The sequence below is a fragment of the Pieris rapae genome, chromosome 14, assembly GCF_905147795.1.
Source record: "Pieris rapae chromosome 14, ilPieRapa1.1, whole genome shotgun sequence".
Lineage (NCBI taxonomy): Eukaryota > Metazoa > Arthropoda > Insecta > Lepidoptera > Pieridae > Pieris > Pieris rapae.
In genome coordinates, this window is record NC_059522.1 from 9,334,277 (window position 1) to 9,395,515 (window position 61,239).

General features: G+C 33.4%; 5 protein-coding genes across 5 annotated transcripts; 4 read left to right on the forward strand and 1 right to left on the reverse strand.

Moving 5' to 3' along the window:
• Window positions 1-16,238: 16,238 nt before the first annotated feature.
• On the forward strand, window positions 16,239-35,434 carry LOC110999549 (probable cytochrome P450 49a1). The gene is made up of 10 exons (XM_022268648.2): window positions 16,239-16,372; window positions 20,641-20,816; window positions 24,345-24,478; window positions 29,714-29,805; window positions 30,462-30,572; window positions 31,047-31,196; window positions 32,396-32,605; window positions 33,180-33,327; window positions 34,184-34,423; window positions 34,836-35,434. The coding sequence occupies exons 1-10, from the start codon at window positions 16,338-16,340 to the stop codon at window positions 35,151-35,153; spliced, it is 1,614 nt and encodes a 537-aa protein (XP_022124340.2). The 5' UTR covers window positions 16,239-16,337; the 3' UTR covers window positions 35,154-35,434.
• A 6,457-nt stretch (window positions 35,435-41,891) lies between these two features.
• LOC110999544 (acanthoscurrin-2-like) lies at window positions 41,892-43,021 on the forward strand. The gene is made up of 4 exons (XM_045631122.1): window positions 41,892-41,926; window positions 42,268-42,493; window positions 42,545-42,708; window positions 42,828-43,021. The coding sequence occupies exons 1-4, from the start codon at window positions 41,915-41,917 to the stop codon at window positions 42,981-42,983; spliced, it is 558 nt and encodes a 185-aa protein (XP_045487078.1). The 5' UTR covers window positions 41,892-41,914; the 3' UTR covers window positions 42,984-43,021.
• Window positions 43,022-45,575: 2,554 nt separating this feature from the next.
• On the forward strand, window positions 45,576-46,282 carry LOC123689734 (acanthoscurrin-1-like). Its single transcript, XM_045631123.1, has 2 exons — window positions 45,576-45,600; window positions 45,992-46,282. Exons 1-2 carry the CDS (start codon window positions 45,589-45,591, stop codon window positions 46,271-46,273), a joined length of 294 nt encoding a protein of 97 aa, XP_045487079.1. The 5' UTR covers window positions 45,576-45,588; the 3' UTR covers window positions 46,274-46,282.
• Window positions 46,283-49,627: 3,345 nt separating this feature from the next.
• LOC110999545 (acanthoscurrin-2-like) lies at window positions 49,628-50,489 on the reverse strand. The gene is made up of 3 exons (XM_022268643.2): window positions 50,460-50,489; window positions 50,018-50,320; window positions 49,628-49,883 (listed from the first exon to the last, which is right to left on the reverse strand). Exons 1-3 carry the CDS (start codon window positions 50,469-50,471, stop codon window positions 49,728-49,730), a joined length of 471 nt encoding a protein of 156 aa, XP_022124335.2. The 5' UTR covers window positions 50,472-50,489; the 3' UTR covers window positions 49,628-49,727.
• A 1,277-nt stretch (window positions 50,490-51,766) lies between these two features.
• Window positions 51,767-52,621, forward strand: LOC110999546 (acanthoscurrin-2-like). Its single transcript, XM_045631111.1, has 3 exons — window positions 51,767-51,798; window positions 51,978-52,280; window positions 52,401-52,621. Exons 1-3 carry the CDS (start codon window positions 51,787-51,789, stop codon window positions 52,554-52,556), a joined length of 471 nt encoding a protein of 156 aa, XP_045487067.1. The 5' UTR covers window positions 51,767-51,786; the 3' UTR covers window positions 52,557-52,621.
• The last annotated feature ends 8,618 nt before the right edge of the window (window positions 52,622-61,239 follow it).

Consider the following 61,239-nt stretch of genomic DNA (forward strand, 5'->3'; position numbering starts at 1 on the left):
TTGGCTGAAGCCCGAAAGCAACAGCATGGCACTCCCACTAGGAAGGGGGTTGACTGATTGCACTGGTGAAATAACCTCTTTCACAGGTTATTTCACCAGTGGGCGATGGGGTCGTCAGGTCCCTACGCCAAAATTGAATTCTATATTGATTCAATAAACTTAAGGTAGTAAAGCGAACACCGAAAAAATGTATTTCAGCCTCAAAGTTGGCTTATTAGTGAATTGGCTTCGTACTCGGAAGTTTTTGAGGGTCCATGTATTTAGTAGATTTTTTTCTGCTGTAATACATTATCCTTACAAAATATGCCAATATGATGCCAGGACGAATGTCCCAAAAAATAATATATACATCTACGTGTATATAAAGTATAAATAATAATAATAATGTATTTTCTCTATTGTGATAATACTGTTATTAAACACCGGTAATATACTAACAAAAAAAATCTTCTGTAACTATTCAAGTGGATAAATAAAATTCTCGCTTTTTGCCACAGACTAACAAACTCTCAATATTACAATTTAATAAAACGTCAGTTTTGACACATGACAGATCAATCTGATGTATATATGAACTAATCAGAGACTTCATATAATTATTCCTTTATATGAAGTCTCTGATTAGTCCATCTGCTTGACCAACTTTATATACAATCACCATCTTTTTTTTGTCTAGGCTAGGGTTGCCAGTTTTCCAACAACGTTATATTTTACCGTGCGAGCGAGTATATAGTACCGTAACAGCCGAGATTCAAACGCACGACCTCAAGGTTAAGTCGATCGCTGCTCCATTTATTTGCAAAAAACTTATTATTCCTAATTATATAAAAATTACCTGGCATTAGCTGGTTTTGTTTAATAACGAGCACAGTGTAGGAAAATTTATAGGCTAATTGGCAATCAATTAGTCACTGGGGGACCTCCGATCGGTTTAACAAAGCTTTGTGAATCTGAACTTATAATAAATGGACAAGTTCATGACTTTGTCTACGTGATTTTTAAAGGAAAAGTGAAAAGCTTTTTTCGTACTTCTTTTACGTTGACATGGAAAAGGAGAAATATTAATCGCAATTTAATGTCATTCTTATGTTACAGTGAAACGAGCGACATATTACATTTGCTACTATATATTTAATACACTATGTTCCACATAGTGTATTAAAAACGCTCAGTTATGGAACAATGAGATAATGAATTGTTCCGTGTGCTATAAAAATAAAGTTAAAATATATACAAAATCGATTTTGAATTATATTAAAGTCGATTAAAAAGTACCAACACAAATACTACAAAGGTACATTTTAACCGACTTCAGAAAAGAATAAAAGTCAATTCGATGTGTAATTTATTTTAAATTTAAAACAAACCTAAAAATAATTCGTTAATGTTTGGACGTGTAATTATTAAACATAAGTACAATTAACTTACGTAAATTAAGAATTTTATATATCTAAACCAAACTTTACATAAGCTAACACTGACATTATTTCATATAATAAAGAAATTTTATTTTGATTTTCATAAACATTTTTCTGTAATACAATATCGTGGCATACATTTCATACACTTAAAAATCCTTCATAAATTAAAACAATGGCTGATATACGAACGCTGTCCGAAACAAACGCCAAAAACTATGAACATTTCAAATGCAAAACGGTGCGGGGAATTCATTAACAGGGATTTCATTGTTTCCACAATTTCTCGTTATTGAATTATGTTAATGACACGTTTAGGAGAAGATGATGTTTGATGCTTTTACGATAAAAAAATTTAAATAATTAATTCCTTTTTTATAGAAATCACTCACCTTTTCTGTACAGCGATAAAATATTTTTTTAGAAAGGGACCATAGAGTAATTTAAGGGGTCGGTTTTTATATACTTAATAAAATGTTTTTAAAATATGCTATGGTTTTATTAAATTATTATTATTATTTTAATATATTAAATTCTTAACTTCAAGTTATTTGTTGTATGTTTTTACCTATATAAGGATATAAATAAACAATAAATATATATTTATTCTCGCGGTTTTTATGCGATAGGAAGAGAAGAAGGCCGGCAACGCACTCGCGAGACTTCTGGCATTGAGAGTGTCCATGGGCGGCGGTATCACTTAACATCAGGTGAGCCTCTTGCCCGTTTGCCCCCTGTTCTATAAAAAAAATCTATGGCTATAATAATAATAATAAACAAAAGTTATTTGTAAAATTATTAACATTTCTTTTTATATCCCAGAATTTAGCAATACATTTTGCGTAGAAAGGGTGCCATCTGTTCAACCGCAAAGGTAATGACGAAAAGAAATTCTATTTAAAATTCGGAGCAAAACGAGATCACGAAGCCGCAAAAACTCTCGCAAAATATTCTTACATCTTTGTGAAGTTTTCACAAAAGCCGAAATTTTTTTTCGTGTTTTGGTAACTCACAGAGCTTTAATTGTGGAAAAGAATGTAACGGGGAAAGACCTTTGTGACCTTTGAGCGGAATTGCAAACTTCACAACGAAGAATAAATATTTTTTTGTTTAGAATAAAGAGAACAATAATTTAAAAAGAAACCACCTTTTGGGCCCCTCTTTGAAGGTAGACTACCTTCATTCTCCTCTAACTCGACCGGCATTAGATTGCGGACGTTTCGTCTTTTCTCGTGGTTTCATTTTTAAAATGCTTATAATATTCTTTATACGGTTTTAAAGTACCTACTCACCTGTCCCTTTCTATCATAGCAAAAGCAAAAAGTACGAAACGAAGTATATAAATTGCATTAAAAATTAGTTTAGTTTTCATGAAAAAGTTAAAGTCTCAACTCAAATAGCTGATGTTTTGTCACATTTATTGATAAGATCCACTGATAAATGGCACTAGAACAAGACATTACAGAATTTAGTTTTAAATAATGAGTTAATTATTTTGGTATGGATTGGTAGATATTTGGATGTGAATTTTATCTTATTTAATAGTCGCTTTGTGTGCGAGTTATAAACATTGTTATTACCATAATTTTTTCGTATAGGCATCGCATATGAATTCCCATTAGTCATTTCTACCGAATCCTAGGGATTTAAATAAAGCGTCAGAAACAAAGATCCATCTGACCACTTTGTCACTATCATTTGCCGTCTTTGTCAAGATAAGTTTTCCACCCTTTTCTAGTTACGCGCCCTTTTTCCGCACGAAAGCGATTTAACGAAAATTCTCACAGTTTTCATCAAAGATAAAGATTGATATTTTCAACCAAGAAATACTTTAAGCATTTATCGATGCCCGCTTGTATAGGATTTAACGTTATGACATATAAAATTATATAAAATATTTTATTTTGCATCACCAACAGATTACTTATACAGGTCATATATATTACCAAATAAAATTTTATCGCGGGCTTTGACCACAGTGACCGAATCAAAACATTCCGTAACGAAAATAAACCTAATGCACAATGACCTAATAGGCTAATACAGGTGCGACCAATACGCGTTAGAGTGGGACAGAACGCATACTGCGCATTCACACCTCTCAGAAGAGATAGGTGAAGTAGGCCTGCGGTACGCGTTAGCTCTAATTATAGAGCCGTGTTAGTCGGTGTCTGGTAGAGTGGTAGATTGAATTAATATCAAAGAAAATCCATCCAGCTTTTAAATTGTATCTCCTTTTTCCTTTTATTAATGCTGTCACATATAGCTTTTTCCTAACACGACGAATGTGTGACGATATAAGTATGGCAATACTTTACCAACGGACAGGGCCGCCCCGCCCCTGTGTGCATAGTGTGGGGTGCACACAGGCACAAAACAATAAAGGCGACGTCACCGAAATAATTTTTGGAACACAACAAAATATTCTTTGATGTGGAGTATCGTTAAGTAGGCTAATAAAATTTAAATAGAAATTTTTTTTTTCTAATTGTACACGTCTCACAAAAAAATATTTACATACTTTAATTTTGATTTGTTTAATTTCGTTAATTTAAACTGAAGCTAAAAAAAAGCTAGAAAAATATAATCTTAGTATGGAGAAAATTTAAATAGGTTAAAATTAAGAAATAATAACATAAGTGGGTACATGAATTTGTATGTACCGTACATACAAATTCTTAATTTATTCATGTAGGTAACATAATGTACACTTATGAACGTCAAAAAAGAAATATACATTGAATATATTCTCAAATCAAGGACGTAGAACGGAAGAGAAGAACTGGTATTAAACATGTTTTGAGTCATACAAATTGTAATTGGCGATGAAAAATAGCGGCAAAGAGTTTCTTGTCAGGTCTTCTTGCCCGCTTTACGCCAATGACTTGTGAACTGGTTCTAAATGTAATTTAGAATTAATTTTACATCTTTTCTGTTGACGTTTATACTTGGGTACTAACAAATAACGATATTTTTAGTTTCAAAGTCGATCGGGGTGAAGCATTAACTGTAAATTCAGTTAGAAATTAATTCACTCCTTTGACACGAAACCCACAAAAGCCGTTGGACAGCTAAACTAATTTTCTTATTTACTGAACTGTATTTAAATTTGAAGTAAGCTTATTTGACGGAAAAACGGGTATTTGCGAAAACTGTGCAATCCTTTTTCGTACCACTTATTCTGATTGGCCATTATTTTTAAGACAGCTTCTTCAGAGCATATTACTTTTTATAGTGTTTTAGCTGAATTTAATTCTAAAGTGACTTTGTAGTATTTATTTGACCGTATTAAATATATAAAGTATATATGTAAAATGAGACTGTTAATGGTTTGCTATACTTACACTTTTTAAACATAAACATAATATTATTACTCACGAAACACACACACACAGAAACACACAAAATAATAATAATATTTTTTTAAAGGAATAAGGTATGTCTTAAGTGTGTAATGTGTGTGGGTGTGTGTGTTATGGTTGTAACTGGCCCTGAATTATGCTGTGGTGCAGATTTATCATCGCCGGTCCACACAACAGTTATTTTTCGCTTCGGACGCAAAAAAATAATGTAATAATAATAACAGTATAAAAAAATAATTGCAAAAATTAACAGTGTAAGTTAAAAAGTCTTGGAAAATTTGTTTATAAATGTAATTAATAAAAAATATTATTACTGTTACGAAAACTGTTTACTTTAGATATTGAAATAAATATGTTCTAACACGGACAATGGAGTATAGGACCATAATAAATAAAAATGTTTTTTAGAAAGAATCGAAGCCAAGATTACCATATACCAGTAAACCACATAGGCTGTTTAAAACTTATCGCTTTTAAGGTTTACAGATGTTATATTTAATGTTTACGACTAATTAGTGTTTATATAATTATATTATCTTTTCATAATATTTAATCACGTTTGCATTAATAAATATTCATAATCATCTTTCGTATCAAATGAAAATATCAAGTTGTTGAAAGTTAAATTAAATATTCCGGAGTTTGAAACTTTTTGAGATTAGAAGACTTTACGGGTAAGCACATTTTTGACATACCTTGTTTTTATTGTACAATAATAACAATGATTTATAAATATTATGATGGTAAAATCCAATATTCTGCCACACATTATCATACATAAAGTTATAGCAAATTCTTATATTATTTAATTACAACATTATCATCTTATTAAAATATATTATATGATTATCAAATTAATATTTTATATTTACTTCTACGAATTTCGTCAACCTATTATTCCATATATAATGTATATACGAGTATATAGATTATACCGCCTAGTAAATAGTTTCATTAAGCGATTAAGCAATTAAAGGAAAAAACAATACACTAAAATGATTGAAATCGGTCCAGTCGTTTAAGAGGAGTTCAGATACACACTTACAATAGAATTATATATGTAAAGACTTCGACACCTTCGATTTTTGTATACATAATAATAGATGAAATATCATATGTCGATATAGCATAATGATTAACTATATTAATAAAATACATTCAATTTATGGTTACCAATTTTAAAGTACTTAAAGAAATAATAAATTTTATAAAATTTGAAGCTAGAGTGAAAAATGTTAGGCATTCGACAAGGAGCAGCGATTATAAAACTTTCAAAGTCAACTCTGATTTACGTTAGTTTATAACGATCGTAATAAATTGAAAGCATTCATGAAAATCGCTGAAATTTTTCCACATTTCAAAAACAGATACCAGCAGGTGGTTAGAATTAATGGTCACTTAAATCTTTTATAAAACTATTTAGGTTTTATTTCCTTACATATAAAATAATAAACGCCCGTTTGATTTCCCATAAACACTAAAGGAGATTATACAGCTTATATTGTTTGCGTGTTATACTATTATCCTAACTGTACTTCTTTTAGTACCGATCGGAACCTTTTCCAGGGTAAAAAGCTGATTTTTCTAGATGTCTCTATCTATAGTTTTCTTTCACTATTCGCTTCCTGCCAACTTCTATGAACTGTTTTTTGGCAAAATAGCAAAGCCACCATTGCACTAAAAGATAAAGAGATACACAGATAAATATTTTTGATTAGAAAAACTTAGTATAAAATTCTTAATATTTCTTTGTTGTATGTATGTACTCGCAAAACTCCAAATCTCAAAAAAATATTAAAGTATCCACTGTAGCGCCATCTGCCGGGCTGATTTGTGAAATTAAACAGGGCTCCACACGGTAAAGCCGTTTAAGAGGAGTTCGGTAACATGCATACGTACAGTTGAAATATATATCACTATAAATATATATACTTGTGTGTAAGCTATCCTATCTTTTAAGTTAGAACAAGCTGCACACGGTGTGCAAATTTGATTGAAATCGGTTAAGTAGTTTAGGAGTCCATAGCGGACAAACAACGACAAACAACGTGACGCTTAATTTATATATATATTAATATAATAATATGATTGGCTGGATCTTAACATAACGGAACGATCAGTTTACCGTTAGTTAGTTAGTTTATAAGATTTATGGCGCCTGTTAATAAATGCATAACAAAGTATAAACTATATAAAGTATTTGATGTATTCAACATACGATCTGATTTAATCAACCGACGAACGTCAAGTATGAAATAATTCATAATTTCATCAGTAAAACAAATTTAGTATACAATATTCGGCCACTTGTGTCAAATTAAATGTATGATATTTTACGGAATATTATAAACGTACAAGCCATATATCAAATAGTAGCAGAATTATTCGTTGTGTCTTTCTAACGTAGTATTATATATATTGGATGGTACAATTTCCCCCGGTGCTAAGTAACTCGTTTCCGTTCCCTTGCTGCCTTCACGATATCATCAATTGTACTAGATGAATTGGCTACGGTCAGGCTAAAGGAGCTTTATAGGTAGGCTATTTGGTGAAACTCCGTAATTACAATACGCAATGTAAATATTATTACTGATTTATAATCTAAGTAGATTGTAAATATTCTCGTGTTTTATAATAATACGATTGAAAGAGCAGTGTTGGCCTAGTGGCTTCAGCGTGCGACTCTGATACCTGAGGTCGTATGTTCGATTCCCAGCTGTGCACCAATGGGCTTTCTCTATGTGCGCATTTAACATTTGCTCGAACGGTGAAGGAAAAACATCGTGAGGAGACCGACATGTGTTAGACTCAAGTCTCAAGACTCAAGTCGACGACGTGTGTCAGGCACTGGATGATCACCTACTTGCCTATTAGATTAAAAAATGATCATGAAACAGATTCAGAAATGTGAGGCCAAGACCTAAAGAGGTTGTAGCGCCACTGATTGTATTATTTTTATTTTTTTAATAATACTAGCGACCCAAACCCAGTGGAGTACTTAAATAAATAAGTATTTGTGTTGCTAGTCTTTATCATAACCTAAGTAAAGACCAGTAATAATAGAATTATTTTTAGAATTATATTTAGAAGAATTTCTAAAAATAATAAAACATGAATACTATTGTGATTCATCTTATTACACAACTGTTCAGTGTGATGTGCCGGATATTATCATAAAAGCTTTATCGTGTAACGAAACTCATCCATATCAAATCTGCTAAGATTGCAATATACTTGAGTGTATAAATGTTTAGAATTTTTAATACTATATAATATATTGTCAACGTTTGTACCGATAATTTTTTTAAACCACTGCCATCCCTAGCTCCGAGCGTTTGCGACCCGAGATGCTGTAGGCGATAGACCACTCAGATCCGAAATATGTTTTTTTTAAAAATAATAACAGTAATATACATTTATACATATTTTCAATCATTCATATTTACTTCATCAACTGATGAATAAACTGTGTCCAGTTAATGTTTCCACCACACTAACTTCTACTATTTAAGATTATTTATACAATAAATAAAAATAAAAAAAATCGGCATAAAAATTTTTGGTTTTCGGCTTTGTATCCATTGTTGAAGCATTCAATGTGTTAAGCAAAAAACAACGACAGGTTTATAGAAGCCTTAAGAAAAAGTTGGCGTTATTGAAACAATAATTAAAATACTTGTACCTACATTTGTTGAAACAGGCGATATATTAGATTTACCCTCTTTTTCATATAAACTTAATTAGTTCACTCTTGAATTTCGTTCGTGACGCTATATTAACATCTTCGCCATGGGCTAGCTATTTTATATATTTATAAACATACAGATATGTTTATATGTTTTAGTCTCTGTGGAACAATTTTATTTTTAATTTTTTATGTTTTCCACGTTTAAATGTTATCACAGCAACAGATCAAGTATGCTCCAGGCCATTGGAGAGTTTGCAGACAACTTTTTCTAAGAAACCTTTAATGAGCAGAAGCAAGTGGAAAACTCGTAACATGTGTTTCCCACACGTATTATACGATTTATAGTTTAACAATGTTGCGATACTCCAGGGAAATTATCCTTACAATTATTTGCACAGACGTTTTATTTTATCACTGGGATGTTAAAAATTATCAGCTAACTTTTTTTTTTTTTTTTGTGTTTAAATACTTTAACAAAAAAATAATGATATATTTACATTTATATACACTTAATACTATTTATTTATATTAATATCAGCTAACTAACATTACCTTTACCTCTACTTTGTAACTTCCAATACAGAATACTATCAATCACCAACCACCCTTGGAAGCACACGGTACATTCGGGTTCTTCGTTAATAATGCCGCCTTCCTTTTTAGCGCACATAATTGATATTTTACCTGCATCTAAGTTTTGTCATAGGCAGAATACGAAATTCCACCCGTACCACCTAGATGTCGTTCGTTCCCCAACTGAGCATGTTTTCCCGCGCACCTTTTCTATATAGAACCAGCTAACAACTGAAGTTAATTCAAGAAGAGTACGAATACTTTCTTCTCTTCTGCGTGCGAACAAAGTACATATTAGAAGTGATACATCTTTGTAAATTAATTATTCGTAAGGTAAAAGCCCCAATAGATGATCATGTAGCATTATATAATCACTTCTTGTATTTGTATATCTATATTTACACTGTTTATGTGCTAATGATAATATAAATAACAAAAAAATCCGTTTACTATACAAGACGTTATGCGACAGAATTGCCATCTAAAAATCTATAATGTAATTACTAAACGTAAATGTAACTATATCAACGAATAGCGTGTCGCTTCATGCTACGTTCGCACTTCCTCAGTCTCTCTCATTCGGTCTCAATCACTCTCTCCCTTTTCTTCGACAAAAATGCTGCACATATTCGTAAAAAAATTACCCTCATGCAGATAAAGATTTCACTTCAAAAAATGATTTTGAATACCACGTTTCTAACTACCAGAATACATGACTATTCTTAAATCTAGTTTGCATCCATTGGACCTAAAGAGTAGAATAAAATATATCACTTGAAAATATTTCATTTTGTGTAATTTATAATAGTTATAAACTCTAATTAAATAAATTATGGTGTGATAACTAATTAAAGGCTTGGGCATAGATTATAAATTGCAATATTTTATAACATAATTACAAATTAAATTTTGCTTATCTCAAACCCTCAAGAGCTTACTCGCTGGAACAAATTAATTTACATTTTGCTTACACATTGGTTATCTTAAGAAAACAGCCTACAAACTTTTAACTTTAAGCTTGTACTAAACAACAGCTTTCTTATTCAATATTTGTGTGAAGTTAAAGGCCAATACTACTTCCATATGTTTCATTAATAAAGGCTCGATCAAGTGACCTTTTGAAATCGAAATAATTCATATTCATAGTCTTCGTATTGAAAAGTTACGTGATATTCAACTGGCGCAAACAAGACATTTTAGTTAGAAATGCTTTATAGTTTGTAATTTTGTATCCTCGTGATGTTGTTACAGGACTATATAGACACTTTTTAAAACCTTTGTAAAGAGAGTACAAGAAAATAAAATATACTTTTGACTTAACATCCTACAATCCCTGGATGGGGAATCCTCCAAAGTCTCCATCCCGTTTGGTTTTCAGCTTCGCATTTCGCCTGGCTCCAAGTCTTTCCAGATATCCTTGCCCCATCTGCAACTTTAACCGTCACGTTTCCGCTTTCCTTGCGAGTTCCAATCAACGCCTGCTTCACATTTCATTGACATTCATAAGCCCTAAGACACATTTAAACTGAATAAACGTATTTTGATATTTAATTGTGATTTCAACATAAAAACTTAAGAAGGCGCAGAGATCCATGCAACATCGTCAACAGTAGCACTCAATATAACACAACTAACGAAGGGACTCTTTTTTGAACAATTCGCCAAGCCAAGCACATACATAAATATTTAGAAATAAATAACTGCAAAAAATAACACAGCAAAGTTTCTAATACGACCTCGTCTATATGGAGATGCTGAAAATGTCCATCGATTTCGCCACAGTTTCATTGGAAATTCGACACAATCTGTTAAGAATAATAAAGCACACACGTGAGCCGTGTAAAAGGGATATTTGTTTCTAGTCCACTGTGCACAGTAGATTCTAGAATTTCTTAAAAATATCAGTGTCTTAAGAAGATTCATTACATGTATGACGTCACGTTGCAATTCTTGATTGATCTGATAAAAGCCATGAGGCTGATTGCAGATGGATTAAAATTTTTAAAAAAGGTGCAATTCGAGCAAAATTATTATTATATACAACACATATCAGTTTTATTAAACTAGTACGAAACCTTATGTTATTGCAACATTATTGATTAGATTAAAGTAAAAAATAATATATTCAAAAGTATTTAGCAATTTATTGACGTGTGTGTACACACGTACGCGCCAGACGTTGCATGCGCCGGCGCACGTTAGCTTCGTTGACCCCGAATTTAAACAAAGAATAAGATCGAGCAAATTTAATCATCAGATTTAATGGTTTTCAAAGTAGTTAAGGCTTTTATTATTTATTTTATTTCTTGATTTTATTTAAATTGTTAAAATGTCAACAAACAAAGTTAATAAATTTAACGCTGGCAGCATTTCCTAGCTGTATTACGAAGCATAGTAGAGGTCCAGCTCTGGGGTCACCGGTAGTATCTATCAGCCAACTTAAATCTTAATTGACGCATGCGCATTTGAACCCTACGGCCTAAGAGTCTCTCTTCTCCCTACTCTATAGGGAACAAAATCGACGTTGGAGGGAAAAAACAAAGTCTAGACTGAACTTCGATAGATCTTAACTGAGAATAAAATATAAAATCTGTATCAAACACCCTCTGTAATAGTATATTTTAATAAGTACTTAGCCTACCTTTTTATTAGGATATCAAGATGTCGAACATTTTGCTACCCCATAGATGTTGTTCACTTTTCTGGAATAATATTAAGAACTAAATTTTTCCATAATCTTTCACTCGCCCATAACCCCCCCCCTTCCCCAGAGTATGACGGTGCAGTTTAAAGAAAGATTACCCCAGGGGGGTACCACACGTGGAGAATCCCCCTCTGGGCGTCCATCATCGGAACAATCAGTATCCGGTGGTGGATGCACAGGCTGCCCTTCGTATTCTGGGGTGGGCAAAAACTGCGCTCTAAACAAAACATCCAGTTCTAGTTTCAGGTTTCGATCTCGGGGCAAACGGAAGAATTCGCCGAAGGCAACCCCTTCCACGCTCACAGTGGACTTCACCAATGTTAGGGGGCTCAACTCAAACCTAAGCGCGGTTCACTTTCACCTTGAATCTGCGAAGCCGGCCTTATTCTTCCTCACTGAGACTCAGATATCCTCCCCGGCTGATACTTCTTACCTCTCCTACCCGGGGTACAAATTGGAACATTCATTTGTGCCGCGGGCGGGAGTTTGCGTGTACGTCAGAGAGGATATCTGTTCTCGTCGCCTCGGGACGCTTGAAGGAAGGGACCTATCTAACCTCTGGCTCCGCATAGACTGCGATGACCATCCGCGATTCTATGCGTGCCTGTATAGGTCCCATAGCGGAAATGACGAAACTGACCGACTCATCGAGCACATCCAAATGGCTACAGATTCCCTGCTTGAAAGGGTTCCTACCGCCGAAATCGTGATACTTGGCGATTTTAATGCCCACCATGCCGATTGGCTCGGCTCTGAAACCACCGATCACGCGGGAAGATCCTTTCACGACTTTGCTTTAGCCTACGACCTGACACAAATGGTCCCTGCGATTACGCGAATACCAGATGTGGACGGTCATAAACCCTCTTTGTTGGACCTTCTGCTGACTTCGCATCCGGAGAACTATCAAGTCTCCGTTGACCCGCCATTGGGTTCATCGGATCATTGTGTGGTCCGGAGTACTGTGCCATCTACGCGCCCTTCGCGGTCGCGCTTTTTGGGTTTTCGCCGTATTTGGCACTACAGGTCAGCAGATTGGGACGGGATGCGGTCTTTTTTTGCGTCCTACCCTTGGGGGCCTATTTGCTTTTCGTCTGAAGCTCCAGATTCCGTCGCTGCCTCTGTCGCCGAAGTGGTTCTGCAGGGAATGGAACTCTTTATTCCTTTTTCTGCGGTGCCGATCGGTGGCAAGTCTCAGCCCTGGTTTAAGCGTTCTTGCAAGACAGCCTCGCGTCGAAAGTGAGAATGCTTTAAGGCATGGGCAGAAGCGGCGAAATCTCGTGATGCTAATACCAGCGAACTCAAAAAAGCATATAACTCAGCCTCCAGGTCCTTCAAACGGGAAACCACTAAAGCAAAGTCAGAGCACATTGCCAGATTTGGCGAGAGATTGGCCCAACTCCCTTCGGGGACTCGAGCCTTCTGGTCTCTAGCCAAAGCTGTCCAAGGGAATTTTTGTCAGCCCTCCATTCCACCATTGCACAGGGAGGATGACTCGCTGGCCCACACTGCGAAGGAGAAGGCCGACCTTTTAGGCTGTCTCTTCGCGTCCAACTCGACTTTGGATGACCGAGGGAGATCACCACCGAGCATTTCACGGTGTGATTCTTCGATGCCGGAAGTTACATTCCGGCAACGTGCTGTCCGTAAAGCATTATCTTCCTTGGACATACATAAGTCGAGCGGGCCGGATGGTATTCCTCCAATTGTGCTGCGTACTTGTGCTCCTGAGTTGGCTCCGGTCTTAACGCGCCTTTTCCGGTACCTGTACTCGCTTGGCACTGTCCCGGAGTGCTGGAAGATCGCATCGATACATCCGATCCCTAAAAAAGGCGATCGCTCCGATCCGTCCAACTATCGCCCAATAGCGATAACCTCCTTGTTCTCCAAAATAATGGAATCCATTATAAATTGCCAGCTCCTGGAGTATCTGGAGGGCCACCAGCTGATAAGTGACTCTCAGTACGGCTTTCGTCGTGGTCGTTCGGCTGGTGACCTTCTTGTATACCTTACGCATAGATGGGCGGAGGCAATTGAGTCCAAGGGGGAGGCTCTAGCGGTTAGTTTGGACATAGCGAAAGCCTTCGATCGGGTGTGGCACAGAGCACTGCTCTCGAAGCTTCCAGCCTATGGGCTTCCCGAGAAATTATGCGATTGGATCTCCAGCTTTCTGGCCGATCGGAGCATCAAGGTCGTCATCGACGGAGCATGTTCCGACCTTAAACCCGTGAACGCTGGGGTCCCACAAGGCTGTGTTTTATCCCCGACCCTGTTTCTTCTGCGTATCAACGATATGTTGCAACTTAGCAACATTCACTGCTATGCGGATGACAGCACTGGGGACACTCTTTACACTGGCCGGGCAAGTATTTCTCGGGCAGATGTCGATGAGTACCGGAACAAACTTGTGTCTGAAGTAGAAACCCTACTACGTGGAGTCTCTGACTGGGGCAGACTAAACCTAGTCCAATTTAACCCCAAAAAGACACAAGTTTGCGCGTTTTCCGCTAAAAAAACACCCTTTGTCGCTACTCCTCTTTTCGAAAACACTCTCCTTAAAGCCACAGCCAGCATTGGAATACTTGGCGTTGACATATCGAACGACGTTCAGTTTCGCGGTCACTTGGAGGGAAAGGCAAAATTAGCCTCCAAAAAGCTCGGTGTGCTCAGCAGGGCGAGACGGTACTTCACTCCGGGCCACCGCTTGCAACTATATAAAGCGCAAATTCGGCCCCACATGGAGTACTGTTCCCACCTTTGGGCGGGTGCTCCCCAGTACCAGCTTCTTCCACTTGACCGTATTCAACGAAGAGCGGTTCGAATCGTTGACGACCAAAATCTCTCCAAGCGGCTTGATCCTTTGGCGTTGCGTAGAGATGTGGGGTCTCTCTGCATCTTCTACCGCATTTACCATGGAGAGTGTTCAGAGGAGTTGTTCGGATTAATACCTGCAGCTGAGTTTCATCATCGGACGTCGAGGCAGAATACGAAATTCCACCCGTATCACCTCGACGTCCGCCGTTCCACAACTGCGCGTTTTTCCAGGCAGTTTTTGCCGCGCACCACCACTCTGTGGAACCAGCTGCCAACTGAAGTATTTCCGAACCAATTCGACTTAGGGTCCTTCAAGAAAAGAGCGTACCAATTCTTAAAAGGCCGGCAACGCACTCGCGAGCCCTCTGGCATTGAGGGTGTCCATGGGCGGCGGTATCACTTAACATCAGGTGAGCCTCCTGCCCGTTTGCCCCCTGTTCTAAAAAAAAAAAAAAAAAAAAAAAAAACTCGCACAAAAATCTCAGAGTTTAAGGACAGCCGTCTACGAGTTTTGCGCTCAGCAACATATTATTCAGTGATACATTTTTAATAGTAATACAATACGCTTAGCAAGCAAGCATTGCCCTTTTATTGTATTTATTAAATAATTTCTGGCAAAAATGGGAAGTAAATGTTCTTAAATATAGGGTATATATATCTTTTAACCTGATCTTGGTATTAGCCATGCGGTCTAGCAGCAATGACCTTGATAAAGCTATTGTTTATATGTATGAGCTGAAAAGTTCGTATTAAAATTTTTTTTATAGAATTTGATTTCATTATTCAATAAAACGCCTTAAAACGATTAAAGCGGTCACACATTTCCATATCATGTTTATAGTACGATTTGTCATAACAAAATTGGCTTAAATTTCGGCGATTACCTCTACATCAGTGCAAAATTTCTGTCCAGCGAGTATTCTCTTGAGGTCTGAGAACAGGAAAAAGCTGTTAGAGTGTGGGTGCAGACATTCCAGAAGCACTGCACATATTATATTCAAAAACCAGAAGTGTATAAACAAATTGCTTGCGACAATTGCGAAACCCGTTACATACTTTAAGGACCTTGGTCATTTATTGAATCAAAAAACGTAAACAACGCCACAGTCCAAAGTACGAATAGTGATGTGTGCACAATATTTATATCGATATTATAGGGATCACCGAATTTGAACTGATTGTAAGAATTAAAATTATACGTAGTCTAATTCCTTCATACATTAAGTATATTTAAAAAAAATTTAAAAAAGGTTTTTACTACGGTAGCTAAAGGTAGAATAAATAATAAAATAATCAATGCATTTAACTAAGTAATACCTAATTCGTCGTGTATTGTGTAAAAGTGAGGGTGTGTATGTAGGATGTGCTCATGATGCAGGTGATTTAGCACTATGGATATTCTTAGGACAAGAAGTATTAATAATATCATAGGTTGATTTTCAAAAATCATTTATTCATATAACACAATGTACACTTATGAACTTCAAAAAAGAAATACACCGGCCAGTTCTCAAATCAAGGTTGTAGAACGGAAGAGAAGAACTGGTAATAAACTATCCGGCACTATTTTTAGTAGCCAAGTTTTTGTCGATTAAAAATAGTGGCGGTGAGTTGTTTTCAAAAACATCGATATCCCTGACCAACACTATCAATTTAAGTCGAATCAGCGAACGCCACTCGCACGCATAACCGGCATAGCACGTGAACTCGTCGGGTCAGGCACTCGTTTCACCGTTACTATATTTTATATTATTGTGCAGTGTATTAATGATTGAAGGATGGCAAAGCCGACAATATTTATGCGACAATGCATGTGAGTATTCAAAAAGTAATTAATCGCCTGGATATGGGACCCTTTTTTAGACATAGTTCTGTACTATATTTTTCGTCGTACAATTTATTTATTTATCATGTTGCCATGGAGAGTGTTCAAAGCAGGACTCGGACTAATATATTACAATAAACGGTACGAAAAATTCAAAATGCTAGTATTTTTCTTCTTATTGTATCTAGTCGGTTATAAACTTAAGGTGAAGTGAGGTTTAAAACACGTTATCACCAGTTCTATTTTGTTATAAAAACAAAGTGTGTCTAAAAAATATACATAATGAGGAATTGTCGATAGTAGTGATAATAATACAAATTTGACGAATGTGGGTAGTACAGAATAACATTTTTATTTTATTTTATGGAGATGTATCGACACATCTATTAATATGTAGATTGCTTCGCTCAACGAATAAGTATCGCAATACAGCGAGCAAAAAAGCCTAACTTTAAATTATATATGTATTGGAAATAAATATCATTAACAATACATATTAATTGAATTATCATGTCAAAAACTTTAAACTCTTAAAAGTTATTGATGAACATATAATATGTGTATATTTAAATAGATTTTGACATTTTAATTTTGTAATGTGACGCTAAAACAGTTTATTAAAAAATTAATATTACTTGGAAATTTCAAGATGACGCAAGTTTTGACGAAATGCCAGCATTAAAGATGCACGGACAGGGACCAAACTTTTTAAATTAATTTTAAGTTTATATTTAGCAATTTTTATTAGAACCATTATAAACTAAGTGTTAAGTAACTGTAAATGTGTTGGTTTTAAAAATAATTATAAATACATATTGAATTAATTATGATGACAACAATTTCAACTTTAAAATGTGTGTATTTTTAATAACGGCAAGAAGTCTTATTTATGGAGATTATACATTTTATTTGTAATCAAAACAATCAAATATACAGTACCTATTTACAATTTTCTTAATCTACATAGACCTGCTACTGTGCTACAATACACAATACATCACAAGACATCTATTTATAACCAACTAAGTATATTACGCCAAGGTGATGTTTAATATAAAAAATCTAAGAACCATTAAATACTGATCATAATTCATAACGTCTCAATCAAATTTTAGAACAAAAATATAAATGACTACTTAATTTCAATTGTATATTTTCATAAAAACGTATTTCTTTATTATTAGTTATTTAGTAGTGCGTTTAAAACACTTGATTATAGAACTGCGCACAACCTTAAAAGAAGGTTTTTATGAATAAATATTGATTGTTTATTAGTGTACAAAACACTGTATACACATTTATTATATATGGGGTCAATGTACGGTTCAACAAACTGCAGCCTGCATTTGCAATTTTTTTGTTTATTTGAAAGTTATCTTGATATACTTTCTAATAGGTGTTGCTTATTAAGTCACTTTCACTTTTAGTTTATTTCGCGTTAGATAAAGCTTCACTAGAACATTCATTTAGTATCCTCATAAATCTGTCTCTATAAACGTGATAACTACTACTACTGCAAAGCGGCTTGTACAGTGTTCGCCAACAGATACCGTGAATCCGAAGGTTTCAATGTATACTAAGTTTTATTTTAATTAAGTTATATTACGTTTCATATTGGAGTACCAAAGAATCTTGCTTAAAACAGACGAAAGCAAAATGTATTCATAAAAGTAATGAATTATAATAGCAGGGTTGGTTTAGCGGGTTAAACGAGCGATTATCACTGGGATCTTAGGTTCGATTCCCGGCTGTGCAGCAATGGACTTTCTGTCTATGTGCGAATAATTTACAATATTGTTAACATATAAATAACATAATAATAAAAACGGATAAATAGAAAACAAAAACAATTTTTATTTTTTTTCCTGTGGCAGTGTTAATAATTAATATGTACCATGTATCAATTCGCACTTTTTTATATCTGGACCTCAGAGTTCTGTACCTGTTCGGTGATTATTTCTAATAAGAAAGGATGTGACACACCGTCGACTTTTTGGGTCTAAGCAAGCCGGTTTCGTCACGATTTTTTCCTTCACCATTCGTGTGAATGTTAATTGCGTGTATAGAAAGACCATTGGTGCACAACTGGGAATCGAACCTTCGACCTCAGGGATGAGGGTCGCACGCTGAAGTTACTAGAAAAACACTGTTCTACTAGTTCAGTACTAGTCATAGAACTAGTTTATATACTAGCTTCTAAGCATATTAAGACGCAAAAGATTACATCGAACCGGTCCAATGGGTAATTGCAGACCGTTGTTTTTCTTGCCCTTGAACTTGAATTGTGTATTGAATTCCATATCATAGCCAAAGAGCTAATTATCTACTTGTATATTAATGGTAATAAAATAATATTATATGGATAATATTATTTTATAGTGGTACAGCTTACAATATTCTTAACCTACATAGTAATAATAATAATTAATAGAAAATTTAAACAAATGTTATGTTTTTTCTGTCACGTTTCCACACTGTATTGAGATACTTATTGTATGAGCAAGGAGAGCACCAGCACTGGGGTCACCGGTGATATCTATCAGCCGCCAACGTATATCTTAAATTAGCGACGCACTTAATTATCTACTGAGTATCAATTATCATAAGAATTTCATTTATATTGTTTGGTTTACTTGTATAAATGTTCTTTACAAGTTTTTCTTGGTAACATAATTGACTATTAAAAGAAGAAATTTTAAAGGACGTTTACGAGAATGGAAACTACTAGTGTTACTCCGAATTAACTTATAATATAAATACTGTCTATGGTAGCAAAAGCCCAAAAAATGCGCAGTTCTATGAAAGTGTTTTAATTGCACTACTTTAATAAAGAAATAAGTGTTTATGAAAATTGACAATTTAAATTATTTTGTCAATTAGATTAATACTTTTTCTACATTATATTATATTACTGAGATAAATATTTGGCTCTATATAAGTCTTAAGCTCTTGGCCAAAACCTTTGGCAACTGCATTTGCGTCTTTACTTTTTAGTACTTCGCAATTAAAACAATGAAGTTTAATTCTTATTACAATGGATTACAGTTTATTATGCGCAAATAAAACATTGTATATCGTTACTTGGAAATGATATGCTTTATTTACCATTTAACGTATAGTTTTAATATGTGGTTATGTGGCTGTCAAAGTGTTGACAAGATATCAATAATACTGTTTTAAATTATGAATGTTTCTTTTTAAATAATTACAAAAAATATGTCAATAGGCAGGTGTAGAGGCGGAGAGAGCGTTCTATTTATAGAAAAATTATTATTATTCCGCACAGAAATCGTACCTCTTTACGGAAGTAAATTCAACCATGACACACATAAGTATGTGTCTATTCCATGCCTTTCTGAGGGTCCAAATAACAGTTGATACGGGCTTCAGATATAGGAACAATAAACTAAAGTCACTAACTTTTAAAGCTGCTCTATCTAGTTGGTCACGCGTATATTGCACGGAGTAATGCGATATTTAAGTCCTTAATTAAATATTTATATAAGCCAGTTTATAAATAATAACTTATAAAAACCACTCACGTAAACTAATCAGCTTTATGAAGACATCTCGTGCACGTGGTGCGCGCATGAGCGATACCGCAATGAGTACAGACCAAATCAAGATTAAATTTTTATTGAAAAGAGATTTATTTTCTAATTCATATAATATTCTTAAAACTACACACACAGCAACAGATGGGAGATTTACATGTCTTTCCTAAAATACCAATAAAATAATAAATGTTTATTATGGAATAAAAGATACAGGTATAACCTATTCCACGTCATTAAATTGGAATCCATAGACATCTCTACTTATCGGCAGAAGACAGAGAAAAAGCAAAAAAAAAAGCCGAGAGAAAAAGCCGGCGTAACTCTTTTAACTATTTTAAAATAGCACATCTTCATACAAAATGACAGCACTTATTTTAAAACATATATGTATTGCAAAATTATTAGAAGTAGCCAGCCTAACACAAATCCCAGGCACTTTTATCAACTAGATAATTTAACTTAATCCTTTTTACCTAAGTTATGGATAGTGGGCTGATCAAGTTAAAAAAAAGCATCGCTAAGTGCTTATTTCATACTTTTACCGATTTTTTGCTGGATTTTATAATGCTTTACTATAAGCAACTATTACTAGTATTTTTTTTTACATTAACGTTTATTATTATTTTAGAAGAGATAGCTTAGTAAAACTTTCCGTAAATATAATATTATATATGATAAATATTGTAATACATTTCATAGGATTTCCCGACCTCGTCGTGTATCCACTTCATCATCAGGAAGGACGTCGACTTCACCCCAGCGGCACAATGCTGTGGCGCCTGCAGTTGCAAAAACATATAAACGCTTCGCGGACATCCCTGGACCAATCGCTCTTCCTATGATGAAGCATCATGAGCACGTATTACCAAGAATAGGTGAGCAAATATTGTTGGCGTGCGCCTCATAGAGACTTCTGTATCTGAAAATTTTTAGGTAAGCACTGCCTAATAAATAATAAAATGGAAAATATGCTAATAAAATAAGTAAAAACAGTAGGTAAAAAAGCACCTTAAACAAGAGATTTACTGTTACCGTTCGTTTCCACTCGACATCCGTCGTTCCACCACTGAGAGTTTTTTAAGGCAGTTTATATCGTACACCACCTTGTGGAACCAGCTGCCCACTGAATATTTCCGAACCAATTTAGTATTATATATTTCTATTATATTATATATACTCTAATTTCATCACCGCAATTCGTAACTAAAAATATTTGTTAAAGCATTATTCGTGGGATGTACTAAAAATATGCTGTTAAAATATTGCATTAATATTATGTGTAGCCCAAAGTAGTTCCTCGGTGACAAATAGTGCATACTCGGCGTAAGAAGATTGGTGGACACATAAGTTACATAGAATTATCAGATATAATGTAGTCAAGTAAGCATATGTGCGGAGCATCGAGTTGTTATACTTTGTAATTAAATTATAAGTCTATGAATTATCAAAGCAGAAGGCAATAGACACTGAACTGCAAGCTAATCGAATAGATGGGTTCTTTTTCCTTATGGTTTAAATAGGAATGTACCTACATCCTTATTATCCTATTCAATGCAAGGATGTGAGTTATTTGCTTGTGTTAAACAATAAGTTTTAAAGTGGGGTACATTGAAATATTTATTTTAAATGTATCCATTTCTGAGCAGTTCTTCGTAAGAATCTGATCCCAAAGCCTTTGTGTGCGCTGAAATTTCTAGTGAAAAAACACAGAGTATGAAAACGACTGTCAAAAATTGGTTTGACTTGGCCGCATATGCCTTTAATAAATAAAAGAATATATATTTAAACTTAATTCTCTTTGTAAGGCATATTTATACAAAAAGTATTTTTTTATATTTAATATTACATGCATTTTGGATTGAGAGATATACTAATAAATAAGTCGTATACGAAATTGTAAACAATAAGAACGGTAGTTATTTCGACGCATTGTTTACATTCAAGTTGGGTGCCGAGACTTGCTAATAAATGACGCATCAATTTGAATTTCAAATTAGATTTTTATCGCTTGCAGTATAAATTATATGTAATCATCATGATTATTATTATATTATTATTAACATAGTATTGATATTATATAATCCGTGCACTTTAACATCGAAATAAAAACATAATTTTTGTGTTCTTGAAATTTTCATATTATCAAGTCTTTCTGGTTTAAACTAACTTTAGAATATTCGAATTTATTATAATGGCATCTATAATCTATTACTTGAGTTGTCTTTAATAATAATTTAATTCAAATGCTTTTTGGTGCAGTTTACGTTTGGCACAGAACACTAAATTGATGTTAGCTCGGACTCAGCGGTATAAAATATAGGTTATAAAACCATAGATAACCTTTATTATTCGACAACTGTGAACACTATCAAAATTGGCGGGAAATCATGCTATGGCCGCGTGCTTTCAAAATGGTGTCAAGTTGTGAATTGCTAATACAAGCATGTCAATGTTATATCTAAAAATTTTATTTTAAGTCAATGTTATTTGATGTAACTAATAACTTTTCGTGAAGTTAAAATAGGTTTCCAGAGGCAGGAGGTAAAATTTGTGAAATTAAAAATCATTTATTAAAAAAATACTATAAATTTATATTTTATTAAATTAAATCAGAGCGTAGAACGGACGACAAGAAAAGGAAAAAATATCTTCTCTCTTTTTAAGAGCCAAGTGCTTGTAGGCAGGTATCTTGCTTGCATTCGATAAGTCATTACGTTCTTTTTGACATATTGAAATATCTAACAATACAATATTGTATAGTTTCGAATAGTATAGTATTACATATTAAATACGCTGACTTACTTACGGAATTTATTTTACTGTTTCGGTGACATGGTTTAATTTTATTCTTTCAAACATCACACATGTTGAAACAAGGACAATCAAACACTTATAAAATGAAATAAATGGCAAAGCGCCCGCGAATAAGCATAAATCCATTTGAATTCATAAAAAGCAATAAAGTAAGATTATTACAAAACAAAAGAAAATTCTTGATCTAGTGAAAGTGGTTGGAGGCCAGTGGGTTATCCTAGGTACTGGACTGTCCAACTGGCTTGACAGAGTTGAGGGGAATCTGCTGCAGCTGAAAGCCAACAGTTGGTTGCACAGGATAGAGAGCGGTGGAAGATTCTTATTTCGTAGGCCCAGCCACTTTTTGGGTCGCAGAGTCAGCGCAGTGATTAGGTGCGGAGATATGTGTATACATTCCAGTTAGACGTCCAACTACAGAAATTAGAGTGCGGTCATACGATGCCGTAACTGCACGGTGCGGCGCCGGACCGGTGCCGCAGCGTCATCCTACATACAAATTACATACGATTTGTTGCGACGCCGCGCGGCGTCCCACCGCAAATGCGCCGGACTTGTGTCCTGCGAGACGTGGCAGGCAGGTCTAAAATATATTGCCACACCGCAACGCCTGTAATTAACCGGCACCCTATAGTTGGAAATATTTGCTTGTTAATGTGTGGCCGCGCTCTAAGAAATTTTGTTTAGTGGAATATGATCCAAAGACCCAATTCTCGACAACATGCTAATAATAAACGTGTCTTATCAGTTCGAAGCTTTGATGTCATTGTTTACTGGGATATTGCGCTAATATGCTATTAATATTAATTAGACATATACAAATAACATGATTAATATATTTACAAAATATATTCTCACGATTGAGACATATCATTAGATAAGAGAAATTTACTTTTTACTTTTATGATTTATTAATAACATTTTTTTTTACATTTTGATTAAAATGCACACAGTTATTACACACTGAACAACATTTGAAAACCTAAAGTACACGTGTATACACAGTATTTTAGTGCTGGTTTATTAAATATTTACTGTATTAACTTCGTTGCAAATATATAAAAAAAAGTGCAATTAAAATTACATTAAAAGGAGAGCGACTGGCGGTCTTATCTAAGTGATCTCTTCAAGTCAAGCAGAGTGAGAGAAAAGAAAAGATATATGACATATAGTTATGTCTTCTCCACCATGTCTTCAATTGTAAAATGGACTGGAGATCTGTGGAGGACTGTTGATCCGTATCAACCGTACCAATAAAAACAATTGAAAAGTAGAATTATGTATTTTTAATCTATTCCAGTAAATTGCCATTAATTTTTATTATTGATATAAATTAATTATTTCATTTTGTACATTGTTTCCTGAGTTGCAATGCATTATTGCACATTTCACTGTCTAAAAATAGCCATAGAGGACTGTAAACAATTGTATGTAGTAATTTTTCAAATTATTCGTTCGAAAATAATTAAACAATGTCAATGACAAAATATGTCCCTATCATATGTGAAGTGAAATTTAAATACGAATTCAAATTTAATTTTATCAAAATATTTTAAGTAACTTAATATTAATCATAGATGTAATTTTAATAGGATGCTATCATCACACCATTGGATTGGGTCTGCTGGACAGCTTGAAGGAAAAATATGGAAGCTTGGTTCGGTTGGGCAAGGCTTCCCGTAAACGACCGGTGCTCTTCGTTTTCGATCCGGAGCTTATGAGAGAGGTATGACTTCCAGCAATGGATCCGTTTCAGGGCACACATACATCATTGTTTTCATATAATATGGTAATAATCATTGACAAAATACTTTTTGAAGTGATAATTTATCGGCGTTTGGAAAAAAATACCGTCACATGTTTCGGTTACGCGTCACATTTTTCGGTTACGCGTCACATTTATGCGTTACGCGCCATGTTTTCTTTGTCACTACCATGGTTTATTCGATGAGATTCGAAGCCATTAATAACAAAAATATATAATAACGATAACAATGGTAGTAATAATTATATTACAATTAATGAAATTCTAATTGTAATTCTGTAAAAATTAGTTAATGTTTTTACAAAAAATATTTAATGTTTTTCAGAATTTATATTTAGTTTTCTTATTTAACTTAGACATTCTCGAATTTAACTTTATTCAACCAATTTCTGTAAAGTTGCATATAGTAGATTCACTTCTTACGTGTGTACAGGCACACATTTTTTTATATAAATGATAAATCGGGACATGCTCAGCCCCAAGTGATAGAATGGCTAAAAACCCTTCTGGGCTGGACCCGCCCTAGCTAATAGAGTAAATGATACGACGAAATATGTTTGAATTTGAATTTTTTATTGATCTCAAGCAACACATTACAATTTCAAGAAACTTGTTATAGAAAGGATATCTAGGTTTCAGTGCTTACCAGATCCATGCAATCCTCACAATGGAGCTGCCTATTTGAATAGGCTAATTGATAAATTGGGACTTTTCTAGATACATCATATAATGTATGTTATCATATTTTTAGTTAGCATTCGTATTTTGTTAATAATTCCATTTGAATTAACTTGCCGCAAACATGGAGCAACTTATGTTTGATTTAGGAACCTGTGCATAATTTCAAATGAAAATAACACAAAAGCTTCAAAGCTTAACAATGTTTGTTTGCTATTTTATGAATGAAACATCAAAGCTTTAACGATAAATAAACAGCTTCTCAGCAGATTCAGATATTTAGCGACAAATTGCAATCCATTTGCGGATTGTCATCTGTTTTAAAATGTTTTATTGGAATAATAAAATTTTCATCTCGTTATAAAAGTTTACCGCTTTTCTTAGGACTTTCCATTAGAGATATTAGCTAGCTTAAATCTATTTTATTAGATTAGCTATCGTTCCGCAACTATGTTGAACCAGTTGCCCACTGAAGTATTTCCAAACCTATTCGACTTAGGGTCCTTCAAGAAAGAGCGAACCACTAACCAACCTCCTGGTGAGTGTTCATGGGCGGCGGTATTACTTAACATCAGGTGTGCCCGTGTGCATACTATTAAATTTCAAAAGTATATTATATATACGTACGCTGTAAAATCTCCAAATGACTGAAATAGGTATATATAAAGAAAACACTTTTTTAACGGATTGACGTATTATTGTAAACTTATAATTAATTAAACATAATTTTAAATTTATCCGACGTTTCGCATGCTTTACAGCGTGCGTGGTCACGGTGACTGAAGACAAAAGGTGTTGAATGTCAAAAAAAGTATCACAGCTGTAGAAAATTTTGTATAATCTATTTATTTCCCCGGAGTTGGTATCGACTAAAAGATCTAGGGTTTCTGCAGAAATTTAATTAATTAATGAATAATTATGAAATGAAATAGGTGTAAAAACCTCTACAACTGGAGTATCAACCAACGTTACAAAATGTAACGTAACCTTACATTTTACTGTGTACTGACTGAAACCCTTAGCAATCAAAGAAGTCGCCAATAAATCGACAGCCGTTGTGTATGAACACTACGTACAGACTGCAATACTCGTTGTTTAACATGTTACATTACTGGAAGCGTTGGTCAATATCCAAAGTTTCACAAACAAAATGATACTAGGAAACTCCTCCAGATATACAAGGAAGTCAAAAACATGACATTAACAAATTTAGCAAAAGTAAGTAGATTCTCAAATATATGATAATATTTTACGTAAAATGTTGCACTTCGTATTGGTTGTCTGACTACCTCCAGTATTGAGTGGACTGTTAATGTATAACATAGTAGAAATGAATTATTGATAACAATTAGAAGATAGCTTTATCATTGACGCAAGAAAAGGTCATATTTGTGTTGTTAGTAATGACTAGTCGTAAAAATTATCGTGTAATTTAATATATTTTCATATTCCGTATTCTTTGATTTTTATGTATCGATAAAAATTGTGTTAGTAAGGATTATTTATCGTACACTATCTGGGTTTTAAAATGTCTTGACTCTGCGTCCGTCCGAAAATCTTTCCGGCTCTCTTTGCCTCATCTACAACTGTACGACGGCCATGCTGCCACTTTCATTTGCAGGGTCCAATCAAGCGCAGGCATGGGTATTTATTTATTTATTTTATATATAATTGTAATCTCTATGCTGTGTATGGATTATTAATTTCCACTTGCTTCGCTTAATCTCTAATGCTTAAACAATGGATACAAAGTCATAGCTGGAAAGCAAAACTTTTTATGGCGAATTTTTATTAAGTAAATATGAATGTTTGAAAATATGTATGTATTTTATTATTTTTATTAGAAAAGACATTTTTCGGATCCGAGTAGTTGGAATACAGCACATTGGGTGCCGAATACTCGGATCCTTGGGATAGCAATGGTATTAAAAAATGAACGGGATGCTCGCATGAATCCGAGTGGGCGGCACCACTCCTATGACTCCGCTCCCTCGGTACCGAGAAAGGAGCACTTAATGTATCAACTCAGGGAATCGCATGCTTTTCTACATGAGATTCCCGCAGATCATACATAATTAGCTATATACGTAGGATGGATACTGATCACCATAGACACAATTTTTTTAATGATTTGGATTGAAGTATAAGTGTATTTGCTAAAAGTTTTACTAAAATCGCGTACAAAAAGTTTATATAAATAATAAAAACAAAAGGTTATGTATTATTAAAATAAAATGCCGTCGTAATTATTTTGATAAAATGGTTACTTCCATTGGCAACAATTTGGCACAAAACATTTGTTGACACAAGTCATTGACACGGTACAGCTTATAAGTCCATAGTCAAGTGACCTGCTTCCGTAAACACAGTTAATAAACATCTGTGTAATGTTTCTTTAAAATAAATAGGTAATTAACCTTTTGCTACACGATAAATTATTTTATTGTGTTTCAAGATGCACAGAAACGACACATTGTTACTCTAATAGCATAGATATGCTTGAACGGTGTCAAACATACATTTAAAATTAATATATGAGCCTACAACTTATGCCATTGAATAAATAAGTTGCAAAATACTTGGTAAATTAACGCTTACAAATACATTTATTGTGTTGTTTAATAATAAGAATTAAATATGTTTATATTAACTTTAGAATTATCCATAAATCTTCGTATGTAGCCCTACTGTAGTAGACTATTAGAACTACTAAAAGGATAACTCATAACAATTCCAATTAAAAATAGATAGATCTTTGTAAAATTATTCAAATTGTAAAGAGTAAAAAAAATATAATTTCTAGCAAATTGTCGGCGGCAAAAAACATAATTATATACTTAGAGATGTCTAACACCTCTAGAGATACAAATAACTTTACCTATTTTTACATAAAAAATGAAGCTTATAATAATAATAAAAAAACTGTTTGTTTCTTATATAATCACCTCACACGTATATTTGACCTCGTAAATTTGAAAGTTGATGACGTCAGAAGCGCCTAAATACAAACATTATGTATTTTTCACGTGTCTCATATTAATTTATTTGCAAGAATATGGTACACAAATGTTATGGTGGTACAAATCTAAAGTTCGCATATTCTGCCACACATAATGGCGTGCTAATTTTTCTTATATGGTACAATAGGAATTATAATTACATTATGAGTCATTAGAGTCAATTCATATAATATTTTGTCACTACATCATCACATTATTTAAATATATTATTACGATATGAAATTGATATTACTGAAAAAGTTTCAAGCCAATATTAATACATTTTTTTCCGAAAGTACTAATATTATTGGCTTGAAACTTTCTAAAATATCTATCTATCTATATAGAAGATCTTTGAATGTTTTGAGTAAATAATTATAAACATTGATTGTTATACAAAAGGGATTTTCTTATAAAATGCTAGATTAATATTTGACATAGCCAATTTCTCCTTATATCTACTTCGACAGTGGTCCATTTATGTTAATGTAAAAATATTCATGTTTTTGTCATTGAATGTATTTCAATTTGGCTGCCATAAGACAAAGAATTCAATAGAATTGATCTATAGATCAATCATATTTTGTATTTACTCGTATAATAAACAAAAAATACGGCTTTTAGTAAAGCAAATATTTTTTTCAGTAACACTAAACACTGCGTTCTTTATTGTATGTATGTACAGGTAAGTCATGTTCCTTATCATAATAAGTCCGTGATAGTACATTTTTGTTGACTAATAGACAATATATGTATCAAATTACATTTCGGTGTCTATGAAAGCGATTTATCTGAGGCCAGTCACGTCCTAATTGGGTAGTTATGAGTGATTTATACTTCATTATTCCCATGATGCTCTATTTCCGGGACTTACAATTTTCGTTGAAGAGATTCAAATAATTGACTCCAGTATTGTGATCACCTTAATGGAAATCATCATGATTTGATGACATTTATCATATCATTTAAATTTGAACCCAGCATGTACCTATTAGACCCTTCTGAAATTTCAACTAGAAATATTTACTATGCAATCTGCTTTATATATAGTTTATTTATAAAAATACACTTCAATGTCTGCATGATATACATCGATGTCAGACATGTCTGCTGTGATAAATACGGGTGTAATTAGACGGTTCAATGTCTACAAAAAGCTATGTGGTAAATGATTTTTAAGGTAGAAAGAAGCTATACAAATACCTAATAATCTATAAGATTCAGTTTTAATCAAAAATATTTTTAAATATCTATCAGACAAATTAAATTTTAAAATTTTCTATAAATCTTAAATCGGGTATCAATTACCATTAGGTGAATCTACTGCCTGTGAAAAGTAAGAAAAACTAAATTAAAAGCTAATGTTATGACATGCTAGTATTTAATAGTAGTCAAAAATAGATCAAATTTACAAATAATTTTGACATATTCAAAACTTGTAAATACAGAAAGATTCTATTAACAATTATTTTTATTTTCATGTGTTTATATATGATTACATAACAATATTTGTTTATAGGTATACAACAGCACAGCTACCGAGCCGCCGGTTTGGTTCGGATCGCCTCTAGAAGTTCAAAGATATAGGAGAGATGAATGTCCAATGAATAGGTAATCTCCAATGGAATTATAAAATTAAAAACTATTTTTATTTTCTAAATAAAATTACCACAATTATTGTATTATAACTTCGATTCATCCTTCGCAGTGTTTTCCTATACATTTCAATCAAGATTTGGCTCTTGTAGTGTAGCTAAAAAGTACTAACACTACAAAGAAACTATTATATTTGACAATAGAAAAATTATTACAGGTAGAATAAATTGACCAATTTCTATGTCAAATCATTTTCTATCTTTTGGGGCGGAAAAACGTCATAATTGCTTAATCATTCAAAGTATTTTTTAAGACATATTTTGTAGGTCTAGTCTACTTCTATACTCTGTTGACCAGTGCTTCCCTTTTTATGCCAAGCATCCCGTAGCCTAAAACTCTTATGCCTCTTAAATATTATTAAAATAAATCTTTTAATCTAATAGGCTAAATTTATTAATCAATGGCAATTTAAATTAATAACTTAATTGTATATTATGTTATTTTATATTTATATATTTAAGTACGTTTTTAGTCTGAGTTTGGCCATGCATGGGCTGTAAGTAAATAAATAAATGAACGGCTGTGTAAGAAAAAAACACTGTCTTGTTCCATTCAAAGTAATAAACATCAGCTACCCAAGACTGTAATACAAAACGATAAAATGTTTCCAGAGACGAAGTAAAAGCGATTTGGTCGGCGCTGCAAATTATACTACAAGATGGAACACTACAAAAAAGTTACGAAAAGGCCTTCGACGCAATTGCCGAAGATTTCTTGCGAAGGTCAGGCCTACATTTAGTCTTAATTTCGTATAGAAATACGGTTAATTTAAGTTTGGAATGTTTTTCAGTCGGTTTAAAATTTTCTTAGTTTATATAATATATATTATACTTAATGTAACCTTTTTAAATTTGTTAGTTGTTCATTATTACTTTTATTATTACTATGTAGCTTAAGAATATTATAAATACAATTTTTGTGTTTATAATAAATCTATACATATAGCTATATATACTATGGATTTCAAATATTGATTATGATGTATTAAGATGTCAGAATCAAGGCTTACAGAACCTGCAAATTCTTTGCATTTTTTCTGAAAAATTAGGCAAATATTTAAAGGAAAGTTACCTTTAGCATATTTAACATTAATTAACTAAATCATGAATATTTAAACAGCTATCGCTTAAATTGTACTCCCAAAAGTCAGTTTAAATACCCCAAATTTTAGTGAAATATTTCATTTTTTACCACAGAGTCAGCGAGCTACGTCACGCCGGAAACGCTCTAAATGAAGAAATAAATACGGAACTGTACCGATGGGCGCTGGAGATTATTGGAGTAATGATGTTTGGCGTTCGCCTGGGTTGCTTACAGGGGCCTCTCCACATTCCTTCAGATTACAGGTAAGGTTCAACAACTTCAGAGCTTATTAACTAAATATAGATAGAGTAGAGAGAGAGAGTACTATGTTATGATACCTTCAGTTAAGTGGCTGGTAATTTAACGGTAACATACTAGACCTCTGCATTGAATTTGTATGAACTTTGACAGTACTTTGGTATGATACAAATGTTTCTATGTAAATACTCTTTTAGGGAAGAAAAAGATGGTAAGGGTTTTAGAAAAATTTCGTGACAAACACATAAGACATCACAATCAAACTATGAAAAATAATGTACATATACTTCAAGAAAACAGCGTACAATCCTTAAAAAATCGACTTAAAAATGTTTTCTCTGGGTATTGTGGTATTATTAGATAATATTAATTAATGATGATTTGTTAAGGCTCACGTATGCTATATTCGTAAGTAACAATGTCAAAACTTACAGCATCAGTTTTTGAGATATGAGTCCACACATTTTGAAGATGCCTCATTTCAATTTATATATATTTAGAATAGTATTTTATAATTACATTTAATTATCGAATGAACTACGACGAATTAATGCACATGTATAATTGGGGTATGATTACCAAGGAGTAATTGTTTCTAGTTCTTTAAGTCGAAGCATGTTAGCTTTAGGATCAGAATGATATAACCGGTTGATACACAAAAAGCTATCATAAAGGCTAATTATAAATTTATCGTTTTTACAGAGTTACCTTGATACCTTCATATAATTATTAATTTAAATATGTTTATGTGAAATAATAAGTTATATTGGGTATTATTACGGCGTATGTATTAATTATATTTTACGTAGGTAGATAAATTAATTTGCACTTGAAATAAAATTATGTTAATTAACTATCCGTTAAATCGTCGTATTATTAAATACATCATATATTTATGCACTATTATACACTTTTTTAGGCCCGTGAGCCTACAAATAACGATATTAACTGACGCTGAAATGTATTTGTCATTTTCAATTTAAAATTCGATACGTACAAATTTTTAAAAGGCTGGCAAAAAACTTGCTAGGCTTTTGGCTAAGTGAGTGTCCATGGGCGGTATCACTTAAATAGGTGAGCCTTCCATAAGATCATTCAACCTCAATCAATTATATATCACATTTTAAAAACATCAAATCATCATAATCATCTTGCAAAAACAGTCTCAAACACACTTTTTACATGAAATCCCATTAATTTATAGACGTCCAGAGATGACTTCAATGGATGACGACATCAAAGACCTATGCTCCTTATCCCAACGAAATCTGGATGACCTGACTCCAGCTGAACAGCTGGTGAGATGTTCCTTGGAAATAGCCGACGAAAATTACTTGGTTAGAAGTGAAAGCACGCTTAAACCAGATTCTGATCGATTCAAGAATGCTGTCTTGACTTTTGATCGTCATTTCAGGTATTTATATCTAATCTAATTTCTTATTCATCAGCAATAAATAATGCGAGGAATTTTTACATGATTTTCTAAATGTGATTGGCTTAATAAATTGAAGGTAGTTGTAAAAGTATTTTTTTATCTGTTTGTTGCAATGTTTTGTTAAGTTTTTTTTGTATTGATTGTATTTATGTTAACTTTTTCGTAGATAAATAATTTTACATTTCTACTATTACTTTATTTATAATGTTTGAAAAAAATCACCATTCAAAATTTTTGGTTTTGTTTTTACATTAAAAAAAAACTATTTAAATGCTTATTTTACATTTACTGCCAGTTCTCAAATCAAGAGCGTAGAACAAGAAGAAGTAGAAATAAGTTTATATTGAATAATAATAAAAAAATACATCTCAAAGTTCTTCTTCTTCCTCTGTAGGCCCTTAGAGAGGATGGTGGAAGCATCTGGGCCTTACTTAAATCAGTCATTAATTGGAACAATTTTTAGCCGTACTACACAACTACATGATATCATCAGTTAATTTATATTATTGACAACTGTGTAATCGGCCTTCTCTATTTTGTGTTTCTTTTATAGCTTGACACAACAGTTTCTAACGGAAGCCCAAGCGCGTCTCGACAGCGGCGATATAAAACCCGAGCAAGTACTCTTTGACAAACTGAAACCTCTCGGAGAAAAAATGCTGCCCATAGCTGCTGACGTATTACTCGCTGGAGTTGATCCAGTTAGTATTAAGTAATTGTATTATTAGTATAATATATATTTTATTAAAGTATTCTTACAGCTACTCATTAAACAATATTAAAACAATTATATTATACACAAAAGCCAAAAACGGAATACACATATAAACATAAAGCACAGTTTTACCTATACAAAAAATACATCAAAGCACAAATTCATACTAAATTTTAAATTATAAGTTCTAAGATGCAGTGATCAAAATTATTTTGGGATGCAACTTATATGAACACGTTTATTATGGTCATTGAGTAAACGATTGGTCAATATTTGAAAATACAGAAAGAAAACTTTAAATATTATAAATGATAATATATATAATTGAAATATTCAAGGCTAGATTAAGTTAGGTGTCTCTGGAGTATCTAGATCTATTTTTGCTGAAGCATTTTTAAGGTTACAAATTACATACCTATGAAATAATCTATACATATCACTCACTTATGTTACGACATTAACAGATAATGTATTTATTTATATATTTATATCATCACGCTTTTATCGCGAAGACCACAGTTTTCACTTGCTACGGTCCAGACATACCTTTATCCACAATCATGAAAGTCACCATGCATGCTCATGTACTACTACCGTGTCTCTTCTCTAATACCTTCTGCATATTACACCATTCACCTGCCATGAATATCCTACAAGTCCACCGCTTCTCATTCATCCGTTTTAAATGGCCCAACCACCTAAGCATTCCCTTTCTTATCCTTCACATTACGTCCTCTTTTAACTCACACTGTTCCACGAACAACAATATGTATAATTGTTATAATAAACCAGTTCTGTGGGAAAATCTCAAAATCATTCCAATTAATTTTCTATTTTTACAGCTTGCCCAAACAGCACTGAGCATGTTCTATCAGCTCTCACTCCACCCAGCCCAACAACAGAGAGCCCACGATGAAATTGTTTGGTCGAAGGCTTCTAAGGACGCGGGCATAGAGACCGGTGATCTGCCCTATATAACTGCTTGTGTCAGAGAGGCGATGCGGCTTAAGCCTGTTACAGGGGGAGTTGTGAGAAGAAGTAAAGAAGAATTGGTCATCGACGGATATGAGATACCTGCTGGGGTACGTTCCAACTTAGTTTAGCTTTTAGGTGATTGGATCAAACAAAATGTTTAAGATGTTATCGGCACTGCGGTGTATGTAAATAGGACTCAGCTCAGAACGGAAAGAAACAGACGCAGTTTTGCCTGCCTAGTTAGTAATCATTGCAATTTGGTAAATAGGTCGGCTTGGAAGGTCATAGACTGATTACATCATGGGTTACGTTATGTTATTACTGTATTTAATAGTTCTCCAATGGACTAAAGTTTTTTCCATCTTTGCATGCCTCTGATCTTTTATTACCTTTGATATCACATATATAATATAGGAACTCTAGCAATGAAATTTTGTAAATCCTTTGATAATAAAAGTATTGCAAACCTCGTGTGAGAATTAATAACTTTAACGACTCATTACATTTCTCTATCTAAAGGTGGACATTGTACTGGCACACGGTGTTTCAAGTAAAACTGAGGAAGAATGGGGCAGGGCGAAATCCTTCATTCCGGATCGGTGGATCAGCCAAGGGTGGGCTCCAATTCAAGCTTCGAGAGCCCATTCCTTCGCTTCCCTACCATCTGGACAGTCATGCCCGGCCACTGGCATCATCAGTCCTATGCTGATACCACTTGCAACAAGAATGTTGGATAAGTACAGACTAGAATGGCACGGTCCTCAACCCAAGTTGGTGACCAGCGGGGTCAACAAGCTCCAACCACCATACTACTTTGTGCTCCAAAACGCTTCGTGAAAGACAAAATGTTAAGAGAAAAAGTTGATTTGATTGAATCTTCAAATATGGGGACGTCAAAGTTTTACAGTCGTACTCAGAGTTGTCAATTTAATGCTCATGGTATATAAATAATTTTATATCTAATGGACGGTGCAACTTTCCAATTACTTAACGACTGTAGGCTGTGAAATAAGATTACGATGCCTATTATTAAGTATTAGCCCTGGTAAATGGCGCATAACTATGAATATGAAATAATTGTATTTTATTACTATTAAAAGAATGATATTACATGATTATATCGGTGTTTTTTTAAACCTTTACATACATTAAACAATCAGCAAAAAATAAAGAGATTCTTCCTGAAATTATGTTAATTAAATTACTGTACCGGTACTAAAACTTTAGACAAAGTTAATCGGGACGTTGTCATGAATCGTTTAATTCATAGTGGTCTCGATGAAGGATCTAAGATTAATCACAGCATAGAACATAGACCGAAAAGCAACCATGAAATTGCATTACTAGGAAAGCTAATTGATCAATATTTACACGTGGTATTTCACAAGGTTGTATACTGTTCCGTTGCTATTCAAAGTATATTCCGTAGCAACTATATGAAGAGCAATCGAGGGATGATACCATAGATCAAAAGTAAAAAAAATTACGGATTGTTTAGAGAAAGGAATACATTTATTCAAACATTTTCAAGAACAACAAATTATAGCAATCCATTTAATAGATTTCCCTTGAGAAATACCTGAACGTGTTTGATCGAACTAATTAATAACTGTTCGTTAGTTCAAAATAAATTAGAGTTATTTCTCACAGTAACAGCATTTTTACACAATAATATCTAACATTTTGTGATATACTATATTATTTTGTAAAATAAAGAGGAAAAAATGTGATACTTACGACAATGATAATGTCGTAAGTATCACATTTTATCGACAATGGTATAATGGTAACAATAGTTATTAAGAAAGACCAACTCATGGTAATAGTTTTTATTCTGATGGTTGCACTAGCGTTGAAGCTCAAACGTGAGGTCATGTCATCAAATCCTGACTTTAAAACAATAGATGTATCAATACGCAACTAAGCCTAATGTGAATATAATATATATGTAGTGGAAATATGAAGGAAATCCGGTTGTTTGTGACGCAACAATTTTCTCTTTCGTCTTCTATAAGACTGTCTGGCCTAAACTTGTGGTAGATACATTCTGAAGCTGAGATCCATTTAAAGTTGTTACGTACTATTATCTAATATAGTTTTGTTACAGATATACTTGTAAAGCCTAGAACATTAATGCTTACATAAATAACTATCACAATACATTACTCTTGTCGCATTTGTCAAGGCGTAATGGATGTGTCAAAAGAACCATGACACATTATCTAACATTTATAAGCCACAAATTGCTTTCACTCTATGTCTGACACATGACACAAAAACATTTATATTTTACTTGAATAAAGTATATATATTATAGTGTTGGCCTTGTGATATCCGCGTGCGATTTTCATCCAAGAGGTCGTTGGTCGATCTTCGGCTGTGCACCAATGGACTTTCTTTATTAGCGTATTTAATATACGGTCTAAAACGGTGCAAGCATTGTGAGGATACCAGCTTGCTTAATTTCAACAAGTATGGAGTGTCGGGCACAGAATACTGATGATCATTTTGCCTATTAGATTGATAAATGATCATGAAACAGTAATATAAAGCTGTGGCGAAGGCCTAAAAAGGTTGTAGCCCACTGTGACGATAGCCCAGATATTGTGATTATAAAAACGTGCTTAATAAAAGAAAACCAAAATATTGATATTTGATTTTAATTCAACAGTATTATTATTATTAACAAAAATATTGATATGTGTCTTTTAATCACTAATATTTAAATGATAAATCGAAAACAGATTGCAGAAATTTCCGTAGCAACGGTGTTTCTGCTAGTAGTTAAATTGAGTAGACAATATTATAAACAATTATAATAATTTGCAAGAATATCGTGCAAATTATTATCGTGGTACAATATTACTTACATACACAAAATGCGAATTTTGTGTTTTGTGTATGTATGCTCTGTGTTTTGAAAAAATTGTCTGACATAATTAAAATGTAAAATTTTACACAGTATAATATTTCAATATGAATCATATCATTATAGTCGATTCCTATAATATTCAATTACTACATTATGATTAATAAACTAATTAACATTATCAAATTAATACTCATTATAATTTGTCGAAAGCTCTCCAAAACATTGGATAAAAGTGTGAATTTCAGAATGATACATGACGATGTATGAATCAAATACTAATATATCTGTCTATTATGGATACTCACTACTTGAAATACAATAACCTTTTTATAGTTTTCTTTATAAACGTGTGAATATAGGTACGATAATTTCGATATAATATCTACATATATACAATGGACCAAGGGGTGAGCAAGAGAGTGCCCCAAAAAAAGGTAAAGAGTAGAAATTGTATAGCATGGAAATAATGAGCAAATAACTGGCGGTGGCATTCACCCATAAAGATGCGCTGAGAGTTTCTTACCAGTTCCTCTTGCCCGCTCTACGCCCTTGACTTGTGAACTGGTAGTTGGAAATTAAGAATCAATTCAACATCTTTTTGTCGACGTTCATAAGTGTACTTGGTTACCTATTTTAGTAAATTTATTTTGAGATTTAGTTTGAGAATATCCTAATTAGTATCATAATCAAATATATAAAATGATGATACCATCACATTGAACTATGATTTAGAAAAATATATTCAACAACGATATAACATGTCAGTCGGTGACTTCAATCTCGTTGACAACCCCGCAGCACAAGCTGTATATTGAGAGATGTGAACATAAAAACAATTTGTTATTTTGCATTTACGACTCGCTCCAGGACCGTCTTATATCGTACAAAGACTCTTGAATTTGTTTAAAGGATTTAGAAATCATATGCATTTGCATTGTTTCAAGATAGTCTAAAAGATTAAATATTTCATGCATCTTCTATATGAACTCAGATTAAACAAATTTACTAACATACATATGACATTTATTATAGCTTTAAGGTCTGTTTCACAATGTCCGGATAAGTTTCAAATAAGCTATTTATTACTTATTGGAAAGGAAAAAACAGTATTTTAGCATTTCACGGCTGTTAGATGGCGCTATTCGTCATGAAACGCGAAGTATCTTATTCGGAACTTTTATTTTCCGAATAATTTATATGTTGCATAGCTAATTGGTACTTTACCCATACATTGTGAAACAGGCCCTTAGAGTGAATTTCATGATGCGATAAGATGCTGCACGAGGGGCATAAAACTAAGATCTGTCAAGCGGTTGTGACAAGCTCATAAAATTCAATTAGGCAAACCAATATATACTTATGAACGAACTGCCAGTTCTCAAATCAAGGGCGTAGGGCGAACCAGCAGAACTGGCAATAAACTCTCCGCCACTCCTTTTAATTGCCAAGTTTTTTTAAGGAGCAACTATTACACCGTGTTCCGCATGACATCTTAAGTAATTAATAAAGTAAATGAAAAACAAAGATTTATCCTCTATGAGCAGTAGACAATAGGAGCGGTGATGTCTCGTGGGCACATCACCGCATACACGAATTCAAGTTCGATAACTGTTTTCATTAAGCGGTAGTATAATAAATTCTATGTGTCCAAAATGCGGTCCTGCCTGCGTGGCCTAAGAAGCTGCACTATCAAGCGACACATCTTTTCTTTTTACAGGGGTTAACTGAGATTTCCCCTGAGACCGGGGTCATAGGGCGTGTTATACAAAACTCCTCAAGAGCATACTCAATCAAACACGTCGCAGACTTATTTTTTTATATCATGAAAGTCATAAGTTATTTTTGAGTTTATAAATGAAACTAATCAGGCTAGTAAACTGACTGAGTATTCAAAATCATTTATTCATATTAGTAACGCAATGTACACTTATGAACGTCAAAAAATAAATATGTATTAAATGCTTGCTTCTAATTTTGCATTTACTGCCAGTTCTGAAATCAAGAGTAGTTCGTCGTACGGAAAAAAAGAACCGGCAATAAACGCACCAACTTGAAACCTTGAAAACTTGATACGTATATACAAATTGCAATTATGTTGTTTTTTTGTGGTAAACAAAGTAATTGTTCTTTCAAATGTTGTTTATTTTCAGCTCAGCTGTAAATTATAAATATGTAAATATAACTTGTAACTGTAAATTATAACTTTAAACAGAATAAAACCTACTTTTAGCCTATATTTGATAATATCTTAAAAGTCTTCATACTACTATTTTCACTTTGAAATATTCCCTTTATAAAGCAAAATTATCCAAGCAAGTTTCGATACGAAATCAGGCCACAGTCGTCAAGATTTTATCGACTGTCCGATCAATTGAATCCAGATTTTTATATATGATATGAGGTTTTACTGAAAAATTGTATTTTATATTTTGACCAACTTTGCGAGAGTGAACATTTTCATTCCGCTATCAAGTTACTAGATAATTAATTAAAACGTATAACTAAGAACAATTTTGATTTGAACTTAGTTTGCATTTAAGAAGATTTAAATTTTAGTTTACCTATAATTCTAATACCTAGATTATGATAAATATTAAGTTATAATCTAATTACTGCTACAGTTGTAAGTCAAAGTTATTCCGAAGAAATTGTTTAAAAAAATATCTCAATCTGATGTTAAGTGCAAGTGTTCTTGTGTGATGGATAGACTTAGCAATAAGTTCTCACAATTATTAAAATTAATTATTTCAATTCAAGATATTTTCGTATAAAACAAAAATAACTAAATAAGGACTCCATAGGATGAAATAAACCCTGGTTCCACCATTAAACGAATCCCTCTGGCGCCCAAAAAAGACAACGACCCTAAAACAAATGCATCTCATCCCGGCACTTTAAATCAGGCTTGACGTATAAAAATCAAGATTAAGTTGAAGCCATAAGCTAAGATTGCGAGATAAAACGTCCGTTACCCGCGTAGACGGGTATTTTTTCAATTGAATATTTTATGTAGGGAGACCAAAATGCATGGAAAATTATATTTTTATCGGGGCTAGGTAATATGTTAGGTAGCATACAAATTTTTATTTTACGATTTTAAACTCACTAAACAGCGCTTTCTAGTGTTATCCTAGTGGCTTCAGCGTGCGGCTCTCATACCTGAGGTCGTAGGTTCAACCCCCGGCTGTGCACCAATGGAGTTTCTTTCTATGTGCGCATTTAACATTTGCTCGAACGGTGAAGGAAAACATCGTGAGGAAACCGACATGACCCAAAAAGTCGAAGACGTGTGTCAGGCACTAGCTGATCACCTTCTTGCATATTAGATTTAAAAATGATCATGAAACAGATTCAGAAATATGAGGCCAAGACCTAAAGAGGTTGTAGCGCCACTGATTTAATTATTTAATCAGCAGTTTCATCAATTCACAATGCATTTAAGATGGATAACAGAATGAGTCTAGTAGACTAATTAGGACGGCTGATATATATTATGTTTCTCACGTAAGAAGAACATCTTTGGTTATGAGAAATAAAGTTCTTTTAACTTTAACATAGCAGTCTGGCAGTTGATGAAACAGTCTCCCATATGGACGAACGGTTATTTATGAGTACGAACGAATCAACGTGAAGTTACTTAGTGATGCCGGCGGGCTCATTTTAAGTATTATTGACTTAGTCTATAGATAATATGTTATTAGTTTCACTTTAAAGAAAAGAGCGTACTATTTTTTCAAATCTTGATAATATGTTAATAAATATAGTTTGATAGATATATGTGGATAGTGGTATCTCCACATATATCTATCATACTATATTATAGAGATAAAAACTCTCTTCAGTCAACAGCTCATGTCTGAGCGTCATGGTCAGCAACGAAGCATCTAGAGCGCACTATCTGCTTCCACCGGTTTCTGTCCAGCGCTTCTCAGAGATAAAATGAGTAAGTTTAAATGAGCAATTTTCGTATGGATTTAATAGTCAAAAAATTTCATGGTTGCTATTTCGGTACCAGCTCCGCGACTTGTCTATAAAGCATAATTGGCTAGCATTGATGACATATGTGATTTTAATAATAAAGTATAATTTTGAACAAATTAATGATAAAAGTGTGGTCAGGCTACTCTTGAAAACAATTTGGTTAACAATGCCTGCAAAAATTTGCATAATGTTCAATATAACAGGACACAATTTCTATATAAATAAAATAAAATAAATATATTATTATTATTATTATATAGTACGATGTCAAAATATGTGCATTCAATAGAGCAAAATAATCAAAGAGTCACTCAAACCATATATCGGAGAATCTTTTTTGATCCTTTGTTCATGAAATCACTTGAAGAGTAGCCACAAGTAAGTAGTTACAGCTTTTATCGGCTTCAGGCATTAAGTTTCGGACAAGGTTTAAGGTTAGGCAAACTGTTTATATCAAACATTTCAAAAGTTTTTAAAGCAACTTCGTTTTTTTATAACATTAGGTCCCCTGAGCGTCTTAAAAAATATACCAACGATTTGGAAACCATTTTGGAGGTCGATTACTCGTTATTAATTATGTCCACAGGGTTTTTAAATTAACTCTGAGGGTCTCCCACGAATTCCCTAATTCGATTGTTAATTATCATTCAAGAAACCAATTAGCGTGCTAATTAATTAGATATTTTGTATATAAATATTGTGTTTCGAGGTTCAATTATCATTCGAAACAGCCATCAACCGCAAAATGAAGTGCATTGTGAGTATAATATTTATTAAAAAGTTCTTTAAGTTATCTGTCTATTTTCCAATAGTTTTGGTCTTACTAAATTTTATTTAACTTACTTTATTGATTTTAAAGATAAAGTCGTTTAATATTTTAAGTTAAACTTGAACTAAGCAAAAGGCGATCAGACTAATGTATCTAAAATCAATATCTCATTGTTGTTTTGACTTTATAATCCTGTCTTACATTAAGCAGCTTATATATTGTGAGTGACCATATTTTATTGGCATATAATTTAAAGATTCTATTATATTTTTATATAACAAATTGAATTTTATTCTAAATTAATGAACTAAAAAAAATATTGTTTACAGATTCTCGTTGTCCTATCCTACGCTGCATCATTAAACGCCCAGCCATTCGGAGGCCTTGGTTTAAGAAGAATGGGTGGATTAGGCTTAGGATCTGGATTAGGCCTAGGTGGTCTTGAAATGGGAGAAATGGGAGGAATGGGCCTAGGTGGTCTTGGAATGGGAGGAATGGGAAGAGGCGGTCTTGGAATAGGAGAAATGGGTCTAGGTGGTCTTGGAATGGGTGGAGGTGGGCTTGGAATGGGTGGAGGCGGTCTTGAGATGGGAGGAATGGGCCTAGGTGGTCTTGGAATGGGAGGAATGGGGGGAGGTTACACCAGTGGTGGCGGATATGGCGGTGCGGGTTATGGCAGTGGCGCAAGTGGTATCGGTAGCCAGGGTTACCAGAATGCTGGGGCGGGTGGCTTTCACAACGTTGGCGCTCATCACAATAAAGTTACATCTGTAAGTAAGCATTGGTTACCCACGCCTGTCAATATTTTTAATTTGGAATTTTAGTAAAAACAATAGAATATTTGTTCGATTAATTATTTATTTATTTAACGCATTGCTTTTCTTTTCAGATAAACCAAGCCGAAGATTCTGGCTTCCATAACGTCGGAGGTGGATCAGCGATGGATCACGCCGGTTACGCCGGAAACGGATATAATGGATTTGAAAACGGTGCCTCACAATTTGGAAATGGTTTTGGATCTGGCAGTCAAGGAATGATATTATAACTATAAAAATATGACGCTTTAATTGTAATCTTGAGTATTAATAAACTATTTTAATATGAGTACTAAGTTTTATTAAAATTAAAACTATTTTTTAAAGGCTGAATTGATATAATATCTTGATAAATTCGTATAATAATTTGATTTAACTAGTGACCCGCCCCAGCTTCGCACGGGTGCAATGCTGATGAAAAGCAGGTTTTTATTATGTACATATTGTTAATTCCGTCGCTGGAAAGCTCCGATAATATACGCGTTCGTTCGCTGCTAAATAAGCTGTAATGGGCTGTATAGATCTATATTAAATGAACCATGTATTCAAGGTATTTAATTGGTTAAGGATTAATGCTGTATTGGTGAAAATCGCTTCGAAAATTAGCCATTATTTGTCGTAAAAAGTAAATGACAAAAAAAAAGTTATTGTGGGTTATCCATAAGAGATACTCGAGAGAGATAGGTTTTCAAGCGCTCGTTGAGGATATGTAGGTATTTATGTAGCAATATTTTGCTAGCGTGTGGTATTAGAGCAATGAGGCGGTAATTGTTACATTTCCTCGTTAAGCCTTTCTTGTGCAGGGGTGTAAATATGGTGTGTGTACATTCCGTAGGCCAAACTCCTGTCTGCCACACCTTATTGCAGATGAGATGAAACATCTGTTCGCCACGTTCTCCTAAGGCTTTAATTGTCTCTATAGGAATTGCATCTCTACCAGTTGCTTTTTTGCTTTTCAGGTGTTTTATGGCAGCTTTTACTTCGGACAGAAGGATGTCTGGTTCCAAATTCTCTGGCTCTGGTTCTGTGTTTATGACAGTCGCGACTCCAGGAACAATGATTGACAATAGGTCCTCCACGTTTCAGAGATTTGTTCAAGTTCTGTTACCACTTCATTTTTGTCGTTCTCAATAGCCCAGGTTTTAGCAGGTAGAGTTTTAGTAATAAGACGAATTTTGTGGTAAAGGTCTCTAGACACGTGCTTCATAGCATATTTTTCAAGTTCGTCACAAATGCTACGAAGGTGGGAATTGTGGTCTCGCCTGCAGCAGGCTTGTATGTTAGCAGACAGTTGATTCAAGTCTCTTATGTCTGCTCCTGCGGCTTTCTTAAGGCGTCTCTGTTCTATAAGGGCAAGGGTACTGTCGGTCATCCAGTGTTGACGTTTGCGTGTTTCTAATCTCGGATTAGACTCAGTGACTGCATTTTGGATGAGTTGTTTAGCCTTATTCCATAGCGTGTCTGGTGTTGCTTCATTGTGGTTCACAACTTTCCAATCTTGCCTATTCCGTTCAATGGATGTAGTGAATTTCTCATTATCTGCTACTTCAATCCGTCTTGTCATCTTGGAGGATCGAGTGGCTTTGAGCTTCAACCTCATCTTTGCGATAACGAGTTGGTTATCGGAAGCGCAATCAGCCCCAGGGAGCGTGTGGGCATTAAGAATGGAGGTGCCCCACTTGCCTATCAGATTTAAAAAATGGTCATGAAACAAATTCAGAAATCTGAGGCCAAGACATAAAGAGGTTGTAGTGCCACTGATTTATTTAATTAATCTGCGCTTTCATCAATTCACAATGCATTAGAGATGGATATCAGAATGAGTCTAGTAGACTAATTAGGACGGCTGATATATATTATGTTTCTCACGTAAGAAGAACATTTTTGGTTTTGAGAAATAAGGTTCTTTAAACATTAAATAGTATTGCAGCAGTCTGGCAGTTGATGAAACAGTCTCATATATGGACGAACGGTTATTTATGAGTACGAACGAATCAACGTGAAGTCACTTAGTGATGCCGGCGAACTCCGGGAGGTTTTAGTAGTGCTAGAAAATAATAGTTTATCAGTCATATTGAAAAAAAATATTGATTTTAAATATTATACACTAAATATATTATTAGTTACAATTGAAAGAAATGAGCGTACTATTTTTTTTAAATCTTGATATGTTAAAAAGATAAATATATGTGGAGATACCACATATATCTATCATACATATGTGTTATCTCTGTCATCATCTGTGTAGTAATAGATGAAATAAATACGTTTAAATATGTTGAATGAGCAATGTTTCTATGTATTTAATAGTCAAAAATGTTAATGGTTGTTATTTTGATATCAGCCCCGTTTCTTGTCTATAAAACTTAATTAGCTAGCATTGATGACATATGTGATTTTAATAATAAAATATAATTTTAAACAAGATAATCATAAAAGTGTGGTCGGACTAGTCTTGAAAACAATTTGGTTAACAATGCCTGCAAAAATTTGCATAATGTTCAATATAACAGGACACACATGGCATTTTAGACTAACTGTTTACAACAAACATTTCAAAAGTTTTCAAAGCAACTTCCTTTTTTTAAAACATCAGGTCCCCTGAGCTTCTTAAAAAATAAACCAAAGATTTGGAAATCTTTTTGGTCGGTTACTCATTATTAATTATGTCCACAGGGTTTTTAAATTAACTCTGAGGGTCTCCCACGAATTTCCTAATTCGATTGTTAATTATCATTCAAGAAACCAATTAGCGTGCTAATTAATTAGATATTTTGTATATAAATATTGTTTTTCGAGGTTCAATTATCATTCGAAACAGCCATCAACCGCAAAATGAAGTGCATTGTGAGTATTATATTTATTTATAAGTTCTTCAAGTTATCTTAAACCAAATTATTACCTAACCCGATTCCAATAGTCTTGGTGAGCGAGTTACTTACTAAATGTTATTTAACTTTATTTATTTTGAAGATAAACTCGTTTAATATTTTAAGTTACACTTATCAAAAGCCGATTAGACTAATGTATCTAAAATCTATTTCTCATTGTTATTTTGACTTTATAATCCTGCCTTACATTAAGCAGTTTACACAATGTGAGTGACCATATTTTATTAGCATTTATATAAAATTAATATAAAAGAATCTTTGAATTATTTCAAATGTTTTTTTTATATTTTTTATATCACAAATTGGATAATACTAAATTATTGAACTAAAAAAAATATTTTTTACAGATTCTCTTTGTTCTATCCTGCGCTGCATTATTAAACGCCCAGCCATTCGCAGGCCTTGGATTAGGAAGAATGGGTGGATTAGGCATAGGATCTGGATTAGGCCTAAGTGGTCTTGAAATGGGAGAAATGGACCTAGGTGGTCTTGGATATGGAGGAATGGAGGGAGGCGGTCTTGGAATGGGAGGAATGGGGGGAGGCGATACTGTAACGGGAGAAATGGGCCTAGATGGTCTTAGACTGGAAGGAATGAGGGGAATGGGAGAACCAGGAAATATATTATAACTATAAAAATATGACGCTTTAATTGTAATATTTAGTATTAATAAACTATTTTAATATGAGTATTATGTTTTATTAAAATTAAAACTATTTTTTAAGAGCTGAATTGATATAATGATATAATGTCTTGATATATTCGTATAATTATTTGATTAAATATTTGCTGATAAATAGACATTTTCTTCAATACATATTAATATATTTTTTATAAAAATAGTACCTAATGGTGAAGAAAATTAAAATTTATAATAATAATATATAGTTCATAATAATAAATTAAATTTAACAAAATCTCAATATTGACAAATACGTATCTACGTGACTATACCCAACGATGAACTACAACCATTCTGTTACTTCTATTAGCGATACCGATTGCGACGATCGGTATCGCTATCGCTCTTGTAAATTATACACAACATACGCTGACCTATTCTCATGCTATTTGCTAAAGAACAATATATTAAATGTGACTTCTGAGCAGTGAAAAATTAAGTTTTTATAATTAAAGTTTAGGTTTTATAATTAAAATTGAAATGACACAAAACCAAATGACCAATCAAAGATAGACGCTTTGCTTATAAACCGCTGAAATATTTCTATAAGCGTTCTAGATGATTTAAAAACGTAGACAAACAATGATGTAAATCTTACTAAAATCGTACAATTTAAATAATTTAGAAATTGGCTTTAGTAAGGTAATGAGAGTTTTTCATATAATTTATCATAATTTCTTAACGAAACAATTAAGAACACTAGAGTTTGTTATAGGTGTATCAGATAATACTTTTCCAAAGTAGTTTAAAATAAATCAGTGGCGCTGCAACCTCCTTAGATCTTGGCCTCAGATTTCTGAATCTGTTTCATGATCATTTTAAAATCTAATAGGCAAATAGGTGATCAGCCTCGACTTTTTGGGTCTAAGACATGTCAGTTTCCTCACGATGTTTTCCTTCACCGTTCGAGCAAATGTTAAATGCTCACATAGTCGGGGATCGAACCTACAACCTCAGGTATGAGAGTCGCACGCTGAAGCCACTAAGCCAACACTGCTCAACCCTATGTATTTTAGTTTTATACAAATATGCGCTCAAAAAGGTTTTATCATTAACGAGTCTCAATTAAGCTTTGAGCATCATGAAGAGTATTGTAAGTGTGAATAATTATATTTTTTAATGAAGTTATAATTACTATGATAGCATTTTAATTCAGATACTTTTACATTTAAACACGTTTCTATTTCAATCTTCTTTTAGGCATCAGGCATCAGGCAGGGCGCACAACCTTTTTTTGCAAATAATATTATATAAGCCTTTACTCAAACAGAAATTTTAATCTTGAACTATTGTCTCTAGTATGTCGGAGACGCCGACAACCCATGTGTTTGAGCAACTTTGGCAAAGGCCTACTCCATTTCTTTCCACTCCGCTTTGTTCCGAGCTTTCAGTTATATTCCCAATTAGGGTTTTTATTTCGCCTTCCCACCTTCGAAACTGTCTACCTCGATTTTTTTGCAACAGCCAACTCCAAATGTCGCCATTCGTCTGCACTACGCCACCCACTCCCATGTACCACCTGCTGTTTCTTTAATTTGGTCTATCCATCTTTTGAGTCGATTTCCTCTTTGTCGTTCGCTGTACTTCGGGCACTAGTTTAGTACTCTTTGCTTCACGTTTCTGTTTCTCTTTTCATTCCCATTTTCCACTTTAGTTTATTGATTTTACTTGTAAAATGAAGTTATAATATATGTTATATTAATTACTAGCAGACTCGGCCAAGCGTTGCTGTGGCTAAGGTTTTTGTTTTATTACATAGTAGTAAATTAATCAAGGGAAACCGTAGGAGAACTTATGTGAAACGTTGGTACCACGACACGGACCTAAACTAAACTACCTTTAACTCAGCGCCATCTGTTAGAATTGTATCAAATAATAAACAAATGTTAATGTTATCGTAATTTTAGTAAGGATGCCTATTTTTTTGAAAATGAAATATAGCCTATGTTACTCAGGAATGATGTAGCTTTCCAACAGTGAAAGAATTTTTCAAATCTGCCAAGTAGTTTCGGAGCCTATTCAATTCATACAAACAAACAAAAAATCAAACCTTTCCTCTTTATAATATTAGTATAGATTTACTTTCTTATTACAGGTTATCTTTTTAGCCTGTGCTGTAGCACTTAATCCGCAGCCGTTTGGGATAGGCCTTGGTCTAGGCAGAAGACTAGGGATAGGAACGGGCGGAACAAGTCCTAGGAGGAATAGGTTTGGGCGGACTGGGTAAGGGTGAAATGGGCCTAGGTTGGATGGGTCTAAGTGGTCTTGGAGTGGGTAGAATGTGGGGAGGTTATACCAACGGTGGCGGATATGGCAGCAGCCATATTCTGGCGTCAGTACTGTTGGACTTAGGCTAGGTTATTAAAATTCTAGAATGGGTGGTTTTCACAACAGTAAAAGTAAGTGCAAAACAGAAAAAAAAATTAAACATAAACATGGCCGAATAACTTCTTTCTTACATTAATTTTTTTTTTTCAGATAAATTAAGCAGAGGATTCTGGCTTCCATAACGTCGGTGGTGGATCTGCGATGAAAATGGCTATGCCGAAGATGGATATAATGAGTTTTAAAATGGTGCATCACAATTTGGAAAAAGATTCAAAGCTGGACGTCAGATGATTATGATTTGGTGATGCATACGTAATAATTATGTATGTAATCAATTAAGACCTGTGTTTTTAATAAATTATAACAATGAGAGAATCTTTTATTTGAACGCGTTTCAAAATTAGGAATTAATTTCATCAACAAAAATTCGAGAATTCGATTGCAGGCATTCGTTTGTAGAAGTCGTATATGTCTATTGGGTACCAATTTGCAGTAATATTCGGACATCTTATAACAGAAATATAAAGTAAAAATGCATTATCTTACTGATTGTGATAATTATACATCATCATTTCGGATAAAAATCCGATACTTACTAAGAAATTATTTAGTGGTTAGCAATACACCTACTAAAATCGGTGTCCACGGGCTGTGATATGCCCTTTTTGGATGTCCCGTTGGCTCGTTTGCCAAAAAATTCAATACTCACTTCAATAGACAATATATAATAGGAATTTTATACTGCCTGTAGTTCCCTTCATGCATCAAATTATCTAATTATGATATATTGCGTAGAAGTAAGGTAGGTAAGTAGGTAATAGGTAGTTCTATAATATAAGTTACTGCAGTTAAACTCATATTATTTTCATTACAGTTTTCCAATTTTTTCGTTAAAATTATTTCGTTTAATGAACTCAGAAACAACATTAAAAGTGGTAATAATATTCTTAGGTTTTTTAAAAATAAAGTTCTCTTTCATAAATAATTTATTCTCTTTGTTGTTGATGTAATTTGTATACAGAAATAGGAAATAAAAATGTTAGTATTCGCCAAATACACCACTATATAACTTCCTATATTATCATTCCTTGGCTGCCAGATCCAAAACCATTTCCAAATTGGGAACCGCCGTTCTGATAGCCGTTGAATCCATTTCCACCATAACCGCCATTGTTCATCGCTGATCCGCCGCCGATGTTATTAAAACCAGAATTTTCAGCATTGTTTATCTAAAAGTAAAAATAAATACTTTATAAGAATCATTAAATCATAAATTTCAGGGATATTTTTTTTATACCAATTAACACTTATCAGCATTATCAGCTGGTTTTAGCAATATAAAGCAACTATTCATTCTACTTACGGATGTAACTCTATTGTGATGAGCACCAACGTTGTGAAAGCCACCCGCTCCAGCATTCTGGTAACCCTGGCTTCCGACACCACTTGCGCCACTGCCACAACCCGCACCGCCATATCCACCACCGCTGGCATAACCTCCTCCCATTCCACCCATGCCAAGTCCACCTAGGCCTAGACCACCCAGCCTTCCTAGACCAAGGCCAGACCCTAAGCCTATACCTCCCAAGCCTAGTCTTCCCAGACCGAGGCCTAAGCCAAAAGGTTGAGCATTTAGTGCTACAGCACAAGAAAGAACGATTATTACCTGAAATAAAATAAAATCTTGATTTCAGATTTCGGCATCTTTCTTGTATCTGTTGACGAGTCACTTCACCGTAGACGCAGTTATTAATTAAACTAAATGAGAGATATCAACTATTGGCAATCAAATTAAATTTACTTACAATACACTTCATGTTGTTAACTGTTGAGTAAATCTGCGTTAATGATAAAAAATTGCCTTAAACGAATATTTATATTAAACTTCACTAATTTGGAAATCTTGGATCGTCATTAATGACGTATAAATTTTACTATAATTACGTCATTGAGTAATTAAAATTTAATTTGAAAGTCTAATTGAAGCTGTGGACTTTCCTAATCACTTTTTATGGAGATTTTAAGTAACTAAGGAGTTTTATTTCATCAGAATATTCCAATAAATTTTCCAATGTCGGAAAGTTCTGTTCCTTCTTAAAGATCTATAGATACCAAATGTCGAGATTCTAAGTAATGAATGTCGTTGAATCGCTTTACATAGACAATTATGATATTATAAATTATCTCACGAAGAAGTTTTAAATTTATATATGAAGATTCTATTAGGTCGATGGAAATCAATAATTCATTAGTCAATTGCTGTAGAAAATCTGAATCCGCAGTAGTCTGATCATCAAGATTACTATTTTTTATATATATAATCGCAATTGTTGTACATTGTTTTTCGTCATCGACGTATATATTATATATACGCTATATATATATAATAGCTTAAAGAATCTTTATTCAGATTTTTTAAGCTTTAAAAAAGATATTCCTGAATATCGCTAGAACTAATATTTTATTTTCAACGTAGTCACCTTTTAGGGAAATACATATTGTATCTATTTTTTAAATCTGAAACCGTCGTTAAAATATCTTCTACCTAATACTTTAAAAAATCGTGTCAATGTGTGTGTACGTGTCGTGTGTACTGTGTCATCACTCTCAAATTTTATGCCTACTGAGATGCGTCTGTAATTGTCAAAGATAGACAGAAATCTCTAGGGTCTATGTACAATATATGATTTTCCATCAATTTTAAGCTGGCTTTTTCAATGGCAGCCATCACAACTCTGCAATTATACTCTTATCTTGCTGAAACAAAACAATTTTAGGGACCTTTTGGAATCTCTCAGTCTCGTTTGCTTCTGCCCATCAAAAAGCATCTTCCATTTTCCATCTATCTTTTTTTATTCCATTCTAAATTAATTCTTTAAAAGTGGTTGGTTGCTTGGCATCGATTTCGCTTCTATAGATATTTCCTATAGTACTATATTTCCTAATGATTACGTCATTATAAATATAAGGGTTTTTGCATGCTTTACGTCATCAATGACAATTTGACTTGTTGATAATAGTTCCATTCGAAGGTTATTAGATAATGCGTTTTCAAATTAGCGTAACTTTTATATAAATATAGATTTTGGCATTTGTTTATTATTAAGGTTGGATCATTCAACTGTTAACAACATGAAGTGTATTGTGAGTATATTTTAATTCAAAATTTGTTGATGAAGCCGCATTGCTAATTCAATCCGTCATGTGTAAAACTCAACGATCGAAGACGTATCTTACTCAAAAGTCCTATAATAGATCACTAAGAATCTGTCTTGTCTCTGGCTGACATCTGAAATCATGACTTAAAGATTATTTTTTTACAGGTCATCATCGTTCTATCTTGTGCTGTAGCACTAAATGCTCAACCATTTGGCTTAGGCCTCGGTCTGGGAAGACTAGGCTTGGGAGGTATAGGCTTAGGGTCCGGCCTTGGCCTAGGAAGGCTGGGTGGTCTAGGCCTAGGTGGACTTGGCATGGGTGGAATGGGAGGAGGCTACGCCAACGGTGGCGGATATGGCGGTGCGGGTTATGGCAGTGGCGCAAGTGGTGTCGGTAGCCAGGGTTACCAGAACGCCGGAGCGGGTGGCTTTCACAACGTTGGTGCTCATCACAATAGAGTTACATCCGTAAGTAGAATGAATAGTTGCTTTATATTGAAAACAACAGCTGAAAATGCTCAAAATTAAGAAAAAAAGTATCCTATATATGTTTAACAAATACCTATAAAGATCGTTTGTCATTTTTAGATAAACGAAGCTGAAAACTCTGGATTTAATAACATCGGCGGCGGATCAGCGATGAACAATGGCGGTTATGGTGCAAATGGATATAACGGGTTCCAGAATGGTGGTTCAGGATTTGGAAATGGTTTTGGATCTGGAATCCAAGGAATGATTATATAAAAAAATATTAGTATTGTATTCGAGGAATAATGACATTTGGATTTTTGTACATAAATTATATGAATGACAACAAATATAATAAATTATTTATGAAAGAGAAGTTGAATTTGTATCAATATAATTCTTAGAAAACGTAAGATGTAATAACGATAGAAATTTGTGGAGTTTGGTATAGTTATCAGTTAAATGGAAACCTTTTTTCTATTTCATTTGACTCTAGTGTTCCGCTGTCTATTGAATATTTGACAGTTACTAATTTTAACTTAGATAAGTTAATTGATTGAACCAATGGATGAATAAAGTTCTTTAGAACAATAGTTATCTTCGCTTCTACGTATACGTCATATTTCTTTATCTTAAGAGAAGTTAATGTTAAAGAAGAACCGAATTTAGTCAGATGTATATCGCGTAAAATGGTAGAGAGTGTGGGGAAACCTATAGATCAGGAAGAAAGTGGCAACGTAATGCAATAATTAGGACACAATACCTAAATAAACGTGTTTTTTTATTACCTAAAGTTGAGTTACCTAGTATTAATTATTTATGATAGTACAAACAGTTGATGAAGCTGATAAAATCGTCAGTGAATGGTGGTCGATTATTTGTAGACTAACAGAGATAATAATAGAGATTCAGAGTAATTCAGAATATTTAATTAGGAACAACCTTAAGGTACAAATCAAGGTATCTGCATTAAATATTCTTATTGTTATTGTATATTAAGTTCCTAATGTAGCCGACGCACGTGATGCCGACCGTATTATATTTCGATAATTTGGATACTTCTCTAGCTATATTTTGTAACGTAAACTCATGCATAAAAGGAATGTTCGGAGATTAATGTTATATTTCTGTCTTTATTTAAAATTGTGAAAAAAGAAAGATGTGCCATATCCATAGTTGCTCAATCTAAAAGTTCGTAATACTGAATTTACATTACAATTAAATTTGCAATTTTAATTAAATCTCCTCATATATATATTTTCATGATACATTTTTTTAATATTGGTAAGTGGCTATCTTATGCCAATCGCTATATTCGCGGCAGCCGAAAATGCCCTCTCAGACCGATGTAAGCTATTATAAAATGTAACACTCATATAGTTTCTAACTTTATAAGTGACACTAACTCTCTCTCTTCGTGATGACTTTTAGCTGCTTTCAGAGGCTTTTCTATTGTATTTTTTACAAATTGTATTCTTAATTAGATATTTGCAAGGCAAATGGAAAATTTCCTTCCTCCAAGTTTTATACACTGACTTTCAAATATAACAAATATACAATTGCATTCTCTTAGGGAGACCCTATCCCAGAAGTTCCTGCCTCCCATTTCATATATCGCATTGAGGTTTTAGTTGCGGATATTTCTTTGTTTCTTTATATTAAACTTCACATCTAAAGTTTCATTGGTATTCATAAGTTCATAAATTTTATAAGAATTATATGATTAATGAAATACAAATATACTGTTTTATAATTTATTCTCATCGTTTCATATATACAAAAATATAAAAGCTTAATGTCATTAATTTGTTATATTATCATTCCTTGGCTGCCGGATCCAAAACCATTTCCAAATTGTGAACCGCCGTTCTGATAGCCGTTGAATCCATTTCCACCATAACCGCCATTGTTCAGTTAAGTAAGGGTTAAGTTAAGTCTTAATTTCAGATTTCGGAATTGGTCTCATGATGAAGACGAGATAAAAAGTTTTCGATTTTTTAAATTCAATTCACTGTACAAGCAGGTATTAATTAAGATGAATTAGTGATATTTAACATTGGGCATAAACAACAAATTATTAAAAATTTAAAATGATACTTACAACACACTTCATGTTGTTAACTGTTGAATAAATCTGAGTTATTGAATAAAAAATTGTCTAACTAGGAACAATTTTCATGTCGATTATAAATTTCTTCCAAATGTGTACTGATTCCCTTTACCGGCTTCTATGAAGAGCTAAGCAATATTTATCAGCGGAAGATGTTCCAGTTCCATTTTTGGACAATGTGTTTCAAATTTTAGATATATGTATTTAAAATGATTCATCAAAAGTAGTCTAGACTTAGCATGACGTGTCTAATGGTATGTCACACGTTAATAAGTTACGCGCAGTTACGCGGGTACCTCGGCATAGTCGAATCGCCTCGGTATATTTTTTGTGATTAAAAATAGAACAAGTGGACAAAAGGTTTTAATAAAGGAATTATAATAAACTTCGCTATCGCCTACAGCATATATCGTGTGCAAGCAAACAAATATATATGTATACTATAATTATTTAGTTGTGAATTTTTTTTTCGACTAACCGTCATACCTCGTTGAGAATTTTTGGTCAACATATTCCGCAGTCTGAGTTATAACATAAGAACTACAGTGAAAGTGAAGTGTCTTTTAAAAAAGATTTGTGTTAATCAATTCTTTAATACGACAGACGAATCATAAATTGAGTAAAAAAAATTAAATAACGAACAATGCCGAAGTGTATTGCTTGCGTCAGGGACCTTGATATAAGTACACAAATCAGGTGTATAATCAGGTGTAAAATGCTTCAGAGGCTGCCATAGGGAATGTGTGAATATTGCATCGGAGACGTTGATTAGTTCCTGGATATGTCCTCCATGCTTACGCAGAGATAATCGCGGTCAAAGTATTTCACCTGAAAATGTACAAACCTCAAAGGCGCGACGCAATAAGAAGGACATAGGATTCAGCGACCGTTGCGTATCAAAAGATGAGTTACAGAAGTTCATAACAGAGGGTATAAACCAGGCAATAGACTCCAAACTTGGACATATAGAATCTAAGCTGATAGAATCTCTGAAAATATCTCTACTTGGTGAGATAAGGGAAGAGATAAAATCAATAGTCACCCCATTTATTAACGAGGCCGAGTGTCTCAGAGAGGAAGTGAAAATATTGAAAACTGATGTCCAAAATAAATCTCTATATATATATATTTTTAGACATTATATTATTAATAACATTATATAATTTGAGATATTAATATAAATCTCTATATATAAATGTCTCAAATTAATAAACAACAACAATGGAACAGGATAAACAACCTCGAGATTGTTGGGTTACCTCAAACAATCAACGAATCCACACGCGCCTTAGTGAAAAAAATAGCAAAGCATGCAAACGTCGTATTGCAGGATGAACACATTGAATATGCAAATCGCGTACAGCCAAAGCAGTCTATATCTGGTATACCAAAGTCAATCGTAGTGCACCTAAACACGTGATATTAAGGACGAAATTTTATCTGGCTTACGTCGAAAGCGAGGTATTCAAACACTGGATATAGGAATGTCAGGTGAATCGAAAAAGTTCTTTGTCAATGAGCATTTGACCCCAGACAACAAACAACTTTTAAATGAGACGAAGGCTCTTGCTGCAGAGAAAGGCTTCAAATTCGTGTGGGTTCGTAATTGTTGCATTTTTTTACGCCGGAACGAGGAATCTCCTGTTATAACAATAAACAACAGGCGCGATTTGGAGAAAATTTGTTAATAATATGCTCTAATATTAAGTTCCTTTATTACACAAATCAAATTAAGTTTTACATTGTAGCCTTACTACCTAAATTGAGCATTCAAAACTGCCATTCATATACACAAAATCACTTGAACTTACTAATTCACTACATAACACTCTTCAACATAATTACTACTCACACAACTGCCTATGTATATTCAATGTTATTAAAAAATACAAACATTTGCGCGCGTTTAAACCTGAACATTTCAAGTCTAAACTGCACAGGTCATCATTGCTAGTAATATTTTTAAATATATGCCTACACTTTTATACCTTTACACACAGTAAAAATGATTAAAAATAACCTAAGTTTGCTTTATCAAAATGTCCGTGGATTGCGAACAAAAACATTGCAATTAAAACAGAACATAATTATGTACGACTTCGATATAATTCTAATAACTGAGACGTGGTTAACTTCTGGCTTTTACAATACTGAACTTAGCGATGATCGATATGACGTACTTCGTCTCGATCAGAAATCTATGATATCTATCTGAATCGTGCTTAGGCTTCAGTCAGTACAATTTTCATGCAAACTCCTCTGACAATGTACTAGACCTAATGTTTAGTGACACATACATTGAGGTGTCTAAATCTTGTAATTATCTCGTTAAAGAAGACCCAAGCCATCCATGTCTGGAGCTGAATGTATCGGAATTTATGACGCCCAATATTAAATTAAAAAAGGTTACAAGATATAACTACGCGAAGACTAACTACTGTAAAATAAATGAATATCTTAACGGCATAGACTGGATTGACTCACTAAGAGGTGACACCATTGACTTAATTGTACAGAAATTTTACTCAATCCTCCACCGAGGAATTGAGCAGTATGTGCCTAAAACTATCTCTTTTGCTTCTAACAAGTTTCCAGTCTGGTATTCTAAGTCTCTCATACATATAATACGTGACAAACGATCAGCTCATTCTCGTTGGAAAGCAAGAAGAAACCCTCGAGATTACGATGAATTTTATTTACTTCGTGCAAGACAGAAGGCAGTACAGAAAAAATGTTTTAATTTATATGTGAAAAAAATACAAACATCGTTAAAGAGAGATCCAAAGAAAATCTGGTCATATATAAAATCCTTACGTACTAATAACACTGGCTATCCTAATAGATTGCAATTAGGCAGCAATACATATAACAATGAATCGGAAGCATGCACGGACTAGAAGTGACTTTGTTCATATAAGTTCTGGAGTTCCTCAAGGATCTATACTGGGTCCCCTGTTATACAATGCATATCTCTATGACATTAAAGATTCTAATTACCTTATGTTCGCGGATGATAAAAAGATATACTTAAAAATAAACAAAGAAGACCCTGAAGACCTGTCACAAAATCCAGGCTGACTTAAAAAACCTTTGTAACTATTATAGACAAAATCGAATATCGGTTAATACTTCAAAATGTGTGAAGATAACATTCACCAGAAAAAAAACAAAATTAACTATAGTTATAATATTAATAACAAACCCGTTAAAGAAGTAGATTCTGTTCGTGATGTAGGTATAAGGCTGGACTATAAAATGACGTACAATAACCATATTGACACAATTGTTGACAAAGCCTATAAGCAGCTTGGCTTTGTAAGTCGTGTCAGTGAACATTTTCATGATCTTGACTGTATGAAAGTGCTATACTATTATTCTACTAAGTATTCTCGAATATGGCTGCTCGGTTTGGTCACCTAGTTACTCTGCACACATTGACAAAATCGAAAAAATCCAAAAAAACTTTTATTAAATTTATTTCCTATAAGACCTTTAATAAATTCAATACGTATAGAGACGCGTGTGATTATTTTAATATTAATACCTTAGAATCTAGACGAAAACAATATGATATAATACTATTACATGACATTATCTCAAATAAAATTGATTGCAGCTCCCTTCTGGAAAAGTTGCCCTTCCTTGTTCCTGCTTACAAAACTCGTAATCGTACATTGTTTCATGTTCCTCACATAAATACTAATTATGCTAAAAACTCAGTTTTGTATCGCGCTGCCCGGACATACAATGGCCACTATTTAGGCATTGACTTGTTTAGGTTATCGCGGAATGTGGTTAAAAAATGTATTAAGAATAAACATAGCGCAAAATCATCTACATCATAAGCACGCCCCACATACACACCATCACGTACATACCCACACATTTACACCATTACACAACGCAACCAATTTAGGCTTGTTTAATTAAATTTAATCACAGTTAGTTAATTGTATTAAATACTTTGTTTGTTTGTTCCCTTTTATAAATCTTTTTGTTATATTATAATGTATCATGTATTCCATCTGTGGCTATATTCTCAGTGTATTTGTTTGCTATTATATATAATTTATGTTAGCTGTAGGAGTACAAAATAAATGAATAAATAAATAAACCTTGTCCGTAATAGCTAATAATATACCGACCACAATTGCCTACAAAACTGCTCTATTCTCCTCATAGACATTACACCTGGTGTTGATATTGTTGATATTAAACAATAGCTAATAATTAAAATCATTAACCAAACAATAATTAAACATATCTATAGTTTTCCTTAAACTTTACCCCAATTATTCCTTTGTTTGGGTACATTTGACGTCAATAAAACAGGAAAATGTAATCAATCAAGGTCAGTCATCCGAAGCGTTACTATTTTAATAGCTTGTTATATGTTACACTTGAAATAAATCATTGTTGTTAGTTGATAGATATTTTGTTTCATTTCAGCAACTTTCAACTCCGTGAACTATTTTTATAAAGGTACCAGTTTTAAAAGAAGCTAAAGTGTTCAAGATTCAATTTCATTTTAAGACAGTTTTCTTTTTAATCCAGATCAGCAAACTTCAAGCACTTGTAAAAATTTAATAGGGCTAATATCAAATGTACAAATGCTGATAGGAACACAAATTTACACTGGAATTAGCTAACCACGTCCAGAACTGGTTCTTCGACGATGTTCTTTTGGGCTGATTGAGTCATTCAATCATCGAATGATAGAAAACATAGTTTTGACAGAATAACTCTGTAAGACCAAAGAGTGATGTCCATTTTTCAGGCTGAAATCACCACTTTTGGTTTTGGTTTTGAACTGGTGTAAGTGTCTTTTCTTGCCATGATTCGAAATACAAGCGCAAGAGAAAACAAGTTTGACAGGCAAAAGTAGTATACTTTTTCTTCTTATCTTGAATACTGTGAATTTCTACTTGATAAGAAAGTTGTGCCGAAGCATCTCCCTTGACATAAAGTAAAAGTTTATCAACAACCGAACAGAAAGATTCAAAGTTACGGCATGATGACACTGTACACTCAGTTATCTCGAATACAAGCAAACACAGAAACTCTAAAGTAATCGAAAAAACTATATCCCGAAGCAACCTGAAAGTTGGAAAGGTTACAAATAACTAAATACACTGAAAATAACCCTTTTTAATGAAGATCTTGGCAGCATTCATCGTCTGATTCTGCGGAAAAAAATCTATGAGGCACAAGTAGATTATCCTAAAATATGATCAAAGTTCTTTTTCGTTGCTTGAAGATACTGATCAATTACAACAATTCTAAGGCATACATCTGATATTTATGAGACACCTAAAATTGTCGTTAAGGATTAGTCTCTTTGTTCCGGCTTTCTTGATTGTCTGATTCTTCTATTAGTGCAACGATTCGACTCGTGCGCGTTATTAGTGTTGCTCATGTTGATGAAGAGACGTTGGCAACTCGAATAGCGTAACGAATTCAGAAACCCATTTGCTACAAACGATATGAAGAGAAGATCCAGAGTTTCAGCATGATGAAATACTTCTCTAAGCTTTATTAAGTAAATCAAGTTTCTATGATGTGTGGAAGAATACTTAAGAAGCTCAAAGTACTTCTAAGTTTTTGAAAATTTTCTTTTAACAACATTTTTTTTGTTAATGAAAATTTTTATGACTTTTAATTAAAAAATCAATAAATAAAAAGATATTATAAATATTTCAATGAAACTATCAGGATTCATAGTTCAATAGTTGTACTTTGATATGATATATAAAAGTTCAAATTATTTATTGATTTTCATATTATTGTTAATTAACTTTTAAGTTAACAAATGAAAATTTCAATGACTTCTCCCTCAAAAAAATTTTTTTTTCTTGGTATTGTGCACTAAACATCAAAATAACAAAATCCGCAAAAAAAATTGACTGCTCGCGATTAGATTGACCAAACAGAAAATTTATTTATGACGGGCGATGAGCGCTGTCGATACGGCGCGCTGCCACGCATCGTTCACTTAGCTTTATATATATATAATATTCCCCCTTGATAACTAATGAATAAAGATATTTTTTAAAAATTAATATTAAGATATTATAGTTCTCGGAATTGTCTTTATTCTAATCTTTCATGAAAATATATGTTTATACGAGGTTATATGTTAATCATATATAATTTATTTTGAGAATATATGCGTGAAAAAAATTTCTAATACGATTTAATAGGTTCAAAAGGTTATACCAGGAAATGTACTCATGTGTATCTACGATAAGTAACTAACTGCATCATTTTGTTGTTAGGTTTATGAATGAGGATTTAAAGAAGAACTTCGGTAAATTTAAAGTAATATTTATTCATATTATACTCAATTTTCAATCTTTATGCTTGTTCATATAAAGCTGCATTAGAAGATTTCTTTATCAAATGTTTTGAGCTGTTCGAAAACTCGAGGAATTTTTCATCCGGATCAAGACAAGTTGTCTTGACAACTTTCTTCATCAACTATCAGGACTAAATTACTTTCTTCATCCTCTGTAGAATCAGCATCATCGATCTGCTTTTGTTCAACGGACTCTTTGACTTTCGAGTCGAACTTCAAGACGTCAAGCGAGCAGGATTTTTTATTGCTCTTGATGTAGTTAACCATAGCTGCAACATATTTTTCAACGTCAGTCTTCATCACATATGCCATAGCCATATAATTCTTGAACTTATTAACGTCAAATGTACGCATTAATATCCTTCTTTCCTTTTCTTCCATTCGGTCAAAGAATGGACATTTTGGTGTGTTTTCTGACAACTCTCTTAGCATTCGATTTCTTAGGTTATGCAATTTTTCAATTTCTCGCCAAACATCAGCGTCTCGTTTGAATT

Coding starts and splice junctions, on each gene's coding strand:
- LOC110999549 (XM_022268648.2), top strand. CDS start 16,338: ATGGCAAAGCCGACAATATTTATGCGACAATGCAT. Junction 20,817..24,344: donor GCACGTATTACCAAGAATAG/GTGAGCAAATAT, acceptor TAATTTTAATAG/GATGCTATCATCACACCATT. Junction 34,424..34,835: donor GATATGAGATACCTGCTGGG/GTACGTTCCAAC, acceptor CTCTATCTAAAG/GTGGACATTGTACTGGCACA.
- LOC110999544 (XM_045631122.1), top strand. Junction 42,494..42,544: donor TGGTCTTGGAATGGGTGGAG/GTGGGCTTGGAA, acceptor GAATGGGCCTAG/GTGGTCTTGGAATGGGAGGA. Junction 42,709..42,827: donor ATCACAATAAAGTTACATCT/GTAAGTAAGCAT, acceptor TTTTCTTTTCAG/ATAAACCAAGCCGAAGATTC.
- LOC110999545 (XM_022268643.2), bottom strand. Junction 49,884..50,017: donor ATCACAATAGAGTTACATCC/GTAAGTAGAATG, acceptor TTTTACTTTTAG/ATAAACAATGCTGAAAATTC.
- LOC110999546 (XM_045631111.1), top strand. Junction 52,281..52,400: donor ATCACAATAGAGTTACATCC/GTAAGTAGAATG, acceptor TGTCATTTTTAG/ATAAACGAAGCTGAAAACTC.